At 37.6% G+C, this 72,089-nt stretch overlaps 3 protein-coding genes and 1 long non-coding RNA gene across 4 annotated transcripts; 2 read left to right on the forward strand and 2 right to left on the reverse strand.

Moving 5' to 3' along the window:
* Window positions 1–18,889: 18,889 nt before the first annotated feature.
* Window positions 18,890–22,335, reverse strand: LOC133782192 (uncharacterized). The gene is made up of 3 exons (XR_009870374.1): window positions 22,180–22,335; window positions 21,520–21,602; window positions 18,890–19,287 (listed from the first exon to the last, which is right to left on the reverse strand). It is a non-coding gene; the product is annotated as an uncharacterized LOC133782192 (long non-coding RNA).
* A 3,477-nt stretch (window positions 22,336–25,812) lies between these two features.
* On the reverse strand, window positions 25,813–26,386 carry LOC133782198 (uncharacterized). The gene is made up of 3 exons (XM_062221416.1): window positions 26,270–26,386; window positions 25,957–26,175; window positions 25,813–25,879 (listed from the first exon to the last, which is right to left on the reverse strand). The coding sequence occupies exons 1-3, from the start codon at window positions 26,363–26,365 to the stop codon at window positions 25,850–25,852; spliced, it is 345 nt and encodes a 114-aa protein (XP_062077400.1). The 5' UTR covers window positions 26,366–26,386; the 3' UTR covers window positions 25,813–25,849.
* Window positions 26,387–57,640: 31,254 nt separating this feature from the next.
* On the forward strand, window positions 57,641–58,591 carry LOC133781671 (B3 domain-containing protein At2g32645-like). Its single transcript, XM_062220734.1, has 2 exons — window positions 57,641–57,645; window positions 58,057–58,591. Exons 1-2 carry the CDS (start codon window positions 57,641–57,643, stop codon window positions 58,589–58,591), a joined length of 540 nt encoding a protein of 179 aa, XP_062076718.1.
* A 9,144-nt stretch (window positions 58,592–67,735) lies between these two features.
* LOC133781681 (B3 domain-containing protein At2g32645-like) lies at window positions 67,736–68,341 on the forward strand. The gene has a single exon (XM_062220745.1). It carries the CDS (start codon window positions 67,736–67,738, stop codon window positions 68,339–68,341), a length of 606 nt encoding a protein of 201 aa, XP_062076729.1.
* The last annotated feature ends 3,748 nt before the right edge of the window (window positions 68,342–72,089 follow it).

Here is a 72,089-nt window from a genome sequence, read left to right on the forward strand (position 1 = left end):
CATGGAAACTAGAGTTCCCAACATGCGAATAAAAGCTTGATCCTCCTGCCCAACCACTTTGTTGATCACAGGATCAAGCTCTGGATCCAATGGTTTCCCAGCTTTTTTCCTTCGTTCTTCAAGAACATTATTACTAGCAGGGCCACGACCTTTTCTTCTCGTCGACGGGGCTTTAAAATTTATTAACAATAATCAGTATTAGTATTGATGTTATATTTATCTAACAATATAATTTCTAAAAATAATTTTGATATGCAATATTTAACCTGACTCGTATGATGTTGGTACCCTAGAAGGATCTGGCGGGTCTTGACCCCCACCATCTCCGCCATGATAAGTAGCTATATCAGCTGACATTATACTTCAGTTTAAAATTTATTAGTTAGTAATTAGCATTAAATAGAAGTATATCACATTGAATTCATAATAATAATAATTACAAAAAAAAAACTTCATTATATTTAAATATATAGTTCTGTTACACAAATAGAAAAAACTAAACAGAGTAATCACTATCATTTCCATCAGTAACCGGAGATACATTTTCATCTTCACAAAGCTCAAATTTCTTATATTATAATTACAAAAAACACTTCATTATATTTAAATACATAGTTCTGTTACACAAATAGAAAAAAACTAAACAGAGTAATCACTATCATTTCCATCAGTAATCGGAGACACATTTTCATCTTCACAAAGTTCAACAACCAATTCATCTTCTGCATCTGCAACGTCCTCATGTTCTGACATATCAGCTTCGTCGTCACCATCTTCATCAGCTCCAACATAAGCAGCAGGTTGATCAGATTGCATAATCAACTCTCCGAGGTCCACAGTCAACAAAAATTTTGATGAACTTGTTTCATGTACAACATCAATAACATCATTAACCTCATCAGAATTGTCCTTAATGTCCCAAATCTGTCGATGATTCACATCTTCTACAACTTTCCAATCACGACCTCTAAGAAACTTGCTTAGCTTGAGTAGCAAGTATGTACGGCTCATCTTTGTACCATTCGCCATTGACGTTTATATTGGTGACATTATTTTCAATGACTGTTTTCTTCATTCTTGGATTTGTATTAAACCATTTGCACCGAAATAATGCCACTGAATATGCACCAGTGAAAGAAAGTATCACCACTTCTTCAAGCGTGCCGTAAAAATTAAAACCTTCTGTTCCGACAGCAGACACTCCACTATTCTGTGTGGTGCGCTTTTTGTCTCGATCGTGTGCAATAAATCAAACACCATTGACTATACAACCTTGGTAAAAGGTTGACAAATGATCTGACCCAGATGCTAAAGCTAACAGTTCATCACCGTTATCCAAAGACCCAAGCTTATGCAAGTCATATATCTAAATACATAGAATGATATTAGATTCACAAAATATATCATTAATAAAATCAAAGTTCAAAGTTCAAAGCTACCTTTTTATGAAACCATGAACGGAAATTTTTCCTATGCAAACGATCATGATCACCATCTGGGTATTTTTGTTTAATCTCTTGTAGGTGTTCGCTGTTAATTAGAATAGTGTTACGATTCTTGATAACAAAAAAATGATAATAACCACACATGTTCTAATTTATAAGAGAATAAACTTACTCTAAATAAGGCTCAATTTCAGGAGAATTCTCAAGTATGAACCACTCAGCTATTTCACGAGTCTTATGATCGAGAGTCTTCAAAGTTCCCTTTGTGAGTGGGCGACATTGAGATTGGAAAACTGCAAGATTTCGTGGGATATAAGTTGCATCTTCATTTCGATTAAGACGGTTAAATCTTGTTTCAATGCCTTTGAAATACATTGAACAAAAGGTCAAAGCCTCGTTTGCAACATAGCCTTCGGCGATCGACCCTTCAGGGCGAGCTTTATTTCCCACATAGTTCTTTAATTTTTTCATGTACCTTTCAAAAGGATACATCCACCTCATAAATACCGGACCACCCAATATTGCTTCTTCTGGCAAATGTAATACCAAATGAATCATTATGTCAAAAAAATCTGGAGAAAAAATCAACTCCATCTTGCACAATATCTGAATAAGATTATTTTGTGCTTCCTCCATATCTTTAACATTTAAAGTCCTCGAACATATTTGCCTGAAGAAATTGCACAATTCTGCAATAGTGGTCGATATAGATTTTGGAAGAAACTTGCGAACACCGAGAGAAAGTAATCGTTGCATTATCACATGACAATCGTGTGACTTCAACCCAAGAATATTTGTATCATTCTCGGACACTTTCTTCTTCAAATTTGAACAAAAGCCATCTGGAAATCTAACTCCTTTTATAAACTGACAAAACTGTTGCCTCTGCGCTGGAGTTAACACATAAGGAGCGTGCGGCTTCATCAGCTTCCCATTCTCATCTTCATAAATCCACAATGATTCTCTCACACCCATCTTTTTCAAATCATGTCTGGCATTAGTGGTGTCCTTAGATTTATCACTGTCTAAGATGGTGCCAAGGAGACTATCACACACATTCTTCTCAACATGCATAACATCTATATTGTGTTTTAATTTGTTTGTACACCAATACTCAAGCTCGTAAAAAATACTTTTTTTCCTCCAATTACCTTCCTCTACTCCTCTTTTACGTTTCACACCCCCAAACTGGACATGTTTTCCTGGAACTTGCGCTGCAAGAGCATTAACTTGTTCTAGTATATCCTCACAAGTAAACCGTCTCGGAGGACGTCTTCTCTCTACTTCTCCATCGAACTCTTTGTCTCTTCTCATTCGATGAGTACTTGGCAAGAATCTTCTGTGACCAACGTAAGATGTCTTACCGATCAATCAGATGGAAGTTGTGTCCTCATTACACGTAGGACAAGCTTTGTATCCCTGACCACTTCATCCAAACAAACTACTGCGAGCTGGAAAATCGTTCACTGTCCACAAAAGGGCTGCCCGCATCTTGAACATCCTGTTGGTCGTACTATCTCTTGTATCAACTCCGTTAACCCACAGATCCTTCAACTCATCCACTAATGGTCTCAGAAATACATCCATGTCCTTACCGGGTGATTTTGGCCCAGGAATAAGGAGGGTCAACATGAAATAATTGTCTTTCATGCACAACCTAGGTGGCAGATTCTAGTTTGCCAACACCACAGGCCACATGCTGTATGCAAGATTCATGTTACCAAATGGATTAAATCCATCAGCAGCTAAGCCCAGACGAACATTTCTGGGATCCCTTGAAAAATCAGGATGCTTGGCATCAAAGTCCTTCCACGCAGAGCCGTCCACCGGGTGTCGCATCACCCCTTCATCTTTTGATTTCCCGGCGTGATGCCATATCATGTGTTTTGCTGTAATCCTTGAACTGTATAATCTTTTCAACCGAGGGGTCAACGGAAAGTAACGCATCACCTTGTGTGGCACTTTTTTTCCTTTCGTCATTTCGGAAGTAATCCATCTACTACTTCCGCATACTGGACATGTCTCTTTAGATGCATGCTCATTGTAAAATAAGCAGCAATCATACTGACACACATGAATGGACTCGTATCCCAACCCTAATTTTTTCAATCTCTTTTTCGCCTCGTAGTACGATCCATGGATTTTGTTCTCCTTAGGAAATGCAAGCTTTAACAACTTCAGCAATTCATCAAATATGTTGTTAGGCATCTTCCCTCTAACTTTTAGATGCAATAACTTTGCTAAAAAGTTCAGGGATGAAATCCAGTCACAGCCAGGATACAACTTCGCTTCAATCTCCTCAAATAACTCGTCATAATACTGACTCCCACCGGGATCCCTTTCTACTTCCTCAGTTGTCGGTAAAAGGAAGTCTTCCACAACTTGAATCATCTCATCGTCTTCATTCTCATCAACCACCTCATCAACAACAATTTCTTCCACCTCACCATGAAAAATCCACTTATCATAAGCTTGATGAAAACCCTTATCGAATACGTGTGCCCGAACTACATCCAAAGATTAAAATCTATTATTATTGCATCTCACACACGGGCACCTAATTCTTCCATCAGAATCTTTATGTTCCGACGCCATTCTCAAAAAAGCTTGCAGACCATTCCAATATTCTTGACAACCACAATTTCTCAATGTTGTCCAAGTCTTGTCAATCGCCATCTAAAGTGTTATAAGAGTGTGAGTTTTAGTAATGTGAATAGAAATGGATAACAAAGGAGATTTGTTATCACTTTTGAAATCTTATGCAATATTATAATATCTTATGCTATTTTATGATGTTTTATTTGATAATGTTATTTATAAACAAATTAACTTTTTTTCCTAAACTAATTTATTATTTATTAAAATTTTATTAAATATTATATCTAACTTTTATTATTTAATTAATTACATTATTATAAATTAATTAAAAAATAAATTATTATTTATTCTTAATTTTTTAAACTTTTATTAAATATAATTATCAATTTCTATATTCATGTAATTTATAAATTATTATTTATTCATAATTTTTTAATTTGTAATAATAATAATAATTTTATAAATTAATTATTATTTGTCTTTAAGACTAATTTATATTTTTAAATAATTAGATAAATTTTATTAATAATATTTTAAACTTATCATTTATGTGCCGATATCCATGTAATTGATGGTTGTAGTCAACAACCATCAATCACAAACATACCGAGACTAAGAAAATAAATTAACTACTAATTAATTTTTTTGTTCTATTTTTACAAATTATAATAATAATAATAATATATGTTCAAGCAAAAAGGAGAAAAAAGAACAAAATAACATGATAATATGCACTTATTGTTGTTGTTTTTTTTTTTTTTTCTATACTCACTTTTTTTATTAAATAAACTATCTTAAATTTGTTTCAAAAAATTTCACAATCTAAACAAAATTAGTTTCCCTATTAAAAATATCAAGTTGCGGTGAAAGTTAGTTAGTAGTATAAAAGCTTTCACTTATTTGACTAAATACTTTTTTTTTTTACAAAAATTAATAAGTAGTTCAAAAAAATTGGTATGGCCGCTAATAATGGCAATGGAGTAACACAGACGTGATATAATTAGTTTGTTTCAATTTTAATTTAAAAAATAATTACAAATTTTTTTAAAATAAAAAATTATTCAAAATTTATTACTAAAATTTAAAAATGATTCAAACATTAAAAAAATATTTTAAAATTTAAATTAATTTTAATTGAATTTGTATATTTTTCTAGCACTTAGTTTTGTTGACGCCGTTTTTCGTCAACAGATAAAAGAAGAGAGCACGTAAACAATTAAAGATAATGGCCAAAAGAGATAAACGAATCAAACACCCGGTTTTTTACGTGGTTCAGCAGTTAAATCTGCCTAGTCCACGAGTCTCTGTTATTAATCTCAAGATTATCTCTGAACAATTCTTTAGCATGAATTCTCCAGAGTTTTCTCTCAAGGATCAGAATTTCGGTCCTCTACAATGGTGCATGACTTCTCTATTTATAGAGAAGGATGCAGAATACTATCCCACATATTTTGGGTAGTTACCCTTTTGTGAATAAAAATAAATGGCTTTAAATGCCTTTAATCAGATAAAAAAGGAAACGTCCCTGAAGACCAGGAAACGCATAACTGACTAAATAATATCCCACGATTCTTGGGGATTTACATCAATAAATGAGGATTACATCTCATGTTTACAATATTTGTAGATATTCAAGGTGGTCATAGCGTATCTCCAAGGCTTCAGCATCTCAGGTTTCACGTCATTGCGCGAGCCACTGACTTCTCCCAAGCTAACATTGCTTTCGAGATAGTACATCGAGCTCAAGACCCATGCTCCGAAGTTCCTGAAGATGAAGGTGTTCTCGGAGCTACCTTTCGAGATCGAGATCATTTCGAGGTCACCGCATTCGAGATCATATATCATACTTTGCATGCTCGATTTACAATCCTAGATCATACTCTAATCCTCACGAGACCATTTATTGCGAACTCAGCTTTCGAGGTCATATTTACCATGGCTCGAAATCTGGGTATAACATCTTGCCCCCTCAAAAGTACTTGTTCGAATCCTAAGAGAAGGAAACTTTTGAACTACTTTCTCTGGGAACCGTACCGTCATACGCTCTTGAAAACGGACACGTGCCAGATGGGTATTGCTCACTTTAGGTACTTGAGTACCTTGGGAACACGCCCACGATCGTCCGTCTGACAACTTTTCGGCGCCATCTTGTCATTGATCCCCATCCGTTCGATCTAGTGAGAATTCCATTCGACGCTCCTGATTAATTCCATTTTCCCACCTATATATACAAGACCCCCTCTTCGTCTTCTTCTTCACGTTTGTTCATCGTAAACCAGAAAGGAAAAAAAAAAACAAGAAAACCAAAGACTTTCTTAAGAAGCTTCCGTCCCGTGCATGTTTTCTCGACCCAAGAAACAAAGAAATCCTGGTCTGTTCGAGTCAGTGAGTTCTTTCTTGCAACCTCTCCTCCAATCGACGATTTCGCTGCAATCACCATCACTGTGTAAGTGTGCCATTTTTGTTTTCAGCTTTTTACCCATACTATTCTTGTTGTGTATGCTAGTTTACATTCTTAGCATAATAAGATAGGAAGTTTTGAACCGATGGGCTTTTATGCCTTCTAGATTTTCATTCTGGATGTTCGTCTCTGGTTTGTACCCAGTTTTGTCGTTTGAACGAAGTTTCAACTTTCTGGGTTTTGAAAATTTTAGGCCATGTTTCTTGTACACTAAGTTTTCGGGTAAAAACCCTTGTTCTTGACAATTGCACGAAACCCAAAAATGCCCTTTCCTGGCTAACCGCCACCTTTCTTTCCCTTGAATTTCAGGATTTTCAAAAAATCATCCACGCTCCTTTTCTTTCCTGTGGAACACACGCTCTGACTCTTTAGTAAGGGTCTTAATACTTAGTTTTTTGTCCTTAAATCTCCGAGTTCATCCCATCGAGCTCGTGATTCTTGCATGCATGGCCCTCACCATTTTTTCTTTCTCGCTAGATGTCACAGAATCCGGAAAGACGGTGGGGGTCATTACGAGCAATCCCTTACGAGCCCAAATCTCCGAGCCCGGAATCGGTCTTTGCCCGGAACCAACGTCGGATTAAAGAATACGAGATCGCACGCGAGCAAGAAGACATTCGAGCCCACTATCGTCGCCAGATAGACGAGGTTATTGAAAAGAAGAGAAGAGTTCTTCGGGAAGCCATCTATCCGGAGCCCAACCCCAGACCTAGGCCAGTTCCCCTCGACCCTGCGTTAAAAGTCACGGTTGCATACCACCCAGGGGAACTCCAGTTTTCCTTAATGGCGGAGCCTTCGTCTTCGCAACCTAGGAGGGAGATGTTTGAAGCCGAGTTCTACCAGAGCTCGGTTACCACCATCGACCAAATAACTGATATCTTGGCCCTCCATGGCCTTAGTTCGTTGGACACACTGAAATGTCGAGCTCCGACTAGGCATGAACGGAGCTGTTTCGCCCCTGGGGGCCGCGATTCCAGTGTAAAATACGCGGCCTGGAGTCAGGAACATATAAGGGCAGGAGCTTTGCTGCCCCTGAAGTCCTTTTTCAGAGACTTCATTGATTTCGTTGGGTTGGCTCCATTCCAACTCAACACCAATTCATACAGGGTGCTGTCTGCCCTGAGGTCCTTGTTCCACGAGCTGGGGTGGACAGGGCCTTCACCCCAAGAGATTTTATATCTCTTTTGTTTGAAGAGTAATCCCTCCCGAGCTCGGGGAGGAGATGGTTTTTACTATCTTTCGAGCTACCCCAAAGAGACGAAGATCTTTGAAGATCTTCCGAACCACCCTCCTGACTTCAAGAAGGCTTTTTTCTGGACAGACGGCCTGTCCCCGTCTCGACATCGTTCGTTCAGGCGGATTCGTAAGTATTCTCGTTACTTTCTATTTTTGAGCTTGGAATTTTAGCCCTTAAGTCCATATTTAGTTGAAGTGTATCTCGCCTTTCAGCTAACTTTCAGCGTCCCACCCCTGACGAGACAATGAAGGGGCACAGAGAGACCTTGCTCCGACTCCCTTACGGCAGGAGATCTCTCTCATTTCTATTACATGAGGACAAGCTACGAGCTTGTGGGTTGTTGGGACAGGGCCAGTCAACCTCTGACTGGTCCAGTAAAAAATATGAACGCTGGGAGGAAGTGCCACTGCCCACAGGCATCCTTCCTCCGAGGAGAGAAAGGAGGGCATCTCTCCCAATTCGCTCGAGAAGTCCGCGGTCGGGGAATGAGGCCAATGACGAAGCCTCGGGTTCGGACTCCGATGGAGGTAAAACCCTTCCTACTTCGCGAATGTGGTCCCCCACTTTATTAAAACACAGGCCCAATAGACTAGTCTCGTGCCCACAGGATAGATACCACTTCTACATATGGAGTTGGGTAGATGACTGTGTCCATAGGTTTGATAGTGGGCTCGGGAAATATGATACCATGTACACCACGGACGAGGTGTGGAATGGGATAGCGGTGCAGTACAGGACCAATGACTATAGGGACCTCTCGAGGTTATCACCAACTTATAGGGAAGGCACTCCCCCCGCCTCTTCTGAAGACGGGGGAATTTCATGGTCCCCAAGCTCAAGCTCGGGGGAAAGTCTCAGTTAGGTTTTTTCTTCAACTGGTTTCCATCTTTTTTCAAAGTTATTATTATTGTTTAACTCACTGTCATTGTGCAGGTGCCATGAATCCCGACCTCGACGCCGTGCTTTTTAGCGATGGGGGAGCTGGCGCCCAGAAAAGTAAACACCTGAGGATACCAAAGAGATCCGACCGACCGTCCAAGGTACCTAAACATCGCGAGACGACTCCCACGGCCCAGACCACTGCGAGCACCTCCAAGGAACCGACTGCCCAGATTGATGGGTCAGGCCCGACTGCATCCATCTCGCTGCCTCCCACCGAAACCCGGTTAACAGTTGTTCGGCCCCCGAAGAAACCTTCTACCTCAACGGTTCAGCTGCCAACGGCTCGAACCCACACTGAGGAGTATGTACTTGATGGTGCCGCTGGGACAGAAAGGGCTGTACTCAGCTCGGACGTCCTTTCTCGGGTAGGTCAGAGCTTTTCTGGCTTTGGCGCCGACCACTGGGACCTCGTGCGCAAGGCCTCGGACTGCAACACTCTTTATGAGAAGAGTATCGAACTCACCGCCGCGGTAGCCTTCTCAACTCTATTTTAAGTATTTATGCCTCAATTTGCAATTCTGACTCGTTTGTGTTTCAGCACAGCTCAACTATAAACTGACCAATGAGGTGCAAATGAGCTTGTCTCTGGCTCAGAAGTCGAAGGATCTCGAGCTTAAGATGGTTGACGAGCTCAAAGACTCGAAGTCTGAACTTGAAAAACTGAAGACCCGTCTCGAGGAGCTGGAAAAGTCAAATGCTGAGCTCGAGAAGGCCAATGCCAAGCTCGAAGAGGAGAAAGCTGCTACCCTCGACCTCATGGAGAGCGAGAAGGTCCGCCTCCTGAATGAGTCTAGGGAGCAGAAGGAGAAAGCGGTCGACCAGGCCATGTACAAGCTTTGGGCCGACAATGCCGACCTCGACACCAACTTCCTGGGTCTTCTCGAAGCCACATATGTTGAGCGGTGGAATGCCCGTCTCGAGGCAAGTGTAGCTGCTCGAGAGGCGGCCCAGCAGGATAGCCATGCTATTCGTCCTGGAGGGTCTGGTGATACTGATGCTGAGAAGGCCAAGGATACTCCTCTTCCTTAAATCCGATCTCGGAGAAATCAGTTATCGGGGCTGCGTCCCCTCATTTCTATAACTATTTAAATTTGTGCCCACGGGGCTGACACAATTTCTTTAACTATTCCTTTTATATGCTTTACATTTCTTGGCTCGAAATATTTTGCATATTCTTACATTGATGAGCTAGTTACGTTTATTTAATTCATACAAACATAGTTTAGATTTAGGCTCGAAATTCGATGCATTCATGCATAGTTTATTCGAATTATCCGCTTCCAACCTCGTTATTTATCAAGGTCGGACATTACTTTAACCATGAACTGAAAAGTACTTATATGGCATGTAATATGAATGATTTGGTTATATCTTTTTTTAGTCACTTTTCCTCATCCTCAGTATTTTGGCTCCGAGGTTAAGAGTTCGAAACTATTTTTCTAAGATATTCCAGCCTCGACTTTGACTTATCTCGCAATAGGTTTAGGCTCCCATTTATCATCGATCGATAATTTGGCTGGTTTGCTCCAAACCTGTTGTGTTTGCACATCTGGTTAAATCCAAATATTTAGGTTTTTTGATGGTTCGGTTATATCCGAACTATCTAAGCTCGCGTATTTGGTCATGTCCAAATACTTTATGTTTTTGATAATTCGGTTGTGTCCGAACTATCTAAGATCGCGTACTTGGTTATATCCAAATACTTTATATTTTTGATAATTCGGTTGTGTCCGAACTATCTAAGATCGCGTACTTGGTTATATCCAAATACTTTATATATTTTTTTATTTTTTAAGCTGGTGGTATGTATACCAATGATGCCCCCTTAATATCCTATGAGTGTGACCATAGGTTATTAAATTAAGAGAGATTGCAAAAATAAAAATAAATTACATGTGAAACAAAGTAGACCTTTCATTTGATGAAATTCAAAAACAAACTAATATAGATAGAAAATCATGGTTACATGCAACATTTTTCCTATACTATTGATAATAAGGTCTAAGGTGTTCGCCATTCCATGCTCGTGGTATCAGGTTCCCATCTAATCTCGCCAGTTTGTACACGCCAGGTCGGATGACTGATTCTATCTGGTACGGTCCTTCCCAGTTTGGCCCGAGCACTCCAGCCGCTAGATCTCGGGTTGCTAAGAATACGCGTCTCAATATCAGATCTCCCACTCCGAACTTTCGATCTCGAACCCTTTTATTGAAATATCTTGTGGTTCGTTGCTGGTAAGCAGCATTTCTTAGCTGAGCCTCTTCCCTTTTTTCTTCGATCAAGTCTAGGGTTTCTTCGAGCTGAGTGTGGTTTGAATCCTGATCGTAAATTTGAGTTCGAATTGTTGGGATTTCGACCTCGATGGGCAACATTGCCTCACAGTCGTACGCTAGAGAGAACGGGGTATGTCCCGTCGATGTCCGAGCTGTAGTTCTATATCCCCAAAGGACCTGGGGTAATTCCTCGGGCCATCGTCCCTTTGCCTCCTCCAACTTTTTCTTTAGAGAACTCTTGAGAGTTTTGTTAACGGCTTCGACCTGACCATTCGCCTGAGGGTGAGCCACTGACGAAAAGCTCTTTACTATGCCGTTCTTGTTACAAAAGTTGGTGAATAAGTCGCAATCAAACTGGGTTCCGTTATCAGATACAATCTTTCTTGGTACTCCATATCGGCACACGATGTTCTTTACCACGAAATCTAGGATCTTTTTCGAAGTTATGGTCGCCAATGGTTCAGCCTCCGTCCATTTTGTGAAGTAATCAACCGCGACCACAGCATATTTTACTCCTCCTTTGCCAGTTGGGAGTGAGCCTATGAGGTCGATGCCCCATACCGCGAAAGGCCATGGGGATGTCAACATGGTCAGTTCGGAAGGTGGAGCTCGGGGTATCGTGGTGAATCTTTGGCATTTGTCGCACTTTTTCACGTACTCGAAAGAGTCCGTTTTAATGGTTGGCCAGAAATATCCTTGGCGTATAATCTTCTTGGACAGGCTATGCCCCCCGGTATGGTCTCCGCAGAACTCTTCATGAATTTCTTCAATGATCTTCTTAGCCTCAGGAGGGGTTACACATCTAAGCAGCGGCATGGAATACCCTCTTCTGTATAACCTTCCATCCAGAATGGTGTAACGAGGAAGTTGATACATCAATCTTCGAGCTTGATTTCGATCTCTTGGAAGAGTTCCATTTTCGAGATAATCAACTATTGGACTCATCCAGGTCGGCTCTGTCTTGATCATACACACATCTTCCTCGTCTGGCTCAGTAATGCTGGGTGCTGACAGGTGTTCTACGGGTACAACATTCAGCTCTTCATTTTCGGCGGAAGTGGCGAGCCGAGCTAAGGCATCTGCATTTGAGTTTTGCTCTCGGGGAACCTGTTCGATTGCATAAAACTCGAAATACTCTAATGCGGATTTTGCCTTCTCCAGGTAAGCTGCCATTTTTGTGCCACGAGCCTGGTATTCTCCCAAGATTTGATTAACCACGAGCTGGGAGTCGTTGTAGCAATGTATGTTATATTATTTTATAATATAATGTAATATTATATTATTTTATAATATAATGTTTTAGATTAAATAAATGTGACATAGAGTGTCACATATTGTAACATATAATAGAGAGTTACATTATTTGGATATATGTGAAAAATCCAAACATGTAACACATTTGGTGTTACAAATTCATCACAAATTTGTAACTCCCAAATATTACCCAATAATGTGTATATTATATGTTACACATTTGAGATTGGATTTCATAAAGCCATATGAGAAATGGCTGATAGAGATGTGATTTTAACTCCCATATTGTGTATGGAAGTTACAAAATCAAGTGGGAATAAATTGGAACGTTTTGGAAAAAACTCAAAAAATTGGTTGCTGAAACTGACCAAGGGCCGCGGCGCTTGAAACTAGCGCCGCGGCGCTAGTGGCTGACAGATTCATACTAAGTCGGTTTTTATCCAATTTTGAACGTTTCCAACAGCCAAGTAACTCCCAAATCTCTATTTTAATTCCATAAAACACCCAATTTATCATTGGTAACAGCCATGGGGGTTGGTGGAATTTGAAATTCAAATGGTGTCTCTAAACTCTATAAATAGGAGCCTAATGCTCACTTGTAAGACACACCATTTCTATCCACTAGAGCACTTGGCTAGAAACACCTTGAGGCTTGATTATTCCAGAAAGCATTTCCAAAATCTGTGAGAGATCCCTTAGTGCTTGAGTTAGGGGGAAATAAGCTTTTGGACAAAGGTTTCAAACCTTGTTCAAGTTGGTGATCCCCAATACTCTTCACTTTGGTTGTGTGAGTGAGAGTTCTTTGTTCATTGTTCTTATTCTTGTTCTTTTATTATATTGCTTTTCTTTTCTTCTATTATTCACTCTTTTACATGTATCTTTTGTTTTAGAGTTGTAATCTCATCTATATCTTTTCATTATACTACTTCTAGTTTATTTGTATATTTTGTCTTAGAGTTGTATTTTCTATTTCTATCATCTTCTACCTCTTTCTCTATATTTACATGTACCTTTTGTCATAGAGTTGTAACACTTTTAATCAATCAATATTTATTTGTAATATATTGTCTAGAGTTGTAATATTATCTTACCATTTCCATTGAGGCAATATTATTTTTCCTAACAATGTATAGCTTTGGCCTTGAGCTCTTTTGCTATTCGTAGTCCCGCAAGTAGAGCCTCGTACTCAGCTTCATTATTAGATGCTTTAAAGCCGAACCTTAAAGCAGAGTGAAATTTGCTCCCTGCAGGAGTGATCAGAATAACTCCTGCCCCCGCTCCATTTTCATTTGACGACCCGTCGACGTAAAGTTTCCACAGCTCGTGGGCCGTGGTTGTTATCTCGTCGTCGGCTATACCGGTGCACTCCACTATAAAATCCGCCAACGCTTGTGCCTTAATGGTCGTTCTCGGATGGTAGGTGATCTCGAACTGTCCGAGCTCAACAGCCCATTTAAGGAGTCGACCAGACGCCTCTGGTTTAGACAAGACTTGCCTTAGTGGTTGATCTGTTAGTACATGGATAGGATGTGCCTGAAAGTAAGGACGGAGCTTGCGAGATGAGTGGATTAGACTGATGGCGAGCTTCTCCATCAGTGGATATCTTGACTCTGCCCCCAGTAATCTTTTACTGATATAGTAGACGGGTTTCTGTATTCTCTCTTCTTCTCGAACGAGCACCGCGCTTATCGCGTGTTCGGTAGTTGAGAGGTATAGGAACAGTACTTCTCCCGTCTCAGGCTTTGATAGGATGGGTGGTTCGGCTAAGTGATTTTTGAGCTCTTGAAAGGCTAGCTCGCACTCATCTGTCCATTCAAACTTCTTACTTCCTTTCAATAAGTTGAAGAATGGGAGACCGCGGTCCGTTGACTTCGAGATGAACCTGCTCAGAGCTGCCATCCTGCCAGTCAAGCTTTGAACATCTTTATGCTTCCAAGGCGAAGGCATATCGATCAGGGCCTTTATTTTGTCGGGATTAGCCTCGATCCCACGAGAGTTGACAATGAAACCCAGAAATTTTCCTGAAGACACCCCAAAAGTGCACTTCTGAGGATTCAACTTCATGTTGTACTTTCTGAGCACGCCAAAGCACTCTTCGAGGTCATCAACATGGTTCTTGTTAAGTTGAGACTTTACGAGCATGTCATCAACATAAACTTCCATGTTGTTCCCTATTTGCTCTGAGAATATCATGTTTACGAGCCGCTAGTACGTGGCTCCGGCATTCTTGAGTCCGAATGGCATGACATTGTAGCAGTAGAGCCCTTTATCTGTGATGAAGCTCGTATGCTCTTGGTCGGGGGCGTGCATGGGAATATGGTTATATCCAGAATAGGCATCCATGAACGACATCAGACCATGCCCCGCCGTGGCGTCTACGAGCTGGTCAATTCTCGGCAGTGGAAAACAGTCTTTTGGGCAGGCCTTGTTGAGGTCCGAGTAGTCAATGCACGTTCTCCACGTCCCATTGGGCTTCGGGACCAACACTGGATTGGCCACCCAGTCAGGGTAAAAGGCGTCCCTAATGAAATTATTTGCTTTCAGCTTGTCAACTTCCTCCTTTAGTGCTTTCTTTCTGTCTTCATCCAGCTGTCTTCGCTTTTGTTGCTTCGGGGAAAAGCTTTTGTCTATATTCAATGCGTGGCTCGCTACATTAGGGCTTATTCCCACCATGTCAGAGTGTGACCATGCGAAGACATCCTGGTTTTTCTTCAGAAAGCAAATTAATTGCTATTTTGATTCGTCTTGGAGGTGTTTTCCGACCTTCACCTTCTTTGAGGGATCAGCTTCCTCGAGGTGAACCTCCTCGAGCTCTTCCAAAGGTTGGAGGTCAACCTTTTCCTCAATCCTCGGATCGATCTCCTCATCAATTTCTAAAACTGTCCCATCTTTATTTTGTATGACGAGTGCTTGAGCGCTCGTTTGTTTCTTTCCCCTCAAGGAAATGCTGTAGCACTCCCTTCCTGCCAATTAATCTCCTTTTAATGTTCCGACCCCGCTTGGGGTTGGGAACTTAAGGGCCAGATGCCTTACAGATGATACTGCCCCCAGCCCGACCAGGGCGGGTCTCCCGAGCAGTACATTGTAGGCAGATGGTAACTCTACTACCACAAACTCCATTATCTTGGTCACCGAGACTGGATAGTCTCCCAAGGTCACAGGGAGTTCAACGGATCCCATACAGGCAGTTCCTTCTCCAGAAAAGCCGTACAAAGGGGTTGCACAAGCCTTCAGATCGCGAAGGGAGAGTCCCATTTTCTCTAGCGTTGCTTTATAAAGAATGTTAACACAGCTCCCATTATCTATGAGAACTCGGCGCACTCTTCTGTTGGCAAGCTGCAGGGTGATGACAAGTGGATCATGATGAGGGAACTGGACATGGGAGGCATCTTCCTCGGTGAAGGTTATTGGTTGAGTTTCAACTCTTTGGCTTTTTGGTGCCCTTGGTTCGGGTTCATAAGGAGACCCGTCCCCTGTCTTCAGCTCATTCACATATCGCTTTTGAGCATTTCTACCCCCTCTTGCGAGATGAGGACCTCCCGAGATGGTTATTACGTCCTCTCCATCTATCGGCGGAGGCCTGTCTTCTTCCCGAGATCGGGAGTTATTATTCTGTGCTGCCGGAAGTGCGGCTACTCTCTGGCTTGCATTAGTCTGTCCAGTACTCTGGTTTTTGACATACTGCCGGAAATAACCTCTCGAGATCAACCCTTCGATCTCGTCCTTCAGCTGTCGGCACTCATCAGTTGTGTGTCCGGTGTCTCTATGAAACCGGCAATACTTACTGGAATCCCTCTTGGACTTTTGATTCCTCATTGGGTCTGGACGCCTGAAGGGGACCTGGTTTTCATTAGCCAGGTATATATTTTCCCGAGACTCGTTGAGCTCGGTGTGTACTTTATATACGGAGTAATACCTTTCTCCTTTCTTTTTCTTTCCTCCTTCAGCCTCGGGGTTATTTCCCTCGCTCTTTTTCCTCTTGGAGGGATTCTCTGAGGTAGGCTGTGAAGCCGCTGGGTCAGCCGAGGTTGGGGCGGAGTTAATGTTTATCGTTGTAGTTTCGGTTTGCGAGGTTTCTTTTAGCGTTGACCTCGCCTCCTCTACATTGACAAATCTCTGCGCCCGCTTGTTAAACTCGGTTATTGACCTCACCGGTTTCCCTTGCATGTCATCCCAAAGGGCACTTCCAGGTAACACACCAGCTCGGATGGCCATCAAGTGCCCACTGTCATCCACGTCTCGAGCTCGGGCGACCTCTAGATTAAATCTTGTCAGGTAGCTTTTCAGTGTTTCACCCGGTTGTTGTCGGACGTTAGTCAAAGTGGATGCTTCGGGTCTGACTCCCATCATAGCCCGGAACTGCTTCTTGAAGTCTCTAGACAATTGATCCCACGAAGTTATAGAGTGTCTCTTGTACTTCTCGAACCAACTCTTGGCAGGTCTGGCCAATGATGTCGGAAACAACATGCATCTGAGCTCGTAACCTACATTACTGGCTCTCATAATAGTGTTGAATGTACTCAGGTGGCTACATGGGTCGGTTTTTCCTTCAAACGCTGGGACGTGAGGAATCCGGAACCCTTGAGGAAACTGAGTGTTAGAAATATTAGGAGCAAATGGCTCGAGCTCCTCATCAGAGTCCTCGTATCGACCACTCCCTCGTTCATTCTTCAAAAGCCTAAAGGCTTTTTCGAGCTGATCAATCCTTTCTTGAACTGGGTCCTTAGGTGGTGTCTGGAATTGATAGTCATTAATCGTGATCCCAGGCTCGCGTCTCCGTGAGGGATCTCTACGCCCATTCAGATGATTCCTTAGGTCCGAATTTGTCTGATCTCCCTTTCCCCTGCTCTGATTAAGATGATTTCGCAGGTCAGGATGACTCTTGCGATTTCCAGTATTTTTATGACCTCGGTCGTGTTTACTGACGGACCTAGTCTCTCCGGACTCATCACTGGTGAAACTCATTGATCGGGCATTTCGTGGTGGATCCTTTCTACATCGCCTTGTCTCCGCAGTGCGAGATCGAGACGTCTGACTTCTCTCAGATGGTGCGCCTCTTCGCTCCTGGAACGTCTCCCTGTTTCCTTGTCTTTCCCCTGTACGCCCTTGATCCTGATCTCGAACAGGTTGAGCGTTTCTGCGGGGAGGTGAAGGATATCTTATGGGAGACGGAGGGAACCGTATAGGCGACGGTGGTTGTTGCCCTTGCCTCGGCCTAGAGGGTCCAGAATTTGCCCGAGATGGGTCTGTCGCGTTCGGTGCACTACCAGGAACCTGAGTCCGAGCCTCGGCAGGAGCTCGGTTGTTCTCAGTTCCTGCAGGCACTTCCACAGGTGGATTAGGCGGGACCCGAGCTCGGGTACTCCTCTGAGGCCTAGAAGGAGCAGATGGCTCTGCTGGTGCTGGAGGTTGTGTCGGCCTCCTTGTGGCAGCATTTTTTCGTGGATGTCCACGGGGCCTCCGGGGAGGAACGTGCACGTCCCTTGGAGGAGGGACTTGGTTTTCGCGCGGAGGCGGGGGCTGAGCCACCTGCGCCTCTGCGGCTATCCTGGTCAACTCCTCGTTACGTTTGTTGGCTTCTGCCAACAACTGTTTCAACTGCCGATTCTCCAATTCTACAATAGGGACATAACGCTCAGCATTGTAGTACATGTCCTCATCCCTTGGTTGTGGAGGTGGTCCCCGGGAATCAGAGGACCCACTTCCTTCATCAGCATCCGGGTTCTCCATTGGTTGTTTTCCAGGGCACCTTGGGTAATTTTCTTCAGGAGTGTTCTGATTGTTTGCAGCCATGAATCTCTCAGGGATGGATGCTTAAGGCTCTCAATGAAAGCACCAAACTGTTGACGCCGTTTTTCGTCAACAGATAAAAGAAGAGAGCACGTAAACAATTAAAGATAATGGCCAAAAGAGATAAACGAATCAAACACCCGGTTTTTTACGTGGTTCAGCAGTTAAATCTGCCTAGTCCACGAGTCTCTGTTATTAATCTCAAGATTATCTCTGAACAATTCTTTAGCATGAATTCTCCAGAGTTTTCTCTCAAGGATCAGAATTTCGGTCCTCTACAATGGTGCATGGCTTCTCTATTTATAGAGAAGGATGCAGAATACTATCCCACATATTTTGGGTAGTTACCCTTTTGTGAATAAAAATAAATGGCTTTAAATGCCTTTAATCAGATAAAAAAGGAAACGTCCCTGAAGACCAGGAAACGCATAACTGACTAAATAATATCCCACGATTCTTGGGGATTTACATCCATAAATGAGGATTACATCTCATGTTTACAATATTTGTAGATATTCAGGGTGGTCATAGCGTATCTCCAAGGCTTCAGCATCTCAGGTTTCACGTCATTGCGCGAGCCACTGACTTCTCCCGAGCTAACATTGCTTTCGAGATAGTACATCGAGCTCAAGACCCATGCTCCGAAGTTCCTGAAGATGAAGGTGTTCTCGGAGCTACCTTTCGAGATCGAGATCATTTCGAGGTCACCGCATTCGAGATCATATATCATACTTTGCATGCTCGATTTACAATCCTAGATCATACTCTAATCCTCATGAGACCATTTATTGCGAACTCAGCTTTCGAGGTCATTTTACCATGGCTCGAAATCTGGGTATAACAAGTTTAATTAATATTATATAATTAAGAAAATGGTGATAAAGAAAATATGGGTGCTAATAATCTGATTGATCAAGTTTAAATCCTCTTTATTCAATATTAACAAAAACACTATATTTTACTTAATACTAAATCATCTATTATTATATTTTATAAATTAATTTAAATTATCACTTAAATTTTGTTTTTAACCAAAACAGTCCTATAATTATTTACATACCAAGATTACAAAATAAAGTAAGAACAAACACATATATCTTAACAATAGATGTCAAGATTTACATACCAATGATACTAACTAAAGGACTCAAAACTCAAATATTATACACTAAACAAATACAAAATAAATTATTCAAAAAATACAAAAGATATTAATTACAAAAAATATATCCACACCTGTTGAGGGTGTGCCAAGGTCGTGTGTGTGTCGGGGTCGTGGGTGTGTCGCTGTCCTGATAAAAAAAAAATTAATACCAAAAGATACACGAAAAAAATTCAAACCAAAATAATATAAAACTAAGTATAAAAAAAATGCAATATGTTGGTTAGGCATTACATTGCAAATAAGTATAAAATACACCATTATTCACCATTGAAGATGATTAAAGCAGAGAGCACAAAAGTAGCTAGTATAAAACAAGTGTTTCTATACCACTTACAACAATGACATACACAAGTATATTTATTTTAGTCAATTTATTAATCTAACTTTTGCAAGTGCTTAAAATGCATGCACTTGTTTGATTTAAATTAAAATAATAAATTCAATTACATTGAGTAACTAAATTCTAGGAATTAAGTTTATGAAAGTATAAAATATGATATGGATAAGTTACATAAAAAAAAAATAAAGAAATTTATTATTGCTGATATAAATGAAAGCTACCAACAAATATATGAAATAAAAACTCGACATGAATAGAAATTGATAACAAAGGAGATTTGTTATCATTTTTGAAATCTTATGCAATATTATAATATCTTATACTATTTTATGATGTTTTATTAGATAATATTATATCAAACTTTTATTATTTAATTCATTAAATTATTAAAAATTAATCAAAAATTAAATTATTATTTATATAATTATTTATTCTTAATTTTTTCTACTTTTATTAAATATTATTATCAATTTCTATATTCATGTAATTTATAACTATTTAATATTAGATAATATTATTCAATAAACAAATTAAATTATATAATTTAATTAGATAATATTATATCAAACTTTTATTATTTAATTAATTAAATTAATAAAAAATAAATTATTATTTATTCTTAATTTTTTATACTTTTATTAAATATTATTATCAATTTCTATATTCATGTAATTTATATTAAACAATATTATTCAATAAACAAATTAAATTAAATTATTTATTTAGATAATATTATATCAAACTTTTATTATTTAATTCATTAAATTATTAAAAATTAATCAAAAAATAAGTTATTATTTATTCATAATTTTTTATACTTTTATTAAATATAATTATCAATTTCTATATTCATGTAATTTATAACTATTTAATATTAGATAATGTTATTCAATAAACAAATTAAATTATATAATTTAATTAGATATTATTTAATTAATTAAATTAATAAAAAATAATTAAAAATAAATTATAATTTATTCTTAATTTTTTATACTTTTATTAAATATTATTATCAATTTCTATATTCATGTAATTTATATTAAACAATATTATTCAATAAACAAATTAAATTAAATTATTTATTTAGATAATATTATATCAAACTTTTATTATTTAATTCATTAAATTATTAAAAATTAATCAAAAAATAAGTTATTATTTATATAATTATTTATTCATAATTTTTTATACTTTTATTAAATATAATTATCAATTTCTATATTCATGTAATTTATAACTATTTAATATTGGATAATGTTATTCAATAAACAAATTAAATTATATAATTTAATTAATTAAATTAATAAAAAATAATTAAAAATAAATTATTATTTATTCATAATTTTTTAAAATTTTATTAAATATAATTATCAATTTTTATATTAATGTAATTTATATTAAACAATATTATTCAATAAACAAATTAAATTAAATTATTTAATTAAATAATAATATATCAAACTTTTATAATTTAATAAATTAAATTATTAAAAATTCATCAAAAATTAAATTATTATTTATATAATTATTTATTCTTAATTATTTTATACTTTTATTAAATATTATTATCAATTTCTATATTCATGTAATTTATATTTAACAATATTATTCAATAAACAAATTAAATTAAATTATTTATTTAGATAATATTATATCAAACTTTTATTATTTAATTCATTAAATTATTAAAAATTAATCAAAAAATAATTTATTATATATATAATTATCAATTTCTATATTTATGTAATTTATACCTATTTAATTATTTTTTATTATTTAATTAATTAAATTAGTAAAAAATAATTAAAAATAAATTATTATTTATTCATAATTATTTAATATGTAATAATAATAATAATTTTACAAATTAATTATTATTTGACTTTAAGGCTAATTTATTTTTTAAAATAATTAGATAAATTAAAATGGCAGCCTAATATTAGCCTAACAAAACAAGCTGGAAGGAACAACCCTAGACATAATGACATAAACCCAGAATAAAAGGAGAACATACTCTATGTGGAAGTATCAATCTGCTCTGGAAGAAACAAACGTTACGGCAAGCCCTTTCGTGCCGAACCTACCAGCTCTACTAACCTGGCCAGAATTTCATGAGAAAGGAGTCAGAAAAATAATATGCGATTTCATCTAAATAAAGTCTTAAATATTTTTATAAAATATTTTAAAATAAAAAAGTAATTTTACGTAAATAAATGGACGGTATTATTGTCTGACTAATTAATTTTGACAGAGACTTGGTTCAAGTAGGCATTTTGTATTTCTAGCAAAACAAATTGATGTAATAATTTGGTATTATATATTGAAATCAGATGGATGTAAGTGAGTATTCAAACAAAATCTAATGTTGTAATTTGGTATTTTTAAAATTACGAAGAAACTAGTATCTATTCCGTATTATATGTTTGTTTTTAACTTGATTTGATAAAGAAAATAAAATAAAAACGTACGGATCTCTCTTAAATAATTGGTTACAAACTACTACTAATCTTTGTGAACTATATATGAGTTAGTCAGAGGTGCATGTTATCAATTACGTATTCAGGGGATGGGGATGGTGCTAAAACAAAAGCACCTCTAAACTTGTAACATAACATAGTACAGAATTTCATAGGCAGGAGAAACGAAAAAGGTTTGTTTTTGTTCTACAATATACCTTAGAAACACCTTGGGTCTGCAACGCCTTCAACGAAATGGAGTTTAAGAGGCGGAATAGGTTGTTTAAGAAACGCCTTGGGTCTGCAACGAAATAAATTGTTAGAATAGAGTTTAAGAGGCGGAATAGAGAAAGAGAAATGGAGAAGCTGCTACCTGCTTGGTCTACAACACCTTGGGTCTGGTACCTACTCGGTGCGGTGTGGAGAAGCTATGTGAAGGCAGGAGAAACGGAGAAGGCATGCGAAGAAGAAAGGTGCGGTGCAATATGTAACTTCTACATAATCATTAGCGGCGGGTACCGCCGCTATTACCATAGCCCGTCGCTAATAAATTATATACTCTGTTGCTAATACTATTAGCGGCGGATATCCGCCTCTAAAAAAAGGTGATTATCCGCCGCTAATAACACTTTAAAAAATGAACCATTTGATTCCCGGGCATTTTCCTCTGTTGTATTAGCGGCGGATAACCCGTCGCTAATAATAGGAAGTCCGCCGCTAATACATATTAATTATATATTTTTAAATAACCACACCTAATTAGCGACGGACCCCCTAGCCCGCCGCTAATACCCTGTATAATAGCGGCGGACTGTACCCGCCGCTAATAGTTACGCCGCTACTCACATTAATTGTTGTAGTGCACCACCACCACCGGTGGTGGTTGATCGAAGCAAACGGTCAACAATGACTCCCAAACCCACCAAAGGTGGAACCCAACCCCAAGGCAACTTCTAATACACCTCTGGAACTCTTAGGGGTGTGGAAGAACACCCAGCCCGTGGCCTTACACATCATCACCGCCTGCAACCTCCATTAACGCCGGCGGTGAAGGAACTCTCAATGCAACCATCGGCCATGGCTACAACCACCACCTTGCCACCCCAAAACTTAAGATCTACTATATTAGACCCTTCCCAACACCTTAAGGATGTTCTCTAGTCCTAAAACGCTGATTAAAACCATACATAACAGCCCATAAATTCATCACCATCCTAAGAAACGAAATTGAAAAATTGGAAACTTAAAACTACTAAGGAAGTCTATGAATATATACCTCTTACTGTGTCCGGTTCTTGGTGTGTTCTTTCTTCTCCTCAACTTAGTCCAAAACACTATGAACACAACAAAACCATTCAACATGAATTTGGAACTCAGAATCTAAGAGAGAAATTAACACAAAGTAGGTTCGGGCTTACGTTATTTTTTTCTGACTATTCTTGCACCGTACTCTCAAAACACTCCCTTCTTTCTCTTGCTTTCTTCTACAATCAACACAACGCAGAGGATCTAAGGACGTGTCTAAGGTCCTTACATTTAAAAAATAAGGTGTGAATAATTTTTAATTTTAGATATTTAAATCATTTAGATATTATATTATTTTTTAATAATTAACTAGTAATCATAAATATGAAAAAGAAGAACTAAAAAATGTTAAAAATTAAGAAAATAGAAAAAATGTTATGGAGCAATTTTAGAGTGTTACATCATTTCTTGATACTCTCATTTATATAAATTGGGTCATTTGGCAAAATGTCTTTAAAAATATTTTTTAAAGTTATTTTACACTCTAGCCTAGTTTTAATAATTATTTGCTTTGCAAAATAAAATAGGATTATATATATATATATATATCTTTTGAAATTAAAATATGATTATATATTTATTATGCAATAAAAGGAAGATTAGATGATATGAAAATAAATTTTAAAAAAATGGTGTTTTTATTTCACTACAAAAAAGGGGACTTTTGCAGGCGCAAATTTGCGCCGGCAAAGAATCGCGTCGTATCTCCGTCGCTAATTTCACTTTTTCCGATGCAAATGTAATGCGCCGGCAATGGTCTTTTTTGGCAACGAAAAAATACACCGGTAAAAATAAGGTTACACCGGTAAAAAATTTTGTCACGATGTTGTGGAAAACACTTTTAGCGGCGCAATAATGCGCCGGCAAAAGTTGACTTTTTTAGTGGCGCATTTTTGCGCCGAGAAAGGTGTATATGTGAAGTTAAGATTGAAACTTTTTGCTGACGTAATTTTCCGCCGGCAGAAGTATTTTTAAAATAATAATTTTGATTAAATTACTAATATTATTTTCAATATATTAATATTAATTAATAATTTTCAACTTTAATATATTAATAATTATTTAATTTTTTAGTAATATTATTTAATTAGAAATAAAATTATAATTAAAATTAAAATTTTATAAATAAATAAATAAAAAATTACAACTATTAATATTTATTGCCTCCCCCAAACATGAAAATATAAAAGTAATTTAGTAAAATAAATGTCTCATAAATTAAACTTTAAATAAATAGAAAAAAAGTTATACAAAGGAGTACTGCCCGCCTCATCATTCCCGCCCCCGTCAGCATCATCGTCCTCGTCCGAATCCTTGTCTGGTAAGTCAACAGTAAGACCAGGAGCCAATTCACCAACCTGCTTCAACAAAGCACCGAGCAGGAGATCTTGACGCCGTTGACGACTCTCAAGTTTAGTCGTATGCTTCTTTAGGTTATGATTTTCTAGCATAATGTCCTGATTTTGCTGCAAAATGGTGTCCACTTCAGGTGGCAATTGCACGGACATTTGAGAAGTTGACGAAGATGCTGCCCTCTTTGCGCCAATTGCCTTCAACCTAGGCAACCCCCCAAACCCTTTCTTATAACGCGAGCGGGGTCCAAGGACATCCGTGACAATATCCATATCAGGCGAGAAATGACCGTCGACATTATCGCCGACACAAGAAGCAGCAGATGATACAGGGCCGTACTCTGCGATGCTCGACGCTCGGTCATCTCATTCTGCACAATAAAAAGTACGTATTTCGAATTCCAATATAACATTATTTGAAAACCTAACTTATAAATTTTTAATATAACAACATATAAAATATAACTTTATTATCTATCTGCCAACATCCTATCATTAATGACTGCAGACCAGTGATTGAAAAAAAATGTAATTAATTTTGTTCCCGTATCAGGGAGCAAGTGGGCTAAAGTAAATTTGGTCATGAAAATCCATATCTGAATCAAAATCATGAAGATGTTGTTGTTATATACGGTAAGTGCAGTTAATTCCATTAATAGGGAATTTACGTCTCCTAACATATACATCAACTATATTTGCATGTTTTTTATTCAGATATGGATTTTCATGACCAAATTTACTTTAGCCCGCAAGCTCCCTGATACGGAGACAACATTAATTACATTCTTTTTTTATCTTAGTCCACAATCATTAATCATAAAAATATTGGCATATAGATTATAAAGATTTCATTGTTAAAAATTTAATTAATAATTAATAAATAATTACTAATTGACAACAACCAATTAATAATTAATATTTATTAATTATTTACTAAACTTTTTTAAAGTTAAATGATCATAAATTAGTTAAGGTTATGCAACTTACATGTTTTGTCGCCGCTGCATTACTAATCCACTTATCCTTCTTCTTGTGGAGGTGCTCGAATGTGTCGATCATGCTCGGGAGCTGGCCAATAGATGGGTCCATCTAAAAAAGCAAATTATTTAAACATTGTGACATTTATAATATTTTCGTAAATGTAAGGATATAGGTTATTATAATTTACGTGATCATAAACATGGGCAACGATGGATTTGGAACCGTGTCCTCCTGGTATGGTCATTTTAGCTCAAGCTTCATTATTTTTCTTCGATATACACTTTAAAAAGAAAACAGTACTCATTAATCTAAATTTTAATTTTATAATTAAAAATTAATGTAAAATCTACGGCATACCTGGTGAGAATCAGAAGCCCAAAAATCACACAGAATTGCCCAATCAGAAGAAGTAATCGACACAAAAGGTTTTGACTTCGCTCTCTCATTGTCCACCTCTCCTCCAACATCTACCCAGTGTTTCTTCATCGTGTGGCGCCAATCAGTCAGATGTTTTTGCATTTGTCTTACCATGGCATCGTTGATTACTGGATTGTCTTCTGGATAAATGAATTTTTCCTAAAATCACAATTAAAATTGGAATTTGTTAAAATATTATGAAGATAGACAAAATATTTAATAATGAGTTATTAAAGGTTTAAAGAATGCTTACAGATAGTCTCTTTCGAATAACTTCGATATCAGCTGGTTTTACTTGTTCCCAAGCTAGTGTAGTTGGGGGTACGGTGCTACGCAAATAACGAGCCATGGAATTGTTGAACCACTTGCCGTACTTTTGAGTAGCTTTTCCAGTTTCTTCATCAAACTCTACTTTCAAATGACTAACTTTTTTGATGGCCAGCTCCTTCTCGATATTGGCACCGTAATAAGCTCCCCTGCCTCTCTTGGAGCCACCACCTGTGTCATTACTTGTTTCGGCCATTCTACATTAAAATATTCATTAATTAACTAATTCAAATTATGTATGTCTGTTGTTTTTTGTTATAAAATTAACATTTATTCATTATGGTATTTCCAAACCTACCCTATTCCGACCTAGTGGATCTCTTGGAGATAGTAAGGAGTCATGTACTTCTCCTCATTTTTTAAAAATGTTTCTCAAACATTTTAAAAAAATGAGGAGCAGTACATGAATACATTGTCTATCCCCAAGGCATCCACTAGGTGCATCGCTATTATTTTTTGTTATAAAATTAACATTTTATTACTTATTGTCTTTCCCAACCTACCATATTCCGACCTAGTAAATCCCTTGGAGATAGTAAGTAGACATGTGCGAATACCCATTTTTTCAAGATGTTTCTCAAACATCTTGAAAAAATGAGTATCAACACATGAATACATTGACTATCCCCAAGGCATCCACTAGGTGCATCACTATTGTTTTTTGTTATTGAATTAACATTTTATTACTTATTGTCTTTCCCAACCTACCCTATTCTGACCTAGTAGATCCCTTGGAGATAGTAAGCAGACATGTGCGACTACCCATTTTTTCAAAATATTTCATCAGATATTTTGAAAAAATGAGTAGCAGTACATGAATACATGGACTATCCCCAAAGCATCCAATAGGTGTGTGTGTACCTATATCTGATACTATCATTAATTAATGATAATAAATAAAGTTTTCATTGAATTAAATAAAAAGTTACATACACTTGTTTAAATTACATATCACTGTCCTCATCATCACTAACTACAACATCATTACGAACATTACTATCACTATCGACTAGAACATTATCGTCATCCTCATCGTCTTCATACTCGGCCAACGTGTCGTCTTCAAATTCAACTTCATCATCGACAACATATTCATCTGAACCTTCACCAACCAAATCATCGACGTTGTGCACTTCAGTGGCATTGACATCAACCCGATCATACTGAAGATTATCAAAAATTGGAAGTTCTACCCACAACTGAAATGAAGAAGAATTAACTTCTTGCAATATTGGTATATCATTTGTGGTCTCAGTATCATCAACATCGGAATTTGAGAAATCCCATACATTCCTCGGAATGTATTCATTAACGAGCCTCCAATCATCCCCATTTTTCACATCTCGAAGATAATACACCAACTTTGCTTGAGATGCGAGAACGAAAGGATCATCTTTATAACATTCTTCTTTCACATATACGCTCGTAAAATTGGATTCCACTTTAATTCTACTTGTATTGAACCATCTACACTTGAATAGGACAACACTGTAACCCATCAAGTAGGACAATTCAATTACTTCTTCCAGAACTCCATAGTAGTTCACTCCTTCCTCACTTGGCACCATTACACCGCAATTTTGTGTTTTAAGCTTCATATCACGAACACGAGTCACAAATTTCACACCATTCACTATCATCCCTGGATATGAATACACGGTGCCGCTTGATTTGTTTGCGAGAGCATACAATTCATTATTCACTTTAGTAGGTGTTGACTCATGCAAACCGCTCACCTATTAACATTAACATTGAAAGTTAGTTTTGGATTGATTAAGTGGGGTTTCAGAAAAGAATTGACTAATATACATACTATTTCTTTGAACCACTGAGGAAAATCAGTTTCTTGTTGAACTTCAAGATTCGAGCCCCCCCGTCTTCTTAATTCATCCATATGCTCACTACAAATGAACAACAAAATTATGATTTTGGCATTTACTCGGTATATAAACCAAACATCATTATTGAAAAAATACTAGAAAACACACCTAAGGTACTCCTTAATTTCGGCACAATTGTTCAAGATATACCACTCAGACTTTTGCTTTAACTGCGGATTGAGGAGCATACTTGATTTCTTACCAAATGGACGACCAACAGCCTTATAAATAGAATATTCCCGATTTGGTTGGGATTCAACGCGATTGTCATTCCTCTCAGGTCGATTGAATCGAGTCTCAACCCCCCGCAGGTACATTGAGCAAAAGGTTAAAGCCTCGTTCACCACGTAAGCTTCTGCGATTGAACCTTCCGGACGTGCACGATTTCTTACATACTGTTTATAAACTGCCATCGAACGTTCAATGGGATACATCCACCTAAAGTGCACGGGACCGCCAAGAATTGCCTCTTTCGGAAGATGCAAAACCAAATGCACCATAATGTCGAAAAATGTTGGAGGAAATATCATTTCCAACTTGCATAAAATAGTGATAATGTCTGTCTCCATCTTCTCAAGGTCTTTCACATTCAAAGTCCGTGCACAAAGTTTTTTGAAAAAACCGCACAACTCAATAATTGGCTTCCGAACTTCGGGAACCAAAAACGACCTAATTGCGGCGGGCAACAACTGCTGAAACAACACGTGGCAATCGTGTGATTTCAGCCCAGTTACCTTGCCATCATTGACATTGACATTCTTCGAAAGGTTTGCAGCAAAACCGTCCGGGAATTCAACTGACTTCACAAATTCACAGAAAACTCGACGCTCCGGGACACTGAGGGTGTAACTGGCGTGCGGTTTCTTCCACTTGTTTCCCTCTTTGCGGAGGTGGAGTTTTTCCCTAATTTTCATGTCTGCTAGATCAAGTCTTGCCTTGTCAGTGTCTTTAGATTTTCCCTCTAAGTTCAACAAAGTTCCCAAGACACTGTCGCAAACATTCTTCTCAATGTGCATTACGTCCAAATTATGCCTCAACAATAACTCCTTCCAATAATCAAGCTCGAAAAATATGCTCTTCTTCGACCAATTAAGTTCAATCGGAACCCTTTTGCGTTTCACACCACCAAATTCTTTGTGTTTCCCAGGATGTCTATTCAGCAAATTCTCTAATTGCTTCAACACATCATCACCGGAGTAATCTTTCGATGGTGGCCTGAGTTCCTTATTACCGTCGAACAGTGCTCGTTTGCTCCTCCATTCATGATCCATATCAAGAAACCTCCTATGGCCAATGTATGCAATTTTACTTCTAATCCCTACCAAGGGAGTTTCTTCATTGCATGTGGGACACGCCTTGTACCCTTTTGTGCTCCACCCAGACATCATAGCATAAGCTGGGTAGTCGTTAATGGTCCATAAGATTGATGCACGCATATTGAACAAGGTACTATTGTATGCATCTCGTGTCTCGACACCATTCACCCATAACTCCTTCAACTCGTCAACCAAAGGTCTCATATAGACATCGATATCTTTTCCAGGTGAGAAGGACCTGGAATTAGAATAGACAACATTAATGACTGTGGTTTCATGCACTTCCACGGCGGCAAGTTGTATGGGACAAGTATCGCAGGCCACATGCTGTAAGAGTTGCTCATGTTCCCAAAAGGATTGAAACCATTTGTAGCCAACCCAAGCCTAACATTTCAAGGTTCGGCTGCGAAAGATGGGTACAACTCATCAAGGTGCTTCCACGCCTTACTGTCAGCGGGGTGCCTCATCACACCATCTTCCATTGGCCTTTTAGAATAGTGCCATCTCATATCCTCTGCAGTATATTTGGAATTGTACAGCCTTTTCAATCTCGGCGTCAACGGAAAGTACCGCATGACCTTATGGGCCACTTTCTTCCCGTTTCCACGATTATCTTGCCAGCGACACTAACCACAAACCGGACAGAATTCCAAATTCGCATTCTCCTTCCAAAACAGTGCACAGTCATGCTTGCAAGCATCGATGGACTCATATCCCAATCCAATACTCCGCAACTTTGCCTTCGCCTCATAGTTAGACTTAGGTAAAATTGTTCCGTCAGGCATAGCGTCGACTAACAATTCCAGCAAACCATCAAAGTAATGATTGCTGCACTTGTTAATAACTTTGAGATGCATCAGCTTCACCAAGAAGTTCAACGCGGAATACTTTCGGCAACCAGGTTACAGTTCACTTGACATCTCCTTAAATAAATTGTCATACTTGTCGCGATGTTGAGGATCATCTTGGGGAGGATCATTATAGTTTCCAGCGGGAACGTCATCTTCAGCGTAAACATCCTCCAGGATATCCGCTATCTCATCTCTATCTTGATCTCGTACCACAGTTGGTGGCGACGGCAGCGCCTCTCCATGGTAATGCCACACTTTGTAGGACTGTACGATGCCATTGTTGAATAAATGCATCGAAATTGCTTTTATAGGCTGGAACTTAACATTCCCACATTTCTTGCACGGACAGCGAACCAAACCCTGATCGTTCAACTGATTTTTGGCGATATCGAAGAACTCCTTAACACCATTTCTATACTCCAGAGACCAACGATTCCTCGCACTCATCCAGCTCCTGTCGCTCGCCATCTTTAAGCGAAATAATTAAGAAAATATTAATAATTGTCTTAAAATGAGGGAAATGATAGTCAAAGTATTTCATGACTGTTTGTCTCCCTAATTATCACTAATTGATAATAATATCCTATCCCTGGCAAAAATAATTATTTATAGAGATATTTGCGACTAAATTACTCAAACTTACAACTTACTAACACTTAAATGACACGTGGCACCACATGATTGGTACACATTATTATTATTTTAAATAATTTTTCATAAAAAAAATCATTTTATATTTTTTATTTTTTTAAAAAAATCCAATTTATTGTTTTCCAATTCAAAAGTAACAAAAAATAATTTTTTCTCATTTTTTAAAAAAAAATCAAATTTGTTGCTTTTAATCAATTATTTAGGATTAAGTAAAAAAAAATATTTAATCTTAAATTATTGCTTAGATTTTAAACAAAATTACTTAATCTTTAATTGAAAAAAAGTAGACAATATGATAAATAGGAAGATTTTAATAATAATAATAATAATAATAATAAATTAAAAAATTTGAGGATATTAACAATATAAAATTAAATTTTAAAAAAAAATGTATTTTTCATACTTAATCTTAAGTTGAAAAAAAATTTGAATTTTTTTTTTAAAAATGTAAATTTTATTTTTTGTTAAATTAAAAATTATTTTAAAAATAATAACAATTTAGACCAATCATGCAGTGCCACATGTCCGTTGACTAGTCTACTTTAACATTTACTTTTTATTACTTTTAATTTAAAAATAATTTAATTATACATTAATTTCATTTTGTAATTTTTTATTAAATTCTTCAATTTGTATTGGATTATTTACTTAATCAATAACAATTTTATTATATTTATATTTTATTAAATCATTTATATTTTTAACTTTTTCAATTACAAAACATCTAATATTAATGTTAAAATTAATTATTAATTATTATGATTGGTAATTTTATTTTATTTAAATTATAGTTAAAAATTATTTTTTTGATGAATTTAGAATTATACTTAAATTTTTATTTAATTAATTATTAAACTTTTATTAATTTTACTAACTCCAACAAAATTTGGGCAGCATAACGACTATATTTCAAACTATCCCAAAAATTGAAAAACCTACAAATTAAACACATATATAACCAGAATATTCCCAGAGCAATATACAGAACATTCTCATAACATGCACAACATAAACCAAGATTAATAACATATATCAAATCTTTTTATATCACTTTATATCAGTAACATCAAAACAATTTATTTAGTAAATATTTATAAACAAATAATATTTAATATAAAAAATATAATATATATTTTTTAATGTACATAATTTAATCTATTTTTTAATATACATATTAAGCATTAAAATTAAAAAAATATACATTCTCAAATCAAATTTTTTTTAATAAATACTAAAATTATATTTTCTTTTTCATTATTAATCTCATTTTTCTAAAACTACACATTTATTTATTTTTTAAACAGAAAAATATAATTATAATAACAAATATCACACACATACATTTATATTAATTAATTTTCTAAAAAAATTTAACATTAAATAAACATATATACACACCCATTTACATAAATACATAAACATATATCCATTAACAAACATATATATATATAGATATATAAAAAAAAGACAAATTTAAATATGCATATATATATATATTCGGATATAAGTGATATATATAAATATATACATATATATAAATATATATATAAACTGATATATATAAATTAATATATAATCAGATATAAATATATATATAAACCAAAATAAATATATATATAAACATATATAAATAAATATATATATATAAACTAACATTTGCACTTGTTTCACCGAGAGAGTTACAACACACCTGTTCATAGGGAGAAAATAACAAAAAAAAAATACAATTACAAAACAAAATATTGAGAAAAAAATCCAAAAATGTTAAAAAATTTCTCATTTTACTAACCTTGAGAGAAGCTTCACTATATAACTTGAGCCACGGTGGGATTATGGGTCACCGGTGGTCGGAGAGAATATCACAGAGGAGAGAAAGAGCAAAACTTTCTAAAACATAGAACTGAAATGGGGAAGAAGGAGGCTGCGGCTCTGATATATCGTTACGACTTTTGCCGGCGCATTTCGTTGCGCCGGCAAAAGTCAAAAAATGTGCCGGCAAAAGTGTTCACTAAACCCTACTACAAAACGGCGTCGTTTTAGTTATTACGACTTTTGCCGGCGCATTTTTTGACTTTTGCCGGCGCAACGAAACGCGCCGGCAAAAATATACCCACCTACCTTCTTTGAAATGTGTGTAAATTTAAAAAACACGTTAACTTTTGCCGGCGCGTTAGGTGAAAGGCACCGGCAAAAGTTTGTGGGATGTTTTTTCAAAATCTGATGTTACTTTTGCCGGTGCAATTCGGAGTTGCGCCCGCAAAAGTGATGCAATTTTTAAAACCCAATACCTTTGCCGGCGCAACCCCGAATTGCGCCGGCAAAAGTCACCTGTCCCGGCGCAAATTTGCGCCGGCAAAGGTGTTCATTTTTGCCGGCGCAATTCACCAATTGCGCCGGTGAAAGTTGTTTTTAATTGCGCCGGCAAAGAGCTTATTTCTTATAGTGTCTGAGGATTAAAATTTCGGTTAATTTAGGAGAATAAATATCAAGAAAAAAGATAAGATAAATTTGAATTAATTTAAAAAGAATATATTTCAATAACATATATAAATATCAAATTTTAAATTTGAATGAATATTTAATTGAGTTTTCGAATCCTAATAGGAATTAGAAATCTTGCTATATATATATTTGAGTCTAGATCTAGGCTTCAATTAATTGTCTCGAGTTTATAGTTGTTGACGCCGTTTTTCGTCAATAGTGAAAGAAGAGCACGTAAACAACAACTAGTAATGGCCAATAAAAATATGATAATACAAAACACGATTTTTTACGTGGTTCAGCAGTTAAATCTGCCTAGTCCACGAGTCTTTTTTATTAAGCTGAAGATGATCTCTGAAAATTCTTCAAGGATGAATTCATTCAGAGTTTTCTCTCAAGATTCAGAAATTCGGTTCTTTACAATAGTGCATGACCTCTCTATTTATAGAGAAGATCTCAGAATACTATCCCACATATTTTGGGTAGTTACTCTTTATTTGCAAATAAATCAAATGGCTTTAAATGCCTGTAATCCGATATAAAAGGAAACGTCCCTTGAAGACCAGGGGGCGTATAACTAATCAAATAATATCCCATGATTTCAGGGGATTTACAGTAATAAATGTAGACCACGTTTCTTATGAACAACACTTGTAGATGTTCAAGGTTATTATCATATATCTGCAAGGCCTTATTCTCCCAGGTCTCTCATCAATTTTCGAGCTAATGACATCTCCCGAGGTCACATGGCTTTCGAGATCGTACGCGCGTCAGGCTCGGAACCCCTGATCTGAGGTCATCCCTGAGGATAGATGCATCTCGGGTGCTACCCTTCGAGATCGTGCGGATTTCGAGGCCACCATATTCGAAGTCGTCTCAGCTTTGTAGGCTCGATGTCTAGTCTTGGAACATACTTCAGACTTTACAAATTCATTTTCTGCGAATCCATCTTTCGGGTCACATTTAACATGGCTCGAAATCTGGGTATAACATCTTGCCCCCTCAAAAGTATTCGTTCAAATCCTAAGAGAAGGAAACTTTTGAACTGCTTTCTTCGGGAACCGTACTGTCATACACTTGAAAATGGACACACGTCAGTTGGGTATTGCTAATTTATGGTACTTGAGTTCCTTGGAAACCTGCCCACGATCATTCGTTTGCCACCTTTTCGGTACCATCATGTCATTGACCCCTGACCGTTGGATTTCATGAGGATTCTGGCCAATGGCCCAGATTAATCCTTTTTATCACTTTTCTCCCTTTATATATTCAAGGTCTTCTTCTTCCCCTTATTTTACACGCATCAGAAACAAAAAAAAGGAAGGGACGAAACCAGAGGCCATCCCAGAGAACCTCTTTCTCGTGCTTCTCTCAGCCGAAAAAACAAAGGACCTCCGGTTTGTTCGAGTCCGTGAGCTCATATTTGCAGCCTCTCCTTCAGTCAGCAATTTCTCTGCAATCGCCATTATAGTGTAAGTGTCCAATCTTTGTTTTCCCTTATCCCAGTTTTTGTTCATATTGTTCTTGTTATCTCTGTGAATGTACTAGTTTATTTTCTTAGTACAATACATTAGGGAATTTTTGTCCGATAGGCTTTTATGTTTTAAGTTTCCATACTGGTTTTTTTTTTCTTTTTTTTTTTCCAAGCTTATTATCATTATGTCTAACTCCGATTAGAACTGTGCAGGTGCCATGGACTCTGACCTCGACAATATCATCGAGAGTGGTGGCGCCAAAAGGAGCAAGCGTCCCAGGGCAGGGTCGTGAAAGGTGGATCGGCCCACCAAAGTTCCCAAAAGGACCGAGAAGACACCTCCTCCCCCAGCTCCTCTTGTTACCAGCTCCATCACGGCGCAGTCTTCGCAGGTCGGTGCCGCAACTGTGGCATTGACTTCGCAGGTCGATGCCTCTAACATGACCGAGCCTCAACTTCCTGTAGTGGTTCGATCGACACTTGGTCCACCTCCTAGAAAGCCTTCTGCTTCTCGAGCTCAGAAGCTGTCAGTTTCTACACACATGGATGCATATGTGGTTGACAATGCCGCTGGGTCTCATGGGTCTACGCTGGTTTCAGATATTATGTCCCGAATCGGCCAGAGCTTTGGCAGTCTCGAAGCTCCCCAATGGCAATGCTTGAACGATACCCAAGACTGCACTGTCCTCTATGAGAAGAGTATCGAGCTCGCTGCCGCGGTAAGTTTCCTTCTATAGTCCTACTTCTTGGTTATAATCACACTGACCTGGTGCTAATGATGATTTCTTCCTTTGTCAGTCTCTTGCCTTTACTGCCCAGCTCAACTATAAGTTGAACAACGAGATCCATTCGAGCAAGTCTTATGCTCAGGAGGCGAAAGATCTCCACCTCAAAGCAAGCGATGACCTGAAGGCAGCAAATGCAAAGCTTGATGCAGGAGCTAAGGAACTTGAGGGCATGGCCACCGATCTTGGGAAGATGAAAGCTAGGCTCGAGGAGCTTGAAAAGGAGAATGCCGAGCTCGCAGATCTTAAGAAGGAGAACGCTCGGCTCCAGGAGGCCAACAAGAAGCTCGAAGAGGAAAAGGCCGCCACCTTTGATATTATTGAGGGTGAAAAGGCTCTCTCCTTGCTGAGTATAAAGAGAAGAAGGACCAGGCGGTTGATTCGGCCATGTACCGAATGTAGGCCAACAACGAAGACCTGGATACCAGCTTCTTAGGTCCTCTCGAGGCGAAGCTTCTTGACAAGTGGAATGCTCAGCTCGAGAAGGAAGAGGCTGCTCGGGAGGCCGCCTCCGAGGGAGCCCGGAAGGATAGTCATGCTATTCGTCCTGAGGAGTCCGGTGTTGCTGATACTGAGAAGGCCAAGGAGACTCCTCCTTCTTGAATCTGATCTCGGGGAAATCTTACCTTGGGGCTGCGTCCCCTTATTTCTTGTAATTACTTTAATTTATGCCCACAGGGCTGATACAATTTCTTTTATTATTGACCTATATATGCTTCACATTTCTCAGCTCGAAATATTTTGCACATTTTATATTGATGAATCATTTATGTTTATTTATTCATATAAACATAGTGTGGATTTAGGCTCGAGACTCGATGCATTCATGCATCATTTGCTCAAATTATCCGCTTCCAATCTCGTTATTTATCAAGGTCGGATATTACTTTAACCACGAACCCAAAAGTACTTATATGGTATGTAATGTGAATGGTTTAGTTATATCTTTTTGCTTAGTTACTTTTTCTCGTCCTCGGTTTTTACTCCGAGGTTATGAGTTCAAAACTATTTTTCTTTAAGATATTCCAGCCTCGATCTCGACTTATCTCGAAGTAGGTTTAGGTTCCTACTTATCGTCGATTAGTTTTTTGGCTGGTTTTCTCCAAACCTATTAAGTTTGCACATCTGGTTAAATCCAAACGTTATTATCTTTTGATAGTTCGGTTGTGTCCAAACTATCTAAGCTCGCGTATCTGGTTAAATCCAAATACTTATGTTTTTTGATAATTCAGTTATGTCCAAACTATCTAAGCTCGCGTATCTGGTTACATCCAAATACTTTATGTCCAAAATACTTTTGGCTGGTTTGCTCCAAACCTATTAAGTTTGCACATCTGGTTAAATCCAAACGTTATTATCTTTTGATAGTTCGGTTAAATCCAAACTATCTAAGCTCACGTATTTGGTTAAATCCAAATACTTATGTTTTTTGATAATTCGCTTATGTCCAAACTATCTAAGCTCGCGTATCTGGTTACATCCAAATACTTTATGTTTTTTATTTTTTTTTTATTTTTTAAATCAATGGTATATATACCGATGATGCCCCCTTAATATCCTATGAGTGTGACCATAGGTTATTAAATTAAGAGAGATTTGCAAAAATAAAAAGAGATGACATATTGAACGAAATAGATCCTTATTTGACGGAATTCAAAAGCAAATAAACTAATACATATAGAAAATCATGGTTACAGGCAACACTTTTCCTATACTACTGATAGTAAGGTCTAAGGTGTTCGCCATTCCATGCTCGCGGTACCAGGCTCCCGTCTAATCTCGCAAGTTTGTACACACCGGGACGGATGACTGATTCTATCTGGTACGGTCCTTCCCAATTCGGCCCGAGCACTCCAGCTGCTGGATCTCATGTTGCCAAAAATACGCGTCTCAACACCAGATCTCCCATTCCGAACTTTCGATCTCGAACCCTCTTGTTGAAATACCTGGTAGTTCGTTGCTGGTAAGCAGCGTTTCTTAGCTGAGCCTCTTCCCTATTTTCTTCAATCAAGTCTAAGGTTTCCTCGAGCTGAGTGTGGTTTGAACTTTGATCGTAAATCTGAGTTCGGATCGTTGGGATTTCGACCTCAATGGGCAACATTGCCTCGCAACCGTATGCTAGAGAGAACGGGGTATGTCCTGTTGACATTCGAGTTGTGGTCCTATATCCCCACAGGACTTGGGGCAATTCTTCAGGCCACCGTCCCTTCGCCTCCTCCAACTTTTTCTTCAGAGAACTTTTGAGAGTTTTGTTCACAGCTTCGACCTGGCCATTCGCTTGAGGGTGAGCTACTGATGAAAAACTCTTTATTATGCCGTTCTTTTCACAAAAGTTGGTGAACAAGTCGCAATCGAACTGGGTTCCGTTGTCGGATAGGATCTTCCTCGGCACCCCATATCGGCACATGATGCTTTTTACTACGAAATCAAGGATCTTTTTTGTAATGCCCCAAATTTCCTAATAAGGTTTAAGACCTTGATTAGGAGGCCGGGAGGGCCATAATTGCTTTATTGAATTATTTAATGATAATATGCATGTTTATGTGTATTAAATATGCATGTGAACCCATTTGTGATGAATTGGGTGATTTTCATATTTTGGCCATTTCGGGCATTTTTGGTATATCTGTGAAATGGGCGTGGTGCTTTGTTATTATTTGGTTATGCCAGGGTTACCTAGCACAAGACGATCCTAGGAGGTAAGCTAGTGGGAAAGTCACAACGGGATTTAAGCTTGACTTGGAGTAAGTCAAGGGGTATTTAGAGCATTACCGGGTTATTGGGTAATGGGAATTAATATTTGGTGATAAATTGGGAGTTAGTAAGATCAGGGGAAATTCTGGAGGTTTTGACTATTTTGTCCCCGGGGGTGTTTTCGGGACCCCGAGCATTAGGATAAGGGTTGAGGCTACTTAAGCTTGAAGTAACCTTTTAAAAGGATAAAAAGAACGTTCTATACGTTCTCTCTCCCTAAAAGTTCCCTTTCTGTCTCCCGATCGTTCTTTCGAAGATAGCTTGAGTTCTAGGACTCGGATTCAAGCGAGGATCGAGGCATAGCGATCCTAGGAAGGATTAGAAGCTTATTAGCCGGAGGATTTAGTTGGAAACAACTCAAGTGGAGGAAATTCAAGTTTTAAAGTTCTAAGTTTTTAAAGTTTTTAAGCTTGAATTGGATTTTGTGTTTTGATGTGTTTTGATGTGTTTTTGGGTGATTTGAGACTTGGGTTTTATGGGTTTTGGATCATGGGGATGTTTGGGAACTTTGATTTTTGAGTTTGGAGATGTTTTGATATGTTTATGAAAGGATTTTAGATGAAGAAATGGAGGATTTTTGGTTGGGTTCGAGGTTGAGCCGCGGTTCAGTTCTTGGGCGCTGCGGCTCAAGCTTGAAGAAGTTGCTGATTTGGTGCTGATGGGCTATTTGAGCTGCAGCTCTATGGGGTAGCGTTGAGGCTCTAATTTCTGTCAGAGAGGATTTTTGGGCCTGACTTGAGTGGGGCTGCGGCTCTAATGGTTGGGGCCGCGGCTCAAAAGAGGAAAAGTGACCAAAATGGGTTTTTAGTCATGGGAACTCAAACCTTAGGCCTCGAAATCATTCCTACTACCTGGATTGGTGGCGTTTGATGTCTCGGAAGCTAGGTCTTGGTTCCGGGATTGGTTTTAGAACTTGAACTCATTGGATCACCATTTGTGGTTGTGACTAGGTTATCACTAGAGGCTTGGAATCAGGATCGTGCTTGTTGCTCGTTTGTTGGTAACCTGTGCTTGGACCAAAGGTAAGAAAACTGCACCCTGTGTATATGAGACATGCATGGCTATTATTGGTGTATGTCGGTTGATTATTATGTATGACATGCATGGCTATTATGATGCATGTTGGTTGATTATTATGTATGACATGCATGGCTATTATGATGCATGTTGGTTGATTATTATGTATGACATGCATGGCTATTATGATGCATGTTGGTTGATTATTGAGTATGACATGCGTGGTTATTATTGATGCATGTCGGTTGATTATTATGTATGACATTCATGGCTATACTTGATGCGTGTTGGTTGACTATGGAACGTGACATGCATGGCTGTTATTGGTGCATGTTGGATTGCTGGATATATTGCATATGATGCATGAGAAACATGTGATTGGGACATGCTTTATATACTGAGTATGATATTGTTCAGAGCTTGAGCCTCTGTGTTTATGCATGGCCCTAATAGCACTAATACCTGTTTAGTAAGCATGCTAAATGCCTCGTTTATGGATATGGAACATGTGATATATGATTGGTGGCATGCCTTACTTGTGAATGACACTGACTAGTCAGGGACCGACTCTAAAGTCGAGAATCATGCATTGAATGGCTCTATGGCATTAATGCTAGACCGACCCTAAGGTCGAAGAACTTATAAGCGCTTGCCTGGTCTACGACCAGATGACTATAGCCAAGGTATATGACCCCGGTGACCGTTTGTCATAAGGCTAGGGGACGTTGTCCATAGTTTCGACTCTAGAGTCGTGAGGAAGGTTATGTTGGTGACTAATCACCTTGCACCTGTCCTAATCAAACTTATGAAAGGATCATTTATCAGTTAAGCCCTGGTGACCCTATCGTCACATGGCTAGAGGGAGTGATGCTCATTATTGTGACTTTTGGCTATTGGCACCTATATTGCTTGGACTGATAGTCCTGAATGGTTATTATGATCGTTGTTGATATTATATCATGCTTTATTGTGTTTTCTTGCTGGGCTTTGGCTCATGGGTGCTACGTGGTGCAGGTAAAGGCAAGAGGAAGTTGTACCATCCTTGAGTTGGAGAGCTTAGGTGATGATGTGTACATATGCAGCTGCTCGTCCGCCACGGTCGAGGTTTAAAGTGGAACTAGGGTTGAACCCTGTTTTGCCGCTTAGAACGGCCTGTTGTAAATATTTTCTGTAATAAACTCTGAAATTATATTTTCGGGATCCCAATGTATATATTAAACGTTCTAGTGAAACATTACATTTTAACCAAAATGTTTAATCCCTAAACCGCTAATCATACTTAGTTCACGATTTTGGCCAAATGACTCGATTACGAGTTTAGCACTGTTTACAAGGCACACCGTAACGGTCCCAGGAGTTGGGGCGTTACATTTTTTGAAGTTATAGTTGCCAATGGTTCAGCCTCCGTCCACTTCGTGAAGTAATCCACGGCGACTACAACATATTTTACTCCGCCTTTACCAGTCGGGAGAGAGCCTATGAGGTCGATGCCCCATGTCGCGAAAGGCCATGGGGAAGTCAACATGGTCAGTTCGGATGGTGGAGCTCGGGGAATTGTGGCGAATCTCTGGCATTTGTCGCATTTCTTCACGTACTCGAAAGAATCCGTTTTAATAGTTGGCCAAAAATATCCTTGGCGTATGATCTTCTTGGACAGGCTATGCCCCCCGGTGTGATCTCCGCAGAACCCTTCATGAATTTCTTCAATGATCTTCTTAGCTTCCGGTGGGGTTACGCACCGAAGTAACGGCATGGAAAATCCCCTTCGGTATAGCTTTCCGTCCAAAATGGTGTAACGGGGAAGTTGATACATCAACTTCAAGCCTGGTTCTGGTCTCTTGGAAGGACTCTGTTCTCGAGATATTCAACTATTGGGGTCATCCAGGTAGGTTCTGTTTCGATCATACACACATCTTCCTCCTCTGGATCATTAATGCTAGGTGTCGATAGGTGTTCTATGGGCACAATGTTCAGTTCTTCATTTTCAGCGGATGTGGCGAGCCGAGCTAAGGCATCTGCATTTGAGTTCCGCTCGCGGGGAACCTGTTCGATTGTATAAAATTCGAAACACTCCAATGCAGATTTTGCCTTTTCCAAATAAGCTGCCATTCTTGTGCCGCGAGCCTGGTATTCTCCCAAGATTTGATTTACCACGAGCTGGGAATCACTGTAGCAATGTATAGCTCTAGCCTTGAGCTCCTTCGCTATACGAAGTCCCGCGAGATCTGAGTAGTCAATACAGGTTCGCCACGTCCCATTGGGCTTTGGGACCAACACCGGATTAGCTACCCAGTCGGGGTAAAAGGCATCCCTAATGAATTGGTTTGCCTTTAACCTATCAACCTCCTCCTTTAGTGCTTTCTTTCTATCTTCGTCCAGCTGTCTTCGCTTTTGTTGCTTCGGGGGGAAGCTCTTGTCTATATTCAGTGCGTGGTTTGCTACATTCGGACTTATTCCCACCATGTCCGAGTGCGACCACGCGAAGACATCCTGGTTTTTCTTCAAAAAGCAAATTAATTGCTATTTTGTCTCATCTTGGAGGTGTTTTCCCACCTTTACCTTTTTCGAGGGATCGGTTTCCTCGAGCTGAATTTCTTCGAGCTCCTCTAAAGGTTCGAGGTCAACTTTCTCCTCAATCCTCGGATCAATCTCTTCGTCAATCTCTAAGACCGTTTCGTCTTTGTTTTGAATGATGGCGAGCGCTTGTGCGCTCGTCTGTTTCTTTCCTCTCAAGGAGATGCTGTAGCATTCCCTCCCTGCTAATTGGTCTCCCTTCAATGTTCCGACCCCGCTAGGGGTCGGGAACTTAAGGGCCAGATGCCTTACCGATGAAATTGCCCCCAGCCCGACCAGGGCGGGTCTCCCGAGCAGCACATTGTAGGTTAATGGTAAGTCTACTACCACGAACTCCATCATCTTGGTTGCCGAGACTGGGTAGTCTCCCAAGTTCACGGGGAGCTCGATGGATCCCATGCAGGCGGTTCCTTCTCCTGAAAAGCCGTACAAAGTAGTTGCACACGCTTTCAGGTCGCGAAGGGAGAGTCCCATCTTCTTGAGGGTTGCTTTATAAAGAATGTTGACTGAGCTCCCATTATCTATGAGAACTCGATGGACCCTTTTATTGGCCAGCTGAAGTGTAATGACCAGCGGGTCATGGTGAGGAAACTGGACATGGGATGCGTCTTCCTCAGTGAAGGTTATTGGTTGTGTTTCAATCTTCTGGCTTTTTGGAGCCCTAGGTTCGGGTTCATAAGGAGACCCATACCCAGTCTTTAGCTCGTTAACATATCTCTTTTGGGCATTCCTGCCCACTCCTGCGAGAAGAGGCCCTCCCGAGATGGTTATTACATCCTCTCCATCTATCGGCGGGGGCCTGTCTTCTTCCCGAGCTCGGGAATTATTGTTTTGTGCCATCGGAGGCGCGGCTACTCTCTGGCACGCGGCCGCCTGACTAGTACTCTGGTTTTTGACACATTGCCGGAAGTAACCTCTCGAGATCAATCCTTCGATCTCGTCCTTCAGTTGTCGACATTCATCGGTTGTGTTGACTGCGTTTTTAGCCAACGACGTGAGCACGTCAATAACGACAAGCCTTCAAGAGAAATCAAAACGACAACAAACGGTATAAACAAGAAAAGTAAATAACACAGAATTTTTATAGTGGTTCAGCCCCGATTGTCGGTAATAGCCTAATCCACTTAGAGTTGTGATTTATAAATCTATACTCAAGATCAGATGGACTATGCCAACTGAGTTTCTTCAGTATAAATTGTGAAAATACAAGAATTCTCTCTAATTTCAGCACTTTCTCTCTCTAGAATAGACAGACCCAATTTTATCTCTCTAGAAAGAATAAGCAGAAGGAGACCCTTCTCATCCCATCAGCTCTCTATTTATAGAGATGGGATCCTCAACTGATATCCCCTTATAATAGGGATATTTTATTATATTTATTACATTTATATTACAAATAAACATTCAAAATTCAAAATGTAACAAACTCCCCATTTGTGGGAAGAATGAGAGATTCCCGCGCATGTTGTTGAAGTTGTATCTGACTTAGTCTCCTCTAGCTAGTTGGTCCACCTCCTACTCGCTACCCATGCAAGAGCTGGTTGAACGTGCATGGTGGTAGGTTGAACGTGCATGGTGGTAGGAGATGCACTTCTCTCCTCTAACATGCACTCTCCTCTAGCATGCCATGTTCCTCCTTGAACCAATCTCCTTGGCTTCTCCTCGGACTAAGGTGGTCCGAGGCAACCTCCTTGGCACCTCACCTTGAACAACATTGAGGGAACCTCACCTTGGACAATATTGAGGGAACCTCACCTTGGACAATATTGAGGGAACCTCACCTTGGACAACATTGAGGCAACCTCACCTTGGACAACATTGAGGCAAGCATCTCCCAAACATGTCCGATCGAACATTGTATAGACTTTCCTTATGAAAGTCTAAGTCTCCATTCTCTTGCATGAGACTCCTCCTCCTTAGCTATTTACCTTGGACACGTTCGAGCCAACACTTAGAAAACCTTGGGAGGCTTGCCTCCTACACACCCTTGGGGTCTCCTAGGACCACACCCTCCTTGGGGTCTCCTAGGACCACATCCTCCTTGGAGTCTCCTAGGACCACTCCCCTTAGCTCTCCTAGGAGGCACTCTCCTAGATGCATTCTCCTTAGCCTCCTAGGATGCATTCTCTAATTTTTGGGTATAACAGGTTGTATGCCCGGTGTCTCCGTGAAATCGGCAATACTTACTGGAGTCCCTTTTGGATTTTTGATTTCTCATCGGGTCCGGACGCCTAAAGAGGACCTAGTTTTCATTAGCCAGGTATATGTTCTCCCGAGACTCGTTGAGCTCGGTGTATACTCTATACACGGAGAAATATCTCTCCCCTTTCTTTTTCTTTCCTCCCTCGGCTTCGGGGTTACTCCCTTCGTTCTTTTTCCTCTTGGAGGGGTTTTCCGCGACAGGCTTTGGAGCTGCTGGGTCCACCGAGGTTGAGGCAGAGTTGACGTTTATTGTTGTAGTTTCGGGCTGGGAAGTCGCATTAAGTGTCGACCTCGCTTCCTCTACATTGACAAACCTCTGCGCTCGTCTGTTAAACTCGGTTATGGACCTTACTGGTTTTCTTTGCATGTCGTCCCAAAGGGCATTTCCCGGCATTACGCCGGCTCGGACAGCCATTAGGTGCCCACTGTCATCCACGTCCCGAGCTCGGGCGACTTCCAGATTAAACCTTGTTAAGTAACGTTTTAGTGTTTCGCCTGGCTGTTGTCAAACGTTAGTTAAGGTTGATGCCTCTGGTCTGACCCCCATCATTGCTCTGAACTGCTTCTTAAAGTCTTTAGACAACTGCTCCCAAGAAGTTATTGAGTGTCTCTTATATTTTTCGAACCAACTTTTGGCAGGTCCTGTCAATGATGCTGGAAACAACATGCATCTGAGCTCGTAACCCACGTTACTGGCTCTCATTATGGTGTTGAACGTGCTCAGATGACTACACGGGTCGGTCTTTCCTTCAAACATCGGGACGTGAGGGATCCGAAACCCTTGAGGAAATGGAGTATTGGAAATATGGGGAGCAAACGGTTCGAGCTCCTCGTCAGAGTCTTCATATCGATCATTCCTTTGCTCATTTTTCAAAAGCCTAAAAGCCTTTTCAAGCTGGTCGATTCTTTCTTGGATAGGGTCCGCAAGAGGCACTGTCTGGAATCGGTTGTCATCGATCATAATCCCAGGCTCGCGTCTCCGCAAGGGATCTCTACGCCTATTCAAGCGATCCCTCAAGTCCAGATTTATTGGGTCACCATTACCTCGACTTTGGTTTAGGTGCTCTCGCAGGTCGGGACGATTTTTGCGGTTTCCAGTATTCTTACGACCTCGGTCATGCTTGCTGACCGACCTGGTATCTCCAGATTCATCACTGGTAAAACTCATCGCCTGGTTATTTCGTGATGGATTCTTTCCATGTCGCCTCATCTCTGTCGTGCGAGACCGAGATGTTTGACTTTTTTCAGATGGGGCGTCTCTCCGCTCCTGGAAAGCCTCCCCGTTTCCTTGTCTTCCTCCCGCACGCTTTTCGCCCTAATCTCGAACGGGTTGAGCATTCCTGTGGGGAGGCGAAGGATATCTTATAGGTGATGGAGGAAACTGTATAGACGACGGTGACTGCCATCCATGTCGCGGCCTAGACGGTCCAGAATTTGCCCGAGATGGGTCGGTCGCATTTGGAGCTCTCCCAAGTATCTGAGTCCGAGCCTCTGCAGGGGTTCGGTTGTTCTCAGTTCCTGCAGGTACTTCCACAGGCTGGTTAGCCGGGGCCCGAGCTCGAGTACTCCTCTGGGGCCTAGGTGGAGCAGATGGCTCTGCTGGTGCCGGAGGTTGAGCCGGCCTCCTTGTGGCAGCATCTTTTCGTGGACGCCCACGGGGTCTACGGGGGGAACGTGTACGTCCCTTGGAGGAGGGACTTAGTTTTCGCGCGGAGGCGGGGTCTGAGCCACCTGCGCCTCTGCGGCTATCCTTGCCAACTCCTCATTCCATTTGTTGGCCTCTGCCAACTGTTGCTTTAATTGCCGGTTTTCAAGTTCCACAATGGGAACATACCGCTCAGGATTGTAATACATATCCTCATCCCTTGGTGGAGCAGGTGGTCCCCGAGAATCGGAAGATCCACTTCTTTCTTCAACATCCGGGTTTTCCATTGGCTGTTTCCCAGGACGTCTTGGGTAATTCTCTTCAGGTGTGTTCTGATTATTATTGGCCATAACTTTTTCAGGAATGAATGCTTAAGGCTCTCAATGAAAGCACCAAACTGTTGATGCCGTTTTTCGTCAACAGTGAAAGAAGAGCACGTAAACAACAACTAGTAATGGCCAATAAAAATATGATAATACAAAACACGATTTTTTACGTGGTTCAGGAGTTAAATCTGCCTAGTCCACGAATCTTTTTTATTAAGCTCAAGATGATCTCTGAAAATTCTTCAAGGATGAATTCATTCAGAGTTTTCTCTCAAGATTCAGAAATTCGGTCCTTTACAATGGTGCATGACCTCTATATTTATAGAGAATATCTCAGAATACTATCCCACATATTTTGGGTAGTTACTCTTTATTTGCAAATAAATCAAATGGCTTTAAATGCCTGTAATCCGATATAAAAGGAAACGTCCCCTGAAGACCAGGGGGCGTATAACTAATCAAATAATATCCCATGATTTCAGGGGATTTACAGTAATAAATGTAGACCACGTTTCTTATGGACAACACTTGTAGATGTTCAAGGTTATTATCATATATCTGCAAGGCCTTATTCTCCCAGGTCTCTCATCAATTTTCGAGCTAATGACATCTCCCGAGGTCACATGGCTTTCGAGATCGTACGCGCGTCAGGCTCGGAACCCCTGATCCGAGGTCATCCCTGAGGATAGATGCATCTCGGGTGCAACCCTTCGAGATCGTGCGGATTTCGAGGCCACCATATTCGAAGTCGTCTCAGCTTTGCAGGCTCGATGTTTAGTCTTGGAACATACTTCAGACATTACAAATTCATTTGCTGCGAATCCAACTTTCGAGGTCACATTTAACATGGCTCGAAATCTGGGTATAACAATAGTTTAGAACAAAAATAATAATCAAAGAAAAATGTCGAGGATTGAAAACATTTCTAAATGTGGCCAATCCTGGAGACGATTTAATGCACTCATGGATGTATGTCATCAGTTTCTTATTGCTGATTTTGTTGACGATGGGCCATCATCAAAGCCATCATCAAATTCTAATTGCAGAGTTAAAGCAAAAGAAAACCTGAAAAGAAAGAGATCCACCGATGGCGTCGCTGCAGGACCATATCCACCGCCACCTATAACTCATGCATTGAGTAGGATTATTAGTAATGCACGTGGTATTATTACTCTTGATCCTGATGCTGACCAAGAATCACCAGTCTTCATTCACCAAAAAATGCTTTTTGAAGCCGATGTTAGCCAACAACAGGGTCGACTTTCCATGCCAATAAGTTAAATAATCTCTGATGATTTTCTTCACGATGATGAGAAAAATAAAGTTGAACGAAATGAAGGAATGCAAGTTTACATTGTTCAACCTAATTTGGATATAACAACCCTCGTACTTAAAAAGTGGCAATACGCAAAGAAAAATAAAGCATCTTCTCCTCTTTCTTATGTATTTATCAAGAATTGGCTCGATGTTGTCAAAAGGAATGGACTAGAAAAATGTCATATTGTTCAACTTTGGTTTTTTAGAGATATCAATGCGAATCCCTGTTTTGCATTAGTCAACCTAAGCAAAGACTCCATTTAGTAATTTTTTTCTTTCATGTTTTAGTGTTTTTAGTATAGACTAGAAAGTATCTATAGTCATTTTTCTTTATTATTATTTATTTATTAAAGTTGGAAGTGTTTTTTTAGATGGATATTAAGCTTGTAAGTTTGACTAAATAGATTATTAAAGTTTTATGGGAATTATAATTTTTTTAATTTGTGTGGAAAAATTTATTAAAGAAAAGTTAAAAGTACGAGAAACACAATTAGTAGCTAACTAAAACATGAAAATTTCATATTTTATCATAGTTATGTTTTCTTTGATTATGAAAGTAATTTTATTCTATTTTTTCTACCAATTTTCCTTCATCCTTTTTTTCTTTCCATTTTTCTATTATTCTTCTTCTTCTCATTTTTATTCATCTATCTATTTTTTTTCTTTCATTTTCATTTTTTCTTCATTTCTTCATTTTTTTTTCTTTTTTTTCTACCAATTTTTTCATTCATATTTTTTTCTTTTCATTTTTCCATTATTTTTCTTCTTTTTATTTTTATTTATTCATCAGTTTTTTTCTTCATCATTTCTTTTGTTTTTGTAACGACCCGAGTTTTCTTAACTAGACCCACTGAAACGCGACTATGACTATCCGTGGTCAACTGAACTCTTACGGTCAACTTTGGTAAAAATGGGACGTTAAAAACTAAATAAACTTTAAAGTAAACTTTAGAAAATTTTACATTGGAGTACTTTGAAATAAAATAGTATTTGGATGGGAAGTTTTAAAAACAAAATGTAGTTAAACGTAACTTAAGAAATAGTTAGTAGCCACATGGCTTTCTTTAAATAAACTAGTAAACATGAAATTGATAAAACTGTTACTGGACTTAGCGGAAAACTTAAGAGAACCCTGACAACCCCGCAGGTCGGTTGTTTCACAGTATGCATACTTCAGACAGAATCCCCTCCAGCTCATTGCACTGCTCCTTAAGCTTTGCCCTTACCTACGCACACAGAGTAATTGATGAGCTATAACGCTCAGTAAGGAAGCTAGCTACAACTCATGATTCTACTATCCAAAACAAACTTTGCATAACAGAAATGCATATCTAGAAACTACAAACTGAGCAACACGTCTATCATATTCACATAAGTCAAAGTGTTGCGTAACATACTGAAATCATATAACTGAGCCATCGTGTTATCTGTGGGGTCTTAATCCCCGTGTGGCCTCCACGGCCCAGAGAATACTCACCTCCTGTACCAAAGGGGTACACTCCGCTAAAACACGATGACTTTACTGACTTGGCGGATAACCTCGCTATACTGCTGCATGGGGATCCGCCCTCACAAGGTTTCCCTTGTACTGAGCCATCGAGTTATCTGTGGGGTCATGATCCCCGGGTGGCCTCCGCAGCCCAGAGAATACTCACCTCATGTGCCAAAGGGGTATACTCCGCTAAAACCCGATGACTTTACTGACTTGGCGGCTAACCCCACTACACGGCTGCATGGGGTCCACCCTCACAAGGTTTCCCTTGACAGTCACAAACATTGCACATGCATTCATGATAACTTTACTGCACTAAGCACATTCAAACCCGATAGATGGGTACTATCATGCGCATCCAACCATATAATCACACATATATAGTCACTAGAATTTATCCGGCAGTATACAAACATGCAAACAATTCACTAAGATCACAACAAGCTAAGTTACTCTTGGTGTATACTTCCTTACCTCTTGTCCTTAGCTTTCGCGAATTATGTCTTTGCGAGTATTTCTGATCGCGTTTAGACCCTATAATCATATTGGGACAATATGTCTTAGTTTATGCTTACTAAGATTCTAAAATATATTAGGGAATTTAAAAAAACAAAACTGAAATTCCCGACCCTGGCCCAAACCCGAGCCCTTGGGGTAAAATGACCATAATACCCCTCTCATAATCTCAAACTCAACTTAGAAAATTATTATTTCTAATAATAATTTTATCCTAGGCCATGTTTGAAATTTCAAGTCAAAACTCCAATTATTTCTTAAAATTATGTTTTCCGATGCTCGAGTCCAATTCACGAGCCCCGAGCCCACCTCTTGACCTTAAGACTTAAAATCGGTAATATTGTACTTCCTAAAATATTTTCTAAGTCCTTGAAAATATTTCATAGATTCTAAGTCATCAAATCTAAACTTTGAAACTAACTCCCAAACCTAGAATTTTTCTTGAAGTTTACATAATAATTCCCGAGCATAGCTTGTAAATTATTATACTTGGACAATTAACTAGGGAATTTTCATCCTTAATTCTCAATAATCAGATTTTGATCTTAGAATACCTAATCCCAAGCCTTGTAGTAACTTTCTAAAGTTTTGGGACCAAATACCACTTTTTGTCCCCTTTGGTTACAAATTGGTAACCATTAGTTACCAAAAGAAACAACAAACCATGCATGCATGCTCACGTGCACAAAGCCTTCATCAATGGCTCCTTGTGCACGGCCAAGAATGGCAAGCACTCTTCAAGTCCAATTTCGAGCCATAGGTACCTTCTACAACGTTCACTGCCTCATCCCGGAACCACCATGACCCTCACCTCCGGCCACCACCACCACCACCACCACCACCGGTGGTGGTTGATCGAAGCAAACGGTCAACAATGACTCCCAAGTTTCAGCCGTGACTCCCAAACCCACCAAAGGTGGAACCCAACCCCAAGGAAACTTCTAATACACCTCTGGAACTCTTAGGGGTGTGGAAGAACACCCAGCCCGTGGCCTTAAACATCATCACCGCCTGCAACCTCCATTAACGCTGGCGGTGAAGGAACTCTCAATGCAACCATCGGCCATGGCTACAACCACCACCTTGCCACCCCAAAACTTAAGATCTACTATATTAGACCCTTCCCAACACCTTAAGGATGTTCTCTAGTCCTAAAACGCTGATTAAAACCATACATAACAACCCATAAATTCATCACCATCCTAAGAAACGAAATTGAAAAATCGAAAACTTAAAACTACGAAGGAAATCTATGAATATATACCTCTTAATATTAGAAGAAAGCTCTCTGTTCTTTGTATTTCACTCAATATATCAGTACAAGAAGAAAGTTAGCCATATATATATATATATAAGCTAACAAGAGTTTGTTTTAAACAAGAGACTGTTACAACAGAAAAGTTATAAAACTGTTACAATAAATAATTAACCAATAATGGTTATAACTCTAAAAGTCCCCCTCAAGATGAAGTGTAGAGATTTCTGACACTTATCTTAGATAACAATTCCCTGAAGTGAGTTGGAAACAGAGCTTTTGTGAGAAGATCAGCAATGTTATTTTTGGATGGAACATGAATGAGCTTGATGGAGCCATTGTGAACTTTCTCTCGGACAATATGACAGTCTATTTCAACATGCTTTGTACGCTCGTGAAAGACAGGATTTTCGGAGATGTGAATGGCAGCGTTGTTGTCGCAAAAGAGAATGGCAGGCTGTTTGTGATGAATGCCGAAGTCTTGGAGAATATTGAGTAACCAAGTGAGCTCACATGTTGCGTTTGCCATGGCCCTGTATTCGGCTTCAGCTGAAGATCTAGATACTGTGACTTGTTTTTTTTATTTCCAAGAAATAAGAGATTTACCAAGAAATATGCAATAGCCTGTGACAGACCGTCTAGTATCTAAACAAGAACCCCAGTCAGCATCTGAAAAAACTTTACGATGGAGATCATGAGCAGTAAAATTGGATTCAGCATAAGCAGTTAATTGAGGCTGACTATTTGATGGGAAGAAAAGGCCTTGACCAGGACTTCCTTTCAAATATTGGAGAATCTTTTGGGCAGCCTTTAGATGAGGTAATCTAGGCAAAGATAAAAATTGACTCAACCGATTAACAACAAAGGATATATCAGGCCGGGTAATGGTAAGATAAATCAACTTGCCGATTAAGCTTTTGTATGATGTAGGATCGGTAAGGGCATCTCCTTCATCTTTGCTTAACTTTAGATTAGGCTCCATAGGTGTGGATGAAGCTTTAGTGCCAAGATATCCTGTATCACTTAAGAGCTGTAAGAGAAAGGGTCTTTGAGAAACAGAAATGCCAGAGTTAGATCTGCCTATTTCAAGACCAAGAAAAAAACGAAGAGGACCAAGGTCTTTTAATTTGTATTTTGAGTCTAGGTGAATTTTGAAGTCATGAATAGCTTGATCATTGTTAGTGGCGATGACAATGTCATCAACATAGATCAAAATTGCTATAAAAACACCTGACATATTTTTAATGAAAAGAGAATGATCTGAATGTGATTGTTTGAAGCCATCTTCAATTAAAGTGGAGCTGAGTTTAGCATACCACTGTCGAGAGGCTTGTTTTAGGCCATATAGGCTTTTGTTTAATTTACATACTGGATTAGAAGGAAGATTCACCTTAGGTATATATCCTTGGGGAATATTCATATAAATTTCCTCTTCTAAATCACCATGTAAAAAAGCATTATTAATATCCATTTGGTGTAAAGACCAATTAAAAGTGGCAGCAAGAGCTAGAAGAAGTTTTAAAGTATTGAATTTTGCAACAGGAGCAAAAGTGTCAATGTAGTCAATACCTTGTTGTTGCGTATATCCTTTTGCAATGAGTCTAGCTTTATATCTGTCTATGGCTCCATTGGGTTGATGTTTTATTTTATAAACCCATTTGCTTCCAATGGTATGTTTGCCGTGAGGAAGAGAAACTATTTGCCAAGTATTATTAAGCTCAAGGGCAGTAAGTTCGTCCATCATAGCTTGTTTCCATTCAGGCATGGTAGAAGCTTTGGCATACGTAGAGGGTTCTGTAATAGTATGAGCAGTAAGAATGGCTGCACGAAAAGAAGGAGAAAATCTGTCATAAGAGAGATATTTATGTAATGGATGAGCAGTAGATGAAGTAGAAACACTATGAGTACAGATATAGTCATTTAAATGACTTGGTCGAGTAGTAAGATGGCCAGATTTTGTGTGTACAGGTAAAGCTTGTGAAGTGTCATCCTGCTGGGAAGGATTATTGTTGGCCAGAGGAGATGAAGCGGAAGGAATGAGAGGAGGCCTGTATGAAACAGATTCTGATTTTGGCAGCAAGGAGTTATGAAAAAAATTGGTGATATCAACATTATGGTGAGACTTATATAGAGGAAAAATATCCTCATAGAAAATAACATCTCATGAATGGTGAACTTGTTTTGTTTCAATACCAAGAAGAGTGTAAGCTTTCATACCTGCAGGATACCCAATGAAGATGCAAGCTTGAGATCGAGGGGTGAATTTATGTCTTTTGCTGTCAAGAGTAGACATATATGCAAGACAACCAAAACTTCAAAGGTGTGTATAGTTAGGAACTTTATTATGAAGTAATTCAAATGGAGTTTTGAATTTTAAAAGAAAAGATGGTGTCTTGTTAATGAGATATGCAGCTGTAATGACAGTATAATTCCAATATGATAGTGGAAGATTTGATTGAAAAGCAAGGGCACGAGCTACATTCAAATTATGTTGGTGCTTTCTTTCTACTACTGAGTTTTGTTAAGGTCTATCAACACATGAATGGTAATGTTGAATTCCCTTAGTAGCATAAAAAGATGTCAAATTGAATTCCTTAGCATTATCATAACGAATGGCTTTAATTGTAGTGGAAAACTGAGTGGAAATAAGTGCAAAAAAGGCTGGAATTATTGTTTGAACATCAGATTTTAATTTTAACATATAAAGCCATGTAAATCTAGTATGATCATCAACAATGGTGAGAAAATATCTATACCCTTCAGTAGTAGTGACTTGAAATGGACCCCAAATATCAATGTGAATTAAAGCAAAGGGAGTATCAGATATATTGTAATGCCCCAAATTTCCTAATAAGGTTTAGGACCTTGATTAGGAGGCCGGGAGGGCCATTATTGATTTATTATAATACTTAATGATTATATGCATATTTACGTGAATTATATTATTATATGATGGTGAATGCATGCATATGGGAGAATTTATTATTGTGAGGGTATTTTGGTAATTTGGCCATTGTGGGCGTAATTGTATATTTTGGGTGCATGATTGTGATTAATTAATATAGCCACACTATAAGGTGGATTGGTTCGAGCTATTCGACATGAGACGATCATGAGATGTAAGTGTTCGGTCTAGTCATAACGGGTTTAAGTTCGGGGCTCGGGGTGAGTCTCGGGGTGAATTTAATGATTAGAGCATTACCGGGAATTAAAGGGTAATGGGATATGATTTATTGGTATTTGAGAATATTGAGATTAGCGGGAACTGGGAAGCGTTAATTATGATTAACGGGATTAGTGGAATGTGCCAAAATTACCCTTGAAGTGGCTTTAGAAGCTTTAGAAGACCTAGGGGTATTTTGGTCTTTTGACCCTAAGGATATATATGACATAAAGGCTGTAGATTGATATTAAAACAGAGCCTATCTTCTCTTTCTCCCTTCCATCATGTACAAGCTTCTTCCCTCACTCTTCTTTGAATTTTGAGAGCTCAAATGGAGGTGTTGAGCTAGGGGAATTAAAGGTGGCAGCTAGGGAACCTGTAACAACCATCAAAGGGGATTCAAAGCTGTGTTTGAGGTGAGTTTTAGCCTTTGAACTCAGGTGATGCTCTGTTTTCTTCTTTGGTTTTTCAGCTTTGATTTCTTACTTAAAGTTTGGATTCAAAAGGGTTTTGATGGATTATAGGATTGGGTTTTGATGAGGGGAGGTTATGGGTGTTGTCTAGGGGTTTAATTATATGTTAGGAAGAGGTTTCATGAAGGTTTGAAGGACTGGTTTGAGAAGATATCGCATAGGGGAAAATTTTGGTGAGTGTGGCCGACTTGGCTGGTTTGGGCTGGGCGCCGCGGCGCAGAAGGGGAGCGCCGCGGCCCTTGGCGTCTGGCAGGGGGGAGCCCTCTCTGTTTGAGGGCGCGCCGCGGCGCAGTAGGGGAGGGCCGCGGCCCTTAAGGCCATTTTGACCAAAATCATGTTTTTAGCTTAGGGATTCAAGCCATAGGCCTCGGGGTTGAACCTAGTACCCGGTTAAGTGGGGATTGATGCCCCGGAGGCTAGATATGGGTTTGGGAACTTATGTTGATCATTTTTATTAATGATACCTTATATTTTGTTATGACTAGGTGACCGCTAAAGGACTAAAAGTTGATCGTTCTCAAGGGTCGTTCTTTTAATCGTTCTAGCTCGACTTTGAGGTAAGAAAACTGCACCCTGTGTATATGAGACATGCATGGTTGTTATCGAAGCATGTTGGTTGATTATTGAGTATGACATGCATGGTTATTATTGATGCATGTCGGTTGATTATTATGTATGACATGCATGGCTATTCCTGATGCATGTTAGTTGATTATTAAACGTGACATGCATGGCTGTTATTGGAGCATGTTGGATTGCCGGATATATTGCATATGATGCATGAGAAACATGTGATTAGGACATGCTTTGTATTCTGGGTATGATATTGTTCAGAGCTTGAGCCTCTGTGGTTGTGCATGGTCCTAATTGTACTGGTATCTGTTTAGTAAGCATGCTAAATACCTTGTTTATGGATATTGAACATGTGGTATACGATTGGTGGCATGACTTGCTTGTGTATGGCACTGACTAGTCAGGGACCGACTCTAAAGTCGAGAATTACGCATTGAATGGCTCTATGACATTAATGCTAGACCGACCCTAGGGTCGAAGAACTTATAAGCGCTTGCCTGGTCTACGACCAGATGACTATAGCCAAGTTATATGGCCCTGGTGACTGTTTGTCACATGGCTAAGGGACGTTGTCCATAGTTTCGACTCTAGAGTCGTGAGGAAGGTTATGTTGGTGACTAATCACCTTGTACCTGTCCTAATCAAACTTAAGAAAGAATCACTTATCGGTTAAGCCCTGGTGACCCTTTCGTCACATGGCTAGAGGGAGCGATGCTCAATATTGTGACTTTTGGCTATTGTCACCTATCTGTATGGACCGTTGGTTCCGAATGGCAACTGTGGTTATTGTTGATATTATATCATGTTATATTGTGTTTTCTTGCTGGGCTTCGGCTCACGGGTGCTACGTGGTGCAGGTAAAGGCAAGAGGAAGCTGGACCATCCTTGAGTTGAAGAGCTTAGGTGATGAAGTGTACATATGCAGCTGCTCGTCCGCCACGGCCGAGGTTTAAAGTGGAACTAGGGTTGAACCCTGCTTTGCTGTTTAGAACGGCCTGTTGTAAATATTTTCTGTAATAAACTCTGAAATTATATTTTCGGGATCCCAATGTATATATTAAACGTTCTTGTGAAACGTTACATCCTAACCAAAGTTTTTTAATCCCTATACCGCTAATCATACTTAGTTCACGATTTTGGCCAAATGACTCGATTAGCGAGTTTAGCACTGTTTGCAAGGCACATCGTAACGGACCCAGGAGTTGGGGCGTTACATATATTGTTATTGCAAATAAATGGCAGTCTCTTTTGTTTAGCAAAATGACAGATTGAGCAATGCCTACCATGAGATTTATCAGTAGAAAAACTCAGACTTTTATTGATGTTATTAGAGATTAACATTGAAGGATGACCTAGGCGATTATGCCATAGGTTTCCATTAGTACATACAGAATTATTGGAAAAAACATTAGAACAAGAGGAAATAGATGACTTGTCTTGAGCAATTATATAGAGATTGCCAACTCGATTAGCCATCCCAATCTTGGAAATCCGAGTATGATCCTGAATGATGCAATGGCAGGCAGTAAACAAGAAAGAATGAGCATAAATTTTCAGATGAGCATTAATAGAAAATAGATTGAACCTAAATTCTGGTACATATAGAACATCATGAAGAGTTAATTGGTCATTCAAGTGTATTGTCCCTGTTTTGTGAATCTTAATATGCAAACCAGTGGGTAAAGAGACAGTGTTTGCAATATTAGTATCATTAAAAGAGGAAAAACAAGCAAGATCATAACAAATATGGTGGGTAGCCCCACTATCAATTATCCAATGAGATGATGGAAAAGAAAATGAGTTACCAGTAATGTTGGAAACCATTGGCTGAGTTTGGGGGGTGGAGGATTCACTCTTCTGAAGTTGTTGGCTGAGAAGAGAGATAAGGCTCTGAATTGAGGCATTGCTGGCAGTAGCATCAATTATGGGAGGGGTCATAGTGGTACTACCAGTTTGGTTAGTGACAGTAGCCAAGTTGACATTGGATTTAGGGTTGTCATCATTGCGCCTCTTGTCACCATATCCCGGAGGAAAGCCATGGAGGAAGTAACACTTTTCTTTAAGATGTCCTGGTTTGTGGCAATTAGAACATGTTGGGCGCATTTTCTTGGGCCGGGTATTGGTAGTTGGAACAGCAGCCACCAAGTTGTGATTAATAGAAGAACCAAGTTTTCTTTGGCGTTCTTCTTGAATGATAATGGAAAAAACTTTGGATAAAGGGGGAAAGGGATCAATCAACAAAATCTGAGCTCTTACAGCATGAAATGATTCATTAAGACCTGTTAAAAACTGTAAGACTTGATCTTGATTTAGAAAATGAAAGTTATCAACAGAGGCAGCACAAGTACAAGGAGTTCTAGGCCTTAATTGATTGATTTCATCCCACATTGATTTGAGTTAAGTTATTTTGCACTCTAGCCTAGTTTTAATAATTCTTTTGCTTTGCAAAATAAAATAGGATTATATATATATCTTTTGAAATTAAAATATGATTATATATTTATTATGCAATAAAAGGAAGATTAGATGATATGAAAATAAATTTTAAAAAAATGGTGTTTTTATCTGAGGATTAAAATTTCGGTTAATTTAGGAGAATAAATATCAAGAAAAAAGATAAGATAAATTTGAATTAATTTAAAAAGAATAGATATCAATAACAGATATAAATATCAAATTTTAAATTTGAATGAATATTTAATTGAGTTTTCGAATCCTAATAGGAATTAGAAATCTTGCTATATATATATATATATATAGATATTTGAGTCTAGATCTAGGCTTCAATTAATTGTCTCGAGTTTATAGTTTAGAACAAAAATAAGAATCAAAGAAAAATGTCGAGGATTGAAAACATTTCTAAATGTGGCTAATCCTGGAGACGATTTAATGCACTCATGGATGTATGTCATTAGTTTCTTATTGCTGATTTTGTTGACGATGGGCCATCATCAAATTCTAATTGCAGAGTTAAAGCAAAAGAAAACCTGAAAAGAAAGAGATCCACCGATGGCGTCGCTGCAGGACCATATCCACCGCCACCTATAACTCCTGCATTGAGTAGGATTATTAGTAATGCACGTGGTATTATTACTCCTGATCCTGATGCTGACCAAGAATCACGAGTCTTCATTCACCAAAAAATGCTTTTTGAAGCCGATGTTAGCAAACAACAGGGTCGACTTTCCATGCCAATAAGTCAAATAATCTCTGATGATTTTCTTGACGATGATGAGAAAAATAAAGTTGAACGAAATGAAGGAATGCAAGTTTACATTGTTCAACCTAATTTGGATATAACAACCCTCGTACTTAAAAACTGGCAATACGCAAAGAAAAATAAAGCATCTTCTCCTCTTTCTTATGTATTTATCAAGAATTGGCTCGATGTTGTCAAAAGGAATGGACTAGAAAAATGTCATATTGTTCAACTTTGGTTTTTTAGAGATATCAATGCGAATCCCTGTTTTGCATTGGTCAACCTAAGCAACGGCTCCACTTAGTAATTTTTTTCTTTCATGTTTTAGTGTTTTTAGTATAGACTAGAAAGTATCTATAGTCGTTTTTCTTTATTATTATTTATTTATTAAAGTTTGAAGTGTTTTTTTAGATGGATATTAAGCTTGTAAGTTTGACTGAATAGATTATTAAAGTTTTATGGGAATTATAATTTTTTTAATTTGTGTGGAAAAATTTATTAAAGAAAAGTTAAAAGTACGAGAAACACAATTAGTAGCTAACTAAAACATGAAAATTTCATATTTTATCATAGTTATGTTTTCTTTGATTATGAAAGTAATTTTATTCTATTTTTCTACCAATTTTCCTTCATCCTTTTTTTCTTTCCATTTTTCTATTATTCTTCTTCTTCTCATTTTTATTCATCAATCTATTTTTTTTCTTTCATTTTTATTTTTTCTTCATTTTTGTATTCATTTCTTCATTTTTTTTTCTTTTTTTTCTACCAATTTTTTTATTCATATTTTTTTCTTTTCATTTTCCATTATTTTTCTTCTTTTTATTTTTATTTATTCATCAGTTTTTTTCTTCATCATTTCTTTTGTTTTTGTAACGACCCGAGTTTTCTTAACTAGACCCACTGAAACGCGACTATGACTATCCGTGGTCAACTAGACTCTTACGGTCAACTTTGGTAAAAATGGGACGTTAAAAACTAAATAAACTTTAAAGTAAACTTTAGAAAATTTTACATTGGAGTACTTTGAAATAAAATAGTATTTGGATGGGAAGTTTTAAAAACAAAATGTAGTTAGACATAACTTAAGAAATAGTTAGTAGCCACATGGCTTTCTTTAAATAAACTAGTAAACATGAAATTGATAAAACTGTTACTGGACTTAGCGGAAAACTTAAGAGAACCCTGACAACCCCGCAGGTCGATTGTTTCACAGTATGCATACTTCAGACAGAATCCCCTCCAGCTCATTGCACTGCTCCTTAAGCTTTGCCCTTACCTACGCACACAGAGTAACTGATGAGCTATAACGCTCAGTAAGGAAGCTAGCTACAACTCATGATTCTACTATCCAAAACAAACTTTGCATAACAGAAATGCATATCTAGAAACTACAAACTGAGCAACACGTCTAGCATATTCACATAAGTCAAAGTGTTGCGTAACATACTGAAATCATATAACTGAGCCATCGTGTTATCTGTGGGGTCTTAATCCCCGTGTGGCCTCCACGGCCCAGAGAATACTCACCTCCTGTACCAAAGGGGTACACTCCTGTTTAACGCCCAAACGTGACTTCCACTTAGCGGTGGTTGTAGTATAGATCGGGCGGTCGATTCCACAAGGAGGCAAATAAATAAAATTAATCAATAAATAAAGTTTAGAGATAAATAATGTGAGGAAAATAGAACAAATGATATTTTTGTTGTTTTTGAAATTTAAAGATTAGAAATGAAAATAAAATAAAGTGTGATGTAACAATAGGTAACAAATAAGAAGGATCAAGAGTCACCAATATGCATACTTATTTATTTGGATCTTTGATTCACAAAAATTACACAAATGGATAGTTCACATCCCAACTATTCATTTGGAATATTTATCATTAAAGCACAAATATATTTCACAAAATGTATTCAAGTGATTATTATTCTTTACCATGAAAAGATAAGATAAATCTTATGAGAAATCTAAAAATGACATTATACCATTGGCAATAATGCAATAAAAGATTGGACATAAAACCTAACACAAATATTACTTTTACCATTTATAAAATACATAGAAAGAGCATGACTAATTCTATATAGATTTTAGCAAAAGTACATATATATGAGTGAGATGGAGAAAATGATAAAGATATTATCTATATTATTTTCACTAATTTGATAATACATAGAAAGTGCATGACAAAATCTATATACTATTAGTAAACATAAATATAGATAATAAGATGAATAAATAGAGATGAAAGAAAATAAATCACTAAAATATATAAACTTTAAGCACATGGTGAATCAAAAATACCAAACAAAGTCATGGTGCATATAGGATCATCCTAACCTTCCTAAGAAGGTTAGCCTATTATGCTAGACATTCTCATAAAATTCTAGAGAGAAAATATGAAAGATGAGACTAAAATTTGGTAGAGTTTTGCTACCTAAAAATTACATTCAAAATGTGAAGAAAGTGTCCCTATTTATAGATGGAGAAAAGGACAAAAAAGAAATTAAACAACAATTTGGGGTATACAAAATAAATCTGAAATATTAATAATAAAATATGATTTTGAAAAATCAAATCTTATTATTAATATTAACCTAGCTATTTTGGTGTATGGTCAAAATACCCTTTTTCAAAAGCACAAAAAAAGATGAGCTTTAAAGCTCAAAATGGTAATTTTGCAAGGCCCAATACCCACAAAATATGGGTTGAAGGTGGCTGTGGCAGAAGTGGGTCTGTGGGTTTTGACCCACTTCCAGCCAATAAAAATGTGCCACGTAGGCAGGCTATTGGGAAGGCTTCAGATTGGGCTTGTTCACTTTGTTGGGCAGCTGGGTCTCTTTGGGCAGCTTGTGAAGGAGGCGAGTTGGGCCTTCATGTGCATTTGGGCCACTGGAAGAAGAGTTGGAGAAGGCTGAGGAATTGGCTTGCTGGGGTGAATGGTCACGTTGTACATAATATGCATATATGCATATATGTGGGTCAATGCAGGTGGAAAGGAGCTGGGACGCGTGGCAGGCTGGGAGCGCGACAAGTGGCTGCTGGAGAGAAGGGAAAGCTTTGGGCTTGTGGTGCTTTGGGCCGAATTTCTGGGCTTCCATTTTGCAAAAATGCCAATTTTTTCACCTTTCTTCAACTTTATTTATTTATTTCTTCTTTCTTTTCTTTATGAAAAAATGCATCTTTAATTCCTACAAAATAACAATAAATTAAATCATAATCAAATATTTTCATTTATAAAATAAGTCGTATTAATTCCATGAAAATATTAATTAAAACTTAATTTATTTTGACAACTAAAATCAATAAATGTGTATTTTTCTCTACTAATCAACTCCGCTAAAACACGATGACTTTACTGGCTTGGCAGATAACCCCGCTGTACTGCTGCATGGGGATCCGCCCTCACAAGGTTTCCCTTGTACTGAGCCATCGAGTTATCTATGGGGTCATGATCCCCGGGTGGCCTCCGTGGCCCAGAGAATACTCACCTCACGTGCCAAAGGGGTATACTCCGCTAAAACCCGATGACTTTACTGACTTGGCGGCTAACCCCACTACACGGCTGTATGGGGTCCACCCTCACAAGGTTTCCCTTGACAGTCACAAACATTGCACATGCATTCATGATAACTTTACTGCACTAAGCACATTCAAACCCGATAGATGGGTACTATCATGCGCATCCAACCATATAATCACACACATATATAGCAACTAGAATTTAACCGACAGTATACAAGCATGCAAACAATTCACTAAGATCACAACAAGCTAAGTTACTCTTGGTGTATACTTCCTTACCTCTTGTCCTTAGCTTTCGCGAATTATGTCTTTGTGAGTATTTCTGATCGCGTTTAGACCCTATAATCATATTGGGACAATATGTCTTAGTTTATGCTTACTAAGATTCTAAAATATATTAGGGAATTTAAAAAACCAAAACTTAAATTCCCGACCCTGGCCCAAACCCGAGCCCTTGGGGTAAAATGACCATAATACTCCTCTCAGAATCCCAAACTCAACTTAGAAAATTATTATTTCTAATAATAATTTTATCCTAGGCCATGTTTGAAATTTCAAGTCAAAGCTCCAATTATTTCTTAAAATTCTGTTTTCCGATGCTCGAGTCCAATTCACGAGCCCCGAGCCAACCTCTTGACCTTGTGACTTAAAATCGATAATATTGTACTTCCTAAAATATTTTCTAAGTCCTTGAAAATATTTCATAGATTCTAAGTCATCAAATCTAAACTTTGAAACTAACTCCCAAACCTAGAATTTTTCTTGAAGCTTACATAATAATTCCCGAGCCTAGCTTGTAAATTATTATACTTGGACAATTAACTAGGGAATTTTTATCCTTAATTCTCAATAATCAGATGTTGATCTTAGAATACCTAATCCCAAGCCTTGCAGTAACTTTCTAAAGTTTCAGGACCAAATACCACTTTTTGTCCCCTTTGGTTACAAATTGGTAACCATTAGTTACCAAAAGAAGCAACAAACCATAAATGCATGCTCACATGCACAAAGCCTTCGTCAATGGCTCCTTGTGCACGGCCAAGAATGGCAAGCACTCTTCAAGTCCAGTTTTGAGCCATAGGTACGTTCTACAACGTTCACTGCCTCATCCCGGCACCACCATGACCCTCACCTCCGGCCGCCACCACCACCACCGATGGTGGTTGATCGAAGCAAACGGTCAACAATGACTCCCAAGTTTCAGCCGTGACTCCCAAACCCACTGATTAGTGCTCAAAAATATCATTTTATTAATTTTAAAGTATAAAATTAATTAAGTTTTAATTAATATTTTCATGGATTTATTGTCATATATTTTATTTTGAAAATATTAATTTTAATTTAATTTGTGTTTAATTTTCAGGAAATAAAATATATTTTTGACACAAAGAAAAAGAAATGAGAAAGAAAGAATTAAAATTGAAGAAATCATGAAGAAAATGATATTTTTGAAGGAAAAATAGGCCCAAAATCAAGCCCAAAATGGAGCCCAAACCCAGCCTATGGCTGTTCTCACGCTGCCATGTGGCAGATCCTCATTCGCCCAGCCGAGCCGCGCCTAAGCCAAGCCGTTCCTCCAGCTTGCGACACGTGTCCTACCAGCAGCCGTCAGCCGCCAAGCCACCTGATGCTGACGCGCTGTCCAATTAGTCCCTGCCACGATTTGACGCCGAGGGGTCCCATCAGACTGACAGCGCCTGACACGATCTGACAGCTGCACCCTATGTTCCCCACGTGCCTGGCACGGTCTGACGCACGTCCCATCAGTCTGCAGCCGCCAGCCACCTGAGCCAACCGGAGCCTGCCACGTTGCCTTCTGTTCCCCACGAGCCCGACCAGCCGCCTGCCATGATCAGCCTTTGTCTCCCACGGCTCAACCCCATTTTTACCCACTTTGCACCTATTTTTCAGCCATTTCCCCACTATTTTATACACACTTTTACACGATTTTGAGTCCTATTTACACTATAAATAGAGTACCAAATGGTGTAAAATGATATGAGATTGTGTAAGGAGAGTGTAGAGAGTATTGGAGAGAAAAATACTTACTTTTCCTATTTTTCTTTTACATTTTCTTGAGTGAAAACAATGCCTATTTTAGGCTAAATTTTCTTGTGGAAAGGCTAGAGTGGAGTTCATGTGTTACATTATATTTTTAATATATTGATTCTTTATTTTGTTCTTCATTTCTATATATTTGTTACAATTAAATTTATTTTCTTCTAATTTTTGTTCTAAATTTATTATTATCTTTTACATAAGTCTAGTCATGCTCTTCTTATGTAATTTAGGTTTTTAATTTAATTTAGAATAATTTGTTATATTATATGCTTTTTACTGCATTATGCCAATGGTATTTTGTCGCTCTAAAGTATATAATATGATAGGTTTTTAAAATTAGAAATTAGTATAATTTAATTAAAGAACATATTTTAAGGTGAGCTTTAATATATATATTTTCCAACTATAATTAATGGTGTAGAATTATAGTTGAGTATAATGAATCAATTTTATTAAAATATATATATATATGTTTGCATGAATGAAACTTATGCCTTCCATACTTTCTTTCTGATTCTAATCCCTCGATTTTATTCATTTAATGTTTATATTCTTTTTCAAATTCACATTTTTCCAAAGTTTATTATTTTTAATTTACTAATCTTTCTTTTAATTTTGTACTTTATCTCTCTGTGGATACGACATAGCCCGATTACTACTGCGACCGCTTAGGAGTTTATTGGACGATATCACCCACCAAAGGTGGAACCCAACCCCAAGGCAACTTCTAATACACCTCTGGAACTCGTAGGGGTGTGGAAGAACACCCAGCCCGTAGCCTTAAACATCATCACCGCCTGCAACCTCCATTAACGTCGGCGATGAAGGAACTCTCAATGCAACCATCGGCCATGGCTACAACCACCACCTTGCCACCCCAAAATTTAAGATCTACTATATTAGACCCTTCCCAACACCTTAAGGATGTTCTCTAGTCCTAAAACGCTGATTAAAACCATACATAACAGCCCATAAATTCATCACCATCCTAAGAAACGATATTAAAAAATCGGAAACTTAAAACTACGAAGGAAATCTATGAATATATACCTCTTACTGTGGCCGACAACAAAACCATTCAACATGAATTTGGAACTCAGAATCTAAGAGAGAAATTAATACAAAGTAGGGTCGGGCTTACGTTATTTTGTTCTGACTATTCTTGCACCGAACTCTCAAAACACTCCCTTCTTTCTCTTGCTTTCTTCTACAATCAACACAGAGGTTCAAAGGACGTGTCTAAGGTCCGTAATCCAAAGAAAAACCAAAGAAATGACTCACCTTACCTTCTTCTTCTTGGACCCGAAGTGGTCGTACACTACAAGAACACAATAACACAATGTATTCTCTTTCTCTAACCTCTCTCAGTTTTTGTCTCACGTTCAAAGATGGCTGAAATAAATGAAAGAAAATAACCTGTAACCAAATTTCCAGTCTCCTTCGTATCCCACCAATTATGTAAAGACACCTTATTTATTTATTTAATATATATTTAAATTATTTACAACTTTATCTTTTCCTAACTATAAATAAATGAGGTGTCTTAAAATAATTGGTGGGACATGGAGGACACAGAAAATTGAGGACAGCAGATTTTTTTTCGAAACAAATGAGGAAAAACAACGGTTCTAATTCCCTCCCTGGTAACCTCTAAAAACTGCCAGGGCTGTTCAAATTGCGTTTCCCTCCCATAAGTATGTGTGCAGCCAAACACACCGTACGCTTCTCAAAATAAAACATTAAAACTATAGCTTAAGAATGATAAATATAAACTATAGTCTAAACACCAAAAATGCAACTTTGGTTTAACTTATGTCATAACTTTAATCCCATAAAATGCCTCTTGAATTATTCATAGACTCTTAGTGAATAAGTCAGAAAATCATAGTCTAAAATAATTCTAAGATTTTACAAGGATTTCAAACACATAAAATCGTATACTTAAGTGAAAAGTTGAGAACTACCCATTTTTAAGAATAGTTAACTAAAATTAGACATTAAATATATTTAGTTAAATTTTACTCATTATTATCATGAAACTTCCTAAATTACCCTTATTTGAGCACATGGTTCTAAGCGTTATTGTAGTGTGTATTATATGTATATCATATACATAGAATAGGTATATCATATGAAATAGAATATCATATGTATGTATATAAGTGTTGAAGGAACTTAATGGGTTCTGTTTTAGAGGGTATAATAGGTATATCATATGAAATAGTGGGCATTTTAATAAAAGTTTAAAATTGTGGGTATAAAGGAAAGCACTTAATTTAAAACAGGTACTAGATATAATTGTGGGTATAAAGGAAAGCACACTATGGTCTAAAGCAATCAACTCACACTTCTTTAATTAAAATAATATTCACCAAATATTAATTTAATTATTATTCACTCTTAATATAAAAAATTCACAGAATAATGTTTATATAAAACATAATAAATAAAAAATCCGGGTTATTACAGCCGCTCTTCTATTCTAAGTTGACGAAAAACGACGTCAACATATAGATATAAATAGATAGTGTAATTACATTTAAAAAATAACATGTGAATAATTTTTAATTTTAGATATTTAAATCATTTAGATATTATATTATTTTTTTAATAATTAACTAGTAATCATAAATATGAAAAAGAAGAACTAAAAAATGTTAAAAATTTAGAAAATAGAAAAAGTGTTATGGAACAATTTTAGAGTGTTACATCATTTCTTGATACTCTCATTTAGGGCTGTGCAAAAATTTTTACAACCCGCCCAACCCGAATAATCCGCCCAAACCAACCCGAAAAAACCGCCAAAAAACGCAACCCGAATAAACCGACCAAAATTTAAACCGCCCAATTGTTTCATTGGGCGGGTTGAAAATATAACCCAACCCGCCCAATTAAGCATTATATATATATATATAAATTAATTAAGTTTTGTTTTATTTTTTTACTATAAATTTAAAATATTGTTTTAAGTAAAAAAAGATAAACTTCACACTATTAGTATTAGTATTTAAAATAAAAAAATTACAAAAATGAAAAAAAATAAAAATAAAATAAAAAATTTGTTTGGGCGGGTTGACCCGCCCAACCCGACCAACCCGACCCTCGCCCAACCCGCCCCAAAAAATCCCATTTCGGTTTGGGCGGGTTAACCCGACCAACCCGCCCAAATTATTGGACGGTTTAAAAAAAAAAAATTCTTAATTGGGCAAGTTACGGGTCATTTTTGCTAACCCGATTATGACATTGGACGGGTAAAAATGCATTGTAACCCGACCAACCCGCCCAATGCTCACCCCTACTCTCATTTATATAAATTGGGTCATTTGGCAAAATGTCTTTAAAAATATTTTTTAAAGTTATTTTGCACTCTAGCCTAGTTTTAATAATTCTTTGCAAAATAAAATAGGATTATATATATATATATATCTTTTGAAATTAAAATATGATTATATATTTATTATGCAATAAAAGGAAGATTAGATGATATGAAAATAAATTTTAAAAAAATGGTGTTTTTATTTGAGGATTAAAATTTCGGTTAATTTAGGAGAATAAATATCAAGAAAAAATATAAGATAAATTTGAATTAATTTAAAAAGAATAGATTTCAATAACAGATATAAATATCAAATTTTAAATTAAACTGTTTAATATTTGAATGAATATTTAATTGAGTTTTCGAATCCTAATAGGAATTAGAAATCTTTAGATATATATATATATATATATTTGAGTCTAGATCTAGGCTTCAATTAATTGTCTCGAGTTTATAGTTTAGAACAAAAATAAGAATCAAAGAAAAATGTCGAGGATTGAAAACATTTCTAAATGTGGCCAATCCTGGAGACGATTTAATGCACTCATGGATGTATGTCATCAGTTTCTTATTGCTGATTTTGTTGACAATGGGCCATCATCAAATTCTAATTGCAGAGTTAAAGCAAAAGAAAACCTGAAAAGAAAGAGATCCACCGATGGTGTCGCTGTAGGACCATATCCACTGCCACCTATAACTCCTGCATTGAGTAGGATTATTAGTAATGCACGTGGTATTATTACTCCTGATCCTGATGCTGACCAAGAATCAGCAGTCTTCATTCACCAAAAAATGCTTTTTGAAGCCGATGTTAGCAAACAACAAGGTCGACTTTCCATGTCAATAAGTCAAATAATCTTCGATGATTTTCTAAACGATGATGAGAAAAATAAAGTTGAACGAAATGAAGGATTGCAAGTTTACATTATTCAACCAAATTTGGATATAACAAGCCTCGTACTTAAAAAGTGGCAATACCCAAAGAAAGATAAAGCATCTTCTCCTGTTTCTTACGTATTTATCAAGAATTGGCTCGATGTTGTCAAAAGGAATGGACTAGAAAAAGGTCATATTGTTCAACTTTGGTTTTTTAGAGATATCAATGCGAATCCCTGTTTTGCATTGGTCAACCTAAGCAACGGCTCAACTTAGTAATATTTTTCTTTCATGTGTTTAGTGTTTTTAGTATCAGACTAGAAAGTATATAGTCGTTTTTCTTTATTATTATTTATTTATTAAAGTTGGAAGTGTTTTTTTAGATGGATATTAAGCTTGTAAGTTTGACTGAATAGATTATTGAAGTTTTATGGGAATTATTAATTTTTTAATTTGTGTGGAAAATTTATTAAAAAAAAGTTAAAAGTATGAGAAACACAATTAGTAGCTAACTAAAACATGAAAATTTCATATTTTATTATAATTATGTTTTCTTTGATTATGAAAGTAATTTTATTCAATTTTTTCTACCAATTTTCCTTCATCCTTTTTTTCTTTCAATTTTTCTATTATTCTTCTTCTCATTTTTATTTATTTTTTTTCTTTCATTTTTGTATTCATTTCTTCTTCTTTTTTTCTACCAATTTTTTCATTCATATTTTTTTCTTTTCATTTTTCCATTATTTTTCTTCTTCTTTTTATTTTTATTTATTCATCAGTTTTTTTTCTTCATCATTTCTTTTGTTTTTGTAACGACCCGACTTTTCTTAACTAGACCCACTGAAACGCGACTATGACTATCCGGGGTCAACTAGACCCTTACGGTCAACTGATGGACCCAAAACGAGTATGTTTAAAAATTTATAACTCGCAAGCGCACGAATCGTATTTATAGAATAATTTTCGTGTAAGCACGAGATCGAATCCAAAAGAGTTATCTAAAATCGAAAAGGAAACTATTTTAAACCAAAATTAATAAATTCTAACCTAGTTCCAAAGATTGATGAGAATTTGTAACAATAAAAATAAAATAAAAGATAATAATAAAGAAATTAAAGACAATATAAATTACTAAATTAATAATTGCAAACAAGATGGTAAAATAAGATTATTAAGATAATATAATCCACAAAATACAAGTTCAATAATATTTATAAGTACATTGATTCCCAAGTTTTAGTGATAGTTAAAATAAATCAAACTATCATTTTCCAAATAGATTTCTAATTTTAAGCACAAATTACTTCTAAAAATATAGGATTTTTCTTCACTTTTTCAAAATTATAATTTCAAAGCATTTAGTGTAAATCAATCTAATGAAATAACAAATAAATCAATGAACATTATTTATAAGGCAAAACATAATATTTTTGTTCTAAGCATGGATGTGTTCAATTTAATGACACATCTTACACAAAAGAATATTATGTTTTTGCAAAATGAAGAACAAAGTGTAAATATGTGCTAACAATCCAAAATACATGATATTTAAGATGAAAGAAGATATTTGAAGAAGATAATTCCATAAAATTTGTTGCAGAAAATGATAAATCAACATATAAAATAAATACTATCTAGTTACAAATTGTTTCATCATTACCTTAATAATCTTAAAAAGATTAGAAACTCATAACTAGAATAGCAAATACAAAATAAAAATTACAAACATAAATAGGAAAATTTGGAGGATGAACCCCCAAATTTTTCCTCTAAAAATACATAGAAAAAAAATAAAAAGAAGAAGAAGATGAAGAGAATAGAGAGATTTTGAAATGTGTAGAGTTTTTAGTATGGTAACCTCCCTCTCTAAAAATGGACACCACAAATCCCTTATTTATAGCCAAAAATGATGATTAAAATAATCAATTCAAATTAATTATAATATGGCAAATAGGAATAAATTATAAGGTGTAATAATTATGTTTTGCGGCAAAAAGTGTAGAAAGTGGGATAAAAATGGTATTTTTGTCATAGGGGACAATGGTGCTTTTGGACAATTTATGGGCTCAAGACAATTGGCAAGGAGGCTGCTTGGACTGTGTGGCAAGCGGCTGGTTGTGTGCACTAGCGTGGGCTGGTTGTGTGCTCGGGTGAAGGCATCAGGCGGAAGAGGCTGAGTTTGATGAGGAATAAATGGTGGGCTTGCTAGGCGGGCCCAGGAGGGAAGCTTCATTGATGTGAGGGCTTGGGAAGGATTTTGTTGGTGCATGAAGTGGAGTCATGTGGAGCTGAAGATGGTTGACCGTACGGCTGGCAGGGAGGAAGCTTGGATTTGATGAAGGAGAAATTGGGCTTGGGCCATGGGGCCTGAATGGAGAAGGCAAAAATGCCACAATTTGTTTTCTTGTCTTGCTTTCTTGAAAATGTCATATTGTCCTTCATTTTTCTTTCTTTTTTAAGAGCATAAATTTCCTACAAAATAAATATAAAATAAATCATAATACAATATTTTCAATTATAAAATAAATCAATTTAATTGATTTGAAAATATTAATTATAACTTAATTATATTTTACATTTAAGTTCAATAATACAACATTTTTTTACCACTAAACACAACAATAATTCAAATAATTAAACTACAATATATTACAACAAAATAACTATAAAAACACACAAAAATATATAAAATCAAAATAAGACTAATAAATTCAAAATTACTTAAAAACTTAATAAATCAATTAAAAACTCAAGAATTAAGCAACAATTAGCACATAAAAAGTGGTGAAATAACTCTATTTTGTAGAGTTATCATCAACTTTGGTAAAAATCGGACGTTAAAAACTAAATAAATTTTAAAGTAAACTTTAAAAAATTTTACATTGGAGTACTTTGAAATAAAATAGTATTTGGATGGGAAGTTTTAAAAACAAAATGTAGTTAAACGTAACTTAAGAAATAGTTTGTAGCCACATGGCTTTCTTTAAATAAACTAGTAAACATGAAATTGATAAAAATGTTACTGGACTTAGCAGAAAACTTAAGAACCCTTACAACCCCGTAGGTCGGTTGTTTCACATTATGCATAATTCAGACAGAATCCCCTCCGGCTCATTGCACTGCTCCTTAAGCTTTGCCCTTACCTACACACACAGAGTAACTGATGAGCTATAACACTCAGTAAGGAAGCTAGCTACAACTCATGATTCTACTATCCAAAACAAACTTTGCATAACAGAAATGCATATCTAGAAATTGTAAACTATGCAACACGTCTAGCATATTCACATAAGTCAAAGTGTTGCGTAACATACTGAAAACATATAACTGAGTCATCGTGTTATCTGTGGGGTCTTAATCCCCGTGTGGCCTCCACGACCCAGAGAATACTCACCTCCTGTACCAAAGGGGTACACTCCGCTAAAACACGATGACTTTACTGACTTGGCGGATAACCCCGTTGTACTGCTGCATGGGGATCCACCTTCACAAGGTTTCCCACTGAGCCATCGAGTTATATGTGGGGTCATGATCCCCGGGTGGCCTCCGCAGCCCAAAGAATACTCACCTCCCATGCCAAAGGGGTATACTCCGCTAAAACTCGATGACTTTACTGACTTGGCGGCTAACCCCACTACACGGCGGCATGAGGTTCCACCCTCACAAGGTTTCCCTTGACAGTCACAAACATTGCACATGCATTCATGATAACTTCTGCACTAAGCACATTCAAACCCGATAGATGGGTACTATCATGCGCATCCAGCCATATAATCACACATATATATAGCAACTAGAATTTAACTAGTAGTATACAAGCATGCAAACAATTCACTAAGATCACAACAAGCTAAGTTACTCTTGGTGTATACTTCCTTACCTCTTGTCCTTAACTTTCGCGAATTATGTCTTTGTGAGTATTTCTGATCGCGTTTAGACCCTATAATCATATTATGACAATATGTCTTAGTTTATGCTTACTAAGATTCTAAAATATATTAGAGAATTTAAAAAAACAAAACTG

This window comes from Humulus lupulus, chromosome 1, assembly GCF_963169125.1.
Source record: "Humulus lupulus chromosome 1, drHumLupu1.1, whole genome shotgun sequence".
Classification (NCBI taxonomy): Eukaryota; Viridiplantae; Streptophyta; class Magnoliopsida; order Rosales; family Cannabaceae; genus Humulus; species Humulus lupulus.

Excerpts from the sequence above, each read along its gene's own strand:
- LOC133782198 (XM_062221416.1), bottom strand. The coding sequence starts at position 26,365 with ATGGCTCGTTATTTGCGTAGCACCGTACCCCCAACTACACTAGCTTGG. Across the intron at positions 26,176-26,269 it reads TTATTCGAAAGAGACTATCT|GAAAAATTCATTTATCCAGA; the intron begins GTAAGCATTCTT and ends TTGTGATTTTAG. Across the intron at positions 25,880-25,956 it reads GGGCTTCTGATTCTCACCAG|TGTATATCGAAGAAAAATAA; the intron begins GTATGCCGTAGA and ends TTCTTTTTAAAG.
- LOC133781681 (XM_062220745.1), top strand. The coding sequence starts at position 67,736 with ATGGATGTATGTCATCAGTTTCTTATTGCTGATTTTGTTGACAATGGG.